This window comes from Diadema antillarum, unplaced genomic scaffold (assembly GCF_040938485.1).
Source record: "Diadema antillarum isolate AM-2024a unplaced genomic scaffold, OU_Dant_1.0 seq00000946_RagTag, whole genome shotgun sequence".
NCBI classification, from domain to species: domain Eukaryota; kingdom Metazoa; phylum Echinodermata; class Echinoidea; order Diadematoida; family Diadematidae; genus Diadema; species Diadema antillarum.
In genome coordinates this window covers 1290477-1362565 of record NW_027271795.1, presented here as the reverse complement: position 1 = coordinate 1362565, position 72089 = coordinate 1290477, and the positions used below count along the sequence as shown (strand labels likewise).

At 39.0% G+C, this 72089-nt stretch overlaps 4 protein-coding genes across 4 annotated transcripts; 2 read left to right on the top strand and 2 right to left on the bottom strand.

The window, feature by feature from the left end:
• Positions 1–9052: 9052 nt before the first annotated feature.
• On the bottom strand, positions 9053–14281 carry LOC139741719 (protein FAM81A-like). The gene is made up of 6 exons (XM_071652305.1): positions 14216–14281; positions 13418–13615; positions 12552–12670; positions 11824–11953; positions 11010–11252; positions 9053–9391 (listed from the first exon to the last, which is right to left on the bottom strand). Exons 1-6 carry the CDS (start codon positions 14279–14281, stop codon positions 9053–9055), a joined length of 1095 nt encoding a protein of 364 aa, XP_071508406.1.
• A 6861-nt stretch (positions 14282–21142) lies between these two features.
• LOC139741718 (uncharacterized) lies at positions 21143–27829 on the top strand. The gene is made up of 2 exons (XM_071652304.1): positions 21143–21258; positions 25343–27829. The coding sequence occupies exon 2, from the start codon at positions 25477–25479 to the stop codon at positions 27073–27075; it is 1599 nt and encodes a 532-aa protein (XP_071508405.1). The 5' UTR covers positions 21143–21258; positions 25343–25476; the 3' UTR covers positions 27076–27829.
• Positions 27830–43440: 15611 nt separating this feature from the next.
• On the bottom strand, positions 43441–61828 carry LOC139741717 (uncharacterized). The gene is made up of 16 exons (XM_071652303.1): positions 61686–61828; positions 60717–60942; positions 58951–59061; positions 57940–58019; positions 57519–57571; positions 56463–56737; positions 55808–55891; positions 54314–54499; positions 53300–53360; positions 51083–51250; positions 50190–50299; positions 49446–49571; positions 48455–48763; positions 46698–46828; positions 45514–45584; positions 43441–44202 (listed from the first exon to the last, which is right to left on the bottom strand). The coding sequence occupies exons 1-16, from the start codon at positions 61703–61705 to the stop codon at positions 43880–43882; spliced, it is 2334 nt and encodes a 777-aa protein (XP_071508404.1). The 5' UTR covers positions 61706–61828; the 3' UTR covers positions 43441–43879.
• A 4217-nt stretch (positions 61829–66045) lies between these two features.
• On the top strand, positions 66046–70959 carry LOC139741694 (uncharacterized). The gene is made up of 3 exons (XM_071652275.1): positions 66046–66076; positions 66243–66350; positions 67890–70959. The coding sequence occupies exons 1-3, from the start codon at positions 66046–66048 to the stop codon at positions 70820–70822; spliced, it is 3072 nt and encodes a 1023-aa protein (XP_071508376.1). The 3' UTR covers positions 70823–70959.
• Positions 70960–72089: the final 1130 nt, after the last annotated feature.

Genomic DNA, 72089 nt, shown 5'->3' with positions numbered 1-72089 from the left:
CCTTGTATGACGAAGCGTGTGTGTGTTGTGTGTGTCAGCCAAGTGAGAATGCTGCACTCGTGACGTCACCTTACAGTAGATAGCAGTGTCAAATCGTGGCGTCGAAGTGATGGCTTCCATTACGTCTTCTGATTTTCCGAATCAAATTACCTTTCTCATTTCTCTAATGATTCATTTTGAATTATGGAAACGGAAATTCCATCGCCGTTACAGTCACGGGTCCTTGGGTCTAATTAAGTCAGGATGCGGAAAAATCCACCAGTGCAAGCATGGTCGAAAAACTAAAATACGTTTTACCTCGGACCGTTTCCTATTTTCGTGACGGAAGGTTGACGAATCTTTACAGTTGTACTGAGAAGCGAAAATGATGTGATTGCTTTTCTCAAAGTATTTTTTTTAATCAACTCGCTTTCAGTCCTTAAGAAAACAACAAAATACAATAGGCCCTACATTATGACATGTCATAAATCATCAAAGTAGGTTACTAGGAAAGAAAGTCACACACACACACACACACACACACACAGTCCTTGTAGAGTCTTTAAGTGTGTAGATACCATCACTAAAAGTGATTGTCGAGATATATAACATGAAGTTACATCGGACAAATCAACATTCCTCTTATTCATGACGTAGGTCCTAAGTATAATAAAGGGTGTTGTCGTCATTGCTATCACTTTGTCCCATCATATCTAGCTCCAGGGCAGCGGAGATACTTGTGTTGGATATTTTAACATGATTTGTGTGTGTGTGTGTGTGTGTGCGCGCGCGTTGGATGGAAAATAGAGTAAAAACTAATGATGGCTGACACACCGTGTTATTACAATTGTCATCACCCGGTATTCATTTTAATTTAGGTTTTGTCATAAAATAGAGTAGTTCCATGTAGACCGAATACATGTAGACGCCAAGCTAGCATCAAAACTGAAGAGAGCAAGACATTATGAGGCAAAGTTTATTTTCTATAATGATATACACAAACTTTGATAATCATGTCATATCCTACAACCTAATCATGAACTGTAGTAACCATGCATCAAGGCCTCCTTTTGCCCAAACCCACATGTCCACAGTAATTCACGTCAGAAATAATAACGTGTGTCTGTGTGTCTTTGTATCATGTCTGTATGTAAAATTCTAGAGCATCCTCTGAACGGACTTCCGTTCAACTCTTTCAGCATCGCTGACAACCTGTTTAGGGTGTATCTGATGCTAATAATTGAGGTAGTGGTCATAACACGAGAGGGTCAAACTGTAATGTGCCACGTAACATAAGTATATCAAGAACGGATGGCATAAACAGCTTAAAAACCTAACCTCATATTAAAAAAAAAGAGTGATGGAGTTTGTTGCTGTGATGCTCTACTGCTTTGTTTCAACGGTTTGACAAACACTGATAGAATTTCTGCCAATGGCTTGCAATTTTGCGTGCGCAAGCTGCAACAATACCATAGAATACCTAATTTCCCTCTTCAATGCCATCGGCGGCACAGTCACGAGTGATTTACATATCAGGTCATTAACTCTTATATCATTTTGATAAAATATGTTATGTCTTTGAAAAAATAAAAGAAAAAAATAGACCCTCAAAACAACTAACCACGCACACGTAATTAATGTTTTACCACTAACTCCGCTACCATAAATGTTATCAATTCCTGAATGGGGCATGTTCATTTTGCATGGGTTATTGTTGTTGCTGAATGTTATCAATAATGTATTCGTATGTGCTGTTCCCGACATTAATTCTTAACCCTTTGTTTGCTTTGAGCAGCGATTGACACAGAAAACCCCATGGCAGCATTTTAAACACTGTCCAAAGTCCCTGGTACAGAAAGAAGTATTACTGTATGTGCATCAACATCAAAATTTGGGAGGAATAGATAGAATACTAGCTGACACTGAGGGCGCTATGCACACCAGTCAATAGAAGGCTCTGCAGTCAAGACGCACGTCTGGTACTCGTATAAAATGTTATAGCATCGTTGTTATCTTTTTTTTTTAATTGAAAGAAAATAAAGGATAATTTCTCTTATCCACAAACACTGGTTAGTTCTTGAATCATTTAAATCTAAGATTAAGAATTCTTTCCGGTATCAGGACGACATGATTTCAGTTTGTGATGAAAAGTTTGAGATCTGTGTTCTTGCAGGTTGCGTGTTTATGATCGTGTGCGTTTGTTTTTGTATGTCATGATACGTGTGTGTTTGAAACGCTAGCTGCACGGCATGGCATATCGATTTCATCATGATTTTCCGAGGCAAGTCAATCACAGGTGCCCATTTTGTGATTCCTAGAATCCTCTAAGCCTATAATTTCGTGTTATGTTGTTGTTGTTGTTGTTTTTAATATATGACTGTATTCTTTTGTTTGTTTCATCAAATCCATCTGCTGCAATATTGAGGATTCAGTCGCGTGAGTGATGCACATCATACACTGTAGCTTTTCAACTTAACTGGTAATTGCTCGCGGGGAAATACAAAAAACACAATATGCAGCTTGTTGGGTGTTTGCGACTGGGATCTGGGCAACAGCAAATGATATGATGCGTTCCAGGAAACAGTCGTGTTTACTAATGTGCGTTTACTTAACAGGTTATATCTATTGAATATTGAAAGATGAGAGACTAAAAGTCACCCACACTAGAGAAGAGGCAAAGAGAAAATAATGTGTGTCTTTTTGTGTGTGTGCGACTCTGTGTGTGTGTGTGGCGCGCGCGAAACATCAACAGCAACAACAACAACCCCAAAAATGATGAAAGAATGATCAACAACAGCCTGAGTGTGGTGGTTGGTTGAGATGCATTTTTAAATGGTGTCTTAACTTCATTACATTTGTTATGGCTGACTGGTTATGACATAAAAATAGTTCAAAAGACCTTTAAAGGTATTTGGTGGCTAAATCACAGTAAAGAAAATGATGCAAAACTGATCCCCAGGACCGTTTTTGGGACTAAAAAACAAAACAAAGACAACAACAACAACAACAAACAAACAAAACAACTAACCAACCAACTAACCACCCCCCCCCCAATAAAAAGAAAAAAACCCAAAACATAAAAACCTGAAAGAAAAAAAAAAGAAATCACAAATCCATGACTCATCTATTCGAGTTTCGCCTGGAGATTCTTCTAATTTGGAGTTTGGGGAAGAAAAAAAAAACAAAAACAAATGGGGGAAAATTACAAAAAAAAAAAAAAAAATCGAAATCTCCCTCCCCCAACCCCCCCCCCCCAAAAAAAAAAACATTCACAGCTCCTGCATCATATTACATATTCAAATAATAGATAAACTACCGTGCACTCGTGCTGTAACGAGCATGATTTTAACGAAATTCTGGTTACAACAATTTTAGGCCGCAACATTATCTACTCTGGCTTTTTTTTTTTTTCGTCTTTGTTTAACTGTTCGTTTCTAACAAAATTTTGATATAACGCAAGGAAACTGCCTTTCCTGAGGAATGAATTGTAACGGGAGCCTACTGTACTCGGTATCTTCCCATTCTCTTTAACCTGATTATCATCTGTTACAAGAGTTACAGCACATCAGCTCAGGCACAAGACACCAAAGTCAAAAACAAATGTCATCATGAAATATTGTGGAATTCCACCATATAAGCTATATTTTTTGGAGACATCCACATTGATGTCTCAAGTGTTTCTCAACAATGTCTCGCAAGTTATTCCGTCAGGGTTTGAAGGTCACGTCAAAATCATTTCATGTTTGGGATTTTTGTAGGCCAGGACAGGTAAAAAAAAAATAAATGCAGGTTGGTATAGGTCTAGTTATACCTATTATTTGTAATGCAATTGTAATAACAATAAGCATTCAAAATATAGGCCATGAACATAATCACAGGTCATATTGGTTAACACTTATATTATATTTCTCGCTTGTTTTGGTGCCTTGAACAGTTTGAATGATGGTCATTCAAATGGTCTTCTTTCTTCTATTTGGCAAGATGTTTTATACCAATTGCTGATATTGGTTAATGTAAATGAGATTCATTCTTTTAGTTGCCTGCAAACTTTTTTTTCTTTGTCAGAGATTACTCCCCTTGACAACCCCCCCCCCTCCACAGAAACAATATTATTATTGAGAATCAGACATTAGCATCATGATGGGCAACACACAATCCTTTGGATCTTCACCGATATCATACATGTGTAACTTGACATTTTTATTGACTAGGCCAAGTAAGGGAGAGAGTAGGAAAAATTTGGACTTAGTTTTTTGGTGCTCCTGTCAGACAGTGATTACCTCTTTGCCAACATGTATACAGAAAAGTTTTTTTTTTTTTTTAAATATCTATCATGGTTGTTGAAGAACATCTAGCTGCAAAAATCAAGGATATGTTCTCCCAATGAGGTAGGATTTCTAATCATCACGCTGCATGTATCAGGCAAAAAACAAAACAAAACAAAACACACACACAAAACAAACAAACAAAATCACATCCATCACCACCAATGGAATAATATTTGCGTGTGTGTGTGTGTGTGTGTGTGTGCATTTTCTTTTGTTTCCCCATTTTATTGCAGGGTCCTGCACTATACCAGGGAGGTGGGCCTTCCACCTCCCTGACTATACACATCATAGTGCAGGTATAGTGCAGGTATTTAATGTATAGTATGGGAAGAACATAATGAAAATGTACACCCCATTTCATCACAACATTAATCACACATTTCCAAGTTTTTCTTCCATGCCAACAATTAATATTATAAGCAATCCTTTTTTTTTTTTTTTTTCAAGTACAAGCATCTCTCATCTAGGAAAAAATAAAACAAATCAAGACAATGTGCATATCTGTATCACACATTTATTCTGAAGGATAGATTCAAATCCTTGGGATTGTGTACATTTAATTAAAAAAAAGTTAAACAAGCACATACATATCAATCTGTGAGAAAATGTCTGCACTTTGTTCTGACTTATTTGTAATGCAGCTAGTATGGTGATTGATTTCCATACAGCACCTGTGTCAGCGAGCCAGCCTCGACTAACCTACACTGCAAAAACTGGCTGCAGAAAACAAATGCAGCAGGGTACACAAACCCAATGTAAGCATGTTGGACCAGACACTTAAAAAAAGAAAAAAAAAAAGAAAAAAAAAAGCTTATATGAATCATAGAATTTCATCTCAGTATTTGATTCCAAAAAAAAAAAAAAAAAAAATGGCCTGCACAAAGCATATCTGGAAACCTTTCAACTCCATATATTTCTATTAAAAAACACCACACCTAAAGCAAAACAAACACATTTTATCTGTAATATCATGGAACATAAAGAATGTTCTCATTTCTTTTTTCTTGAGTGGTTTGATTGAGGTATGTCTTGGCAATTTTCACACTTGTGCTACAATATAATGAATGATGTTGGATGATGGCTGAGTTGAAGGTTTATACTTTTTAGAGTTGACTGATTTCATGTTCCACTTGAAGATTAATCACCTGAATATTACCTGCTGCATTGGTCTCTTTGGTTAATGGATTATCAACCTACTAAACTCTGAATCACCCATGACCTTCTCGAGAAAAAAAAAAATATATATGTAATTGTCTCATTAAATCTGTTCATTTTTCTCCTTGTTGAAAATGTTGTTCAAAAGCATATTGCTTAGCTCTACAGATTAAGAGTTGTAGCACACACAGCACTCAAATACTTGCGTATAAAGTTATGAGAGGTATCCCATGAGATCACAATGTCATAGCACAGATACAGAAAACTATAATTGGTTGGGGATGACCATGCAATGATAGGTTTAGGCTTCTACCAACCTTTAATAATTTTGTTGGCGAGCTTTTGTCCACTCCTGTGGACTTCCTCTGGCCAGGTGGTCACATCATCCCATTCCATTCAGCTTTAGCTGAACACGGCCTCAACACATGACACAATATTGGATGGAATGATACCACAATACTTGCCTTTGAAAGGAATTTTTGGCCAAGCAAAATGATAAAGTCCACCTGGATTAAGAGAATCAAGCCAACAGTCAATAGGGATTCAGGGTACACTTTGTCATTGATCTTTGGTCCAATGATTAGAAAACAAGCAGACAGTGCAAGAGAAACAGTGTGATCACTTGGCCCGAGGAAGTCCGCAGTAGTGAATGAAAGCTGGCCAACAAAAAGTATGTAAGTTGGTAGAAGCCATAACCTTCCATTGCATGATATAGCATTGTACAATCATAATTTCCCATTAAGAGCAGCATGGTACACTGCATATATATAAGTTTACGACTTCACCTATTTACACGTTCATCTGACTAAGATTTAAGCACATTTTTACATTATATTTCAGAGCCACAATAGAAAGACTTGGGCAAATCTATTTATTTGGAGGGAATGACAATTGGAATTGAATCTAAAGAGAAAGACTTAATCTTCAGTTCCCAGTACATAACACATGTGTAGTGTGCAATAACAACATTCTATGAATTCACTGGTACATTGTACATTCTACCGTGGGAGCATACACATCTTATGCTCAAGCATACACCAATGACTCATTATATTTCAGCTCACAATTTAATTGTCGCATTTGACTGTCTTACCAACAGGCTTTACAATGAAATGCAACCCATGTCAAATTGACTTTAATAGAGTAAAATAAACAAAGCAGAATGATAAAGTTTCATTAATTCTGGGAATCAATGATATTAGTTGCAACCACATTATATTTGAATTGATAGCTGAGATGATGACACACCTCAAAATTCTCGTACTGATTTCAGAAAAAAAATATAAAGTTGCAATATTGGTTTATTCTTGAATAGATACTGCACTCAATCTCCTAAGAAATCATTACCACTGTGTCACTATACTCTGCAATAATTCGATGAAAAGAAAGAAAAAGATATTTTGAAATTCTTTTTTTAAATGAAATTTTTGCAGACTGCAAGCACATCAACAGAAGATTTCTGAGGCAATGAATTTTTCTAATTTGCACTAATGTGGTTGAGACCAAACTCAATTAATTCATAAAAACACATGAAACTTCTGTATCTTTCTTTAATGTAAAATTTCATTAAATTAGTCATTTTTCTTTCTTTATTTTCTTCATTTTTCAGATTTGTTATGTCAATTATCAAAGTCCATTTAACATCAAGTGGCATTTCATTTTGATTGACAGCAAGCCCTGTTGATGCTTTCACAGCACACAGATTACGTATGAGTGCAGAATACAGAGGCCACTGCAGAATCAATTCTAGAAATTTGAAGAAATGTGAACACAGACTAATGCTACCGCTGAGTCATTTCCTTGCTGAAATAATCAAATCTATGTCGATCACCCACTTCCAGGGATGCAAGTTAGCATAAAAGAGAGGGCCTGAAATACATCTAGATGAAGCTCCTTTGTACATGAAAAAGCCTGAACTTTGGAAACTCTTAGGGTCTGAATTCAGGCTTTTTCCTGAAAACTAACATCCCTCCAATTCCTAGCCTGTTCAACATATAGTGTACGAGACATACGCCACACATTATTTTACAAACAGCACAAGCATATCAAAATTACCACTCTGTTATAATAATTTATGCATAGAAAAATAAAAAAAATGTATGTACACTCTACAGGCATTTCTTGTCATGTGAAGGCAGTAGTTAACACTGAAAACATCCCGTCGCTACAATTTACTGAATCAGTTGTGATCGCTACATTGAAAGACTATGACAAGAAGGAATATCACAACAAAGTTGCTTCTAAAACACTCTCCATATTTTGCTAAGACCGCATGACCTTCCCTCTCCATACACCATTTTGTTTCATAGAGCCTCTTGTTCACATTTCACAGCATGCTTGATACTTCACGTCTTGACAGCAATCTAATGCTGAGACTAGGGTTCCTCAGAGCAATTGAGGAGCATCTGATGAGTAGAAATTTCAGTCCAGTGTGTTCTACATGAACAAATATTTGTTACATATTTACTCACACATTTTTAAAAACAATATTTTAAAGGTCAATAAAAAAAACAACTACCGGTACGTTTTACGCCAAGATATTTCTGTAATAGTACTGTCACAGGTATCGCCTTTGAAAATGCATATGCCAAGTTTTAACAGAAAGAGGCTTTAGGAGCTAATATTGAGCGAGTTCCTACACATTTCTTGAAATCTTTGATATCTTCTTCATTCTTCTCGAGGATAAAATAAGAATTACAAGAGTTGTCTGCTGTATTTTTTGTTTCTTCTGCTTGGCCGATTGTCATGCATCAAGCATGAATTTATTCTTTTTTTTAGGGAGTTGTCTGGATGAGGCATATATGTTCTAATGAGCTTGAGTTGTTCTCAATAGTGATAAACTCTGACTTGGTATTACCACTTCATATTCTTTCCCTTAAACATGTCTTGCAATTGGCAAAACCTTATTTTGGATTTCTTCAGTCAGGCTACTGTGACTGTTTGTAGAGGAACAAGGATATTCATAAAAGACTCTGTGACTTTGAATTTTTGCTGCAGAGCACTGAAGCCTTGCCATCAAAATTTAAGCTAAACTCAATCTGTGATTAGCAAGTGATTACCAGACAGTAGAGTATGAATGGATGTGCGTTCTATGACAAAGATGCCCTGTTATTCTCCTTGTTATAAAATAAAAGGAGAACAAACACCCAAATAATTTATGTATCACTAGAATACTGTAAAGTGGATATTTTCCCCTGAGTAATTTTTTGCGTTTGGCCAGATAAGATGAGTCTCGCGTGCTTTTAATTCTGTGGAATCAAGACATGAACTACTGGAACAAATTGCCAGCTAAGATATTTGCGTGCTTTTATTTTTGCGCTAGTTTGTGGTTGCGCGAAATGCATGAAAATTTACACTTTTACAGTAAACAGGACTGTCACCTGAACCCAGTGCAAAATTGTGAAAAGATGAATCTCCCTTGCATTAGAGATTGTCTTGTTCCATGTCATATATTCCCACTCTTGAGTGAATACTCATTTCATGTATAATCTACTCTGAACTGCATGCTGTTTGGGAATGAGTATGTCCCCTGGCCAGTCAGACTCATGGATGTGAGCCACAGCAAATGCGGCCTACTCCTTCAGCGTCTCCTAGGTGACGACGACCAGCTTCTTCATCCTGGCCATCTCTGCCCGAAGCTCCTCGGCAAGGAGTACCTGCTTCCCTTCCAGCACCGCCCGCAGGCTTGTCAGGCTCTCCTTCAGAGCCTCCAGTCCCCCCGACATCTCCCCCTGGGCCTCCTCCACCACCGCCCTCAGCCGGCGCTCCAGGCGGAGCAGCTCGTTCTGGAGAGCGCTCTCGCTGGCCCTCTGGACCTCCCTCAGCCCTGCTTTGCTCTCGGACTTGGCCTCCCTCAGCTCCATTTCAAGCTTCTCCTGGCGTCTCTCCAAGGACGCGATTTTCTTCTGTAGAGACTCTTCTACCTCGTCCTGCATAACAATGTTACAGATGTTCATGATAGTTCTAGTATGCATGCAAAACTGTCAATTTTTTCTCTAAAATGTACACACGTGCACAAGAAACATATGAAAATATGCCATATAACACAATTTTAGTTGGGTAATGGCGCAAATGCGAAATATTAACCAAAAAAATTTGCCAGAAGTACTTACAGTCTCGGAGCATACCCGATCACGGTTGCTAAATGATGTTTTCACAATTGATTATCGATAATCAACACAGTCACAGCAGTAACTGTATCCTTCAATCTTCCATCCCATGATATCGCATGCAGCTTGTTGGAAAATATGATTGGTAGGGTACAATCGATCATCACGGAACACCCTACCTGCCCACTACTGAAATTGGAGGGAGCTTCAGAATTGAAAGATGTAACCATATTTTCAAAAATATTTACACTTTTTGATCTCAAAATACTCCAAAACATCTCGTTATCCTGGCAAATTGTGTCAGCCAGACAAGTTTCTTGGTAGATCCTTTTGATGTACTGTGAGCAAATTCCGAATGGTGGAAGATTAATTGTGAGCCTTCTGAGAACTATGTTTTGGCTTAAAGCTTATCTAGTACATTAATTTGAACCCCATCCCCCCCCCCCCCCAAAAAAAAAAAGGTTAAAAAATGGTTTAAGTAGCAGAAAGGCAAATTGGGGTTGGTATGGATTATACATGGTGACTTTGGATCCTTATCAAAATTTGGGCAAGCTATGGAGAGATAACCAGGCATTCATGATGCCTACCAAGTAGAGGCTACAGATGGCCATGCATAAGTAGCTTGTTATCTGTGAACCAAAGGAATACAGAACATCTTGAGGTGAAATGATTCTCCACTAAAGTATTTGACTCCATAATCAAATGGCAAAGATTCATATTGTCATATTATGAGGGAACTGATGTCGATCGCACAACCAGATATGATTAAAAATCCTCCTCTCTTACATGTAGTTACTACAGACTGGTTAGCAACAGTCATCAATGATTAAAATCTTAATAACTTTCTGGTCATTGTTCAGATACATCATTCACAAAACTAAGATCAGAGGAGGAAGGTAATCTACATATGTATATGATTGCCTTGAAGATTAAGTCAAAGTTCTCATAAAGCCTCTTGACAGTACTACATTAAAAATTGAGGAGTAATAATGTTTGTTTTTACCCAACAGATAGCAAATTTCTACATCATACAAACAGCATAAATAAACTGAATTTGAATTCGTATCTAATGAAATTACACCTAAACACAAATTTGTTCCTTGCAAATGCTGTTTGCTTTCAATTTCAAAGATAGATTGATGTTTGGTAGTGAAGACAACTTCATGTCTGATGTTTTTGTGTCTGTATGGAAGATTGCTTGGCAAAATAAGATGGTGAAGTGGAAAAAGAGGTGATTGCTGGAGAGCACTCAACTGGAGAGGTGAAAAAGTGGTCAATGTTTTAAAATGTCAGACTGAACATTTGCATTTGATGCATAATGAAATAGGATTTGGGGACAAATGATATCAATGGACAGCTCAACCAACATGAAATCCCACTATTCACAGCATGCAAAATACAAAATCGACTTAATGATTATAACTGTGGCAATTCTCACCACTTTCTTGTCCCGCTTGTGCTGCGACATGTCCATGGACATGGTCATTTCTCTCTCCAGCTTGGCTTGAGACGACAGTCCCTCTGTCCGGATGGACTCCACGGTGCGCTGCGTTTCGTCAATCAGGCTTTTGAGTCGGGCATCGAGGGTGGCCAGCGCCTGCTGGAACTTCTCCTCGGACGACGTCAGCCTTGCGCTGTGCTTGGATCTGTGCTCCTCCGAGCTGTCCCCTAACTTGGAGATCTGTCCCATGGAAAAATTGTATTGGGTCGAGAGAATCAAGAAGAAAGAACAATGAGACTATTTTCCTACATGAGCATGATGAGAAGAGTCTTCCCTGAATCTGGATTGATTTTTGAAGGAAACACACACATCTTAAGCATACACACACACACACACACACAAAAAAAAAAAAAAAAACCCACAAAGATATAACCTAAACCAACACCAATTGAGTGTATGCAAACTTTCCAAACACGAAGTTGGTTGGGTTGCGATTAGGATATCAAGTTTCACTATAACTGTTAACTGGATTAAGTGTATATAAAATGGGAGAGAAATGCCTCTATTTTACAACTGACCACATCCCAGAAGGTTATGACCATTAATTAAGTAATATTTCAAAAGCTCATTACGATATTGAGTGCAAATGTTGTATTTGTAATACTAACATACAAATTGGAAGGTGTTTTTTTTTTCCCCCTGCAAATTCTGAGGACCATGTAACCATTTTAAGGGGTGTCAAAAGCAAGCTAGGGCATAGTTACTGCATCTCAAATTCAACTGACTGCATACCATGAAATCAATTATTCACCTTCTCTTCCAGGAGTTTCTCTGTTCGAGTCTGATGACCCATGACTGTCTGCATCTGAAGGGTGAGTGTGCTGAGTGAGTCAAACATCTTCCTCATGTCGCCCGAGAGAACCGAGATATTGGCGTCACATCTTGGAGAGGGAGGAAGGAATAGAGACTAATAGGTCACACTGCACACTCGCTGGCCAAGAATATCACCCAGATGTGCTAAATATGTGCAAAATATACTAAAACTTGATTCATACTTTCAGGCAGTATGTGGCACTGTGAGCTTGGTGATAATGTAATCAAAAATTGACAGAACTGCAGTGATAAGTGAGAATATTGATTGATTCATGACATTTCACGATTCCAGTGAAAATGAAATTCCACCAATCAGAGTCCCAGTTCTAGTGAATCGAACCAGCCCGGTATCAAGTAATCAGCAAAGAGTATTTACAGATATTGCAGTGTGATATGAATTGTATTGCACACTGTCATCTGAAGAAGAAATTAAGTGAAAGTTTGAAGGGTTTGCAAATGATGGCTACAATTAGACACCTACACTGAGAAATGATAAACAACACCCCTTCACATCACAAAAAAAAAGGGGGTAACTAAAGAGGTTGGAAGTAATGCAGATACAATTTCTAAGAGCTTGTAGAGTACAAGTAAGAGAGATACAAAAACTCTATATTGGAAGTGAGGAAATAGTTGTTTTGGTGGAGTTTTTTCCCCCCACCTACGTACCTTGCAACCCTCGACCTCAAGTCGTTCACAGAGGTTGCCTGCTGCACCTCTAGACTGCGCATCAAGTTGTTGCTCATGGCACTGGCCTGGTCCCTTCCACTGAGCTGGCTCTCCAGGCTCTGTGCAGTGTACAAATATGCAGTGACACTTGTCTCAGGAGTAGCCTCCACATAGAGAAGCAAAAGGCTTTTCACTGTCACAGCTTTCTTGAGAGTTTGCCTTCTATTTATGATTACATATTGACTGACAATCCTTGCATCTATACTTTGAAACTAAAATGCAGTCAGGCAAAGTGGTTATGGACAGTCAGAAAAGTTTCAGCTGAATGTACAAATTTTAGGAATGACATATATTCATCACAATTCATATGGTATTAGCAACCACCAATAATACATGAATTTTTGCAAAGGACACAGGTAACACAACTTGCTGCTGTAAGTTTAGTATAATTTACATATGGGTGTCACTGGAACATAGAAAAAAGAAAACCCAAATGGAAATAACGAAGTGTGCTTTTCTCTAAATATAAAAAGTACATTTTGGATGAATTCTACAAGGCAAGGTACTAATAAGTACAGCTCTTATCAATCTTAACTAATCAACATAATTTAGTCAGGTTACAACCAGAGAAAGGTTAAGATTGTGCAATATCAAGTTAATTCAAGAAAAAAACAAACCTTTTGTTTCTGAACCGATGGCATACTGTTTTGCAATTAGGACAGCCAGCAAACATAGATAACTACGATCAACACTATTGATGATAGTTTACAACAGAAAAACATCACTAAATTTGACATAAATTTCTCCCCGAGGCTCAGCAAACTCAGTAAAATTGCTGCGTCATCTTCCCTACTGCTCGGGCTCACCTCAATTTCATGTCCCAGCCGCTTGAGGGCAGAAGTGACGGTGTGAAGGTGCTCCTGCAAGAGCCCCCTCAGCTGCCTGTCGGGCCACGCCCCGTACCCACTCTCCTCCATCATGTGGGAGACAATGGCATTCTTCAGCTCTGATGCCCGCTCTATCAGCATCCGAGAATTGGCCCCGCGGGAAGGCGATTCCACTACCTGCGTGAGTCAATGGAGATAGATGTTCAAGATTGCACTTGATCTTAAAACTCCGTACAGTGGACATTCGTTATAAGTCCTCAGTATCGGCAGTTTTCTTTCATTATATCAAAATTGTTGATTTTAAAAACGAAAAAATAAATGATAAAAAGCATAGAGCAGATGATGCCACAGCCTGAATTTGTACTTCATTGTTTCCAAATTTTGTTATAACCGTGTTCGTTTATAACAAGAGTGCACTGTATTCTATTCTTGGATGAAATCTGGTAAATATAATTTCTTCAATGAATCATTAGACATAATTCTGTATTTAACATGTGACACATTGATCAAAATTAGAAAGAAAAAGTTACATGGTAGATAAAATTTTCATGACCTCTTATACTCAGAAGGACCCATCCTCATAAAGTCTTGTTTACTCTGACATGTACTGCGATGCACCAACTCTTTTACAATGTGACTTGCTTCATTCTTGTTCAGCCGACAAACATAAAACAGCCCTTATAACTAAGGTATTTGTGAGAGGTGGTATATAGGTGAAATGTTTGAAGTCAACACAGATGCTTAATTTAAAGAGTGAAGTGACAATGATCAGCTCACCTGGTTTTCTACTACTCTCCCAACATTGCTCCAATTGCTCTGCAAAGGTGGCAACCTGCTTGCCATCTTCAAACTGACTGTCAACGCCGAGGTCCTACATGCAAAAGTTGTTCCTAGATGCTCCCACGAGTTGCTTGCCTTGTTGAGTTGTGCATGTGACAGTGGCAGATGCCTGGATACTGAAGACTACATCATGCTTTTGAGTTGCAATGGGTAAGCAATCAATATGGCTGTAGTAAATGGGATGTGCCTTTCATGTCACCTTCTTGATCTGGAAGAAACAGAGAGAAAAAAAGAAAGATAAACACCGAGTGTGTCTGTTTTTTGCATGTTATAATGTTAGTTTATTTTTTTATAGTTCTGATGAAGAAATATAAAAACAATCTATTTCTAAAGCTGTATGTTTATTCTTGCAAGTGACATGAAATACTGAAGCCTGACCTTTCAGGGGACCTTCCTATACCTCTATTTGTTCCTGAACTTCATAAACTCATGGTTCAAGAGCATGACACATTGACAGGCTGAGTAGTGATATCGCTACAACACGTATTTCCAATAATGGACACTTGCCAGCCGAGTATAGATTTCTAGTCAGGACTCGTCTTCCCAAAAGACCACCATATCTGAACTGTTGAACAATTCACCACAGACACAGTCAGCTAATTTCAGCTAAACATGAAGTTGAATCTGCACACAGAGTTCAGGTAACTCTTTTAGACCCTAGAGAGAGAGAGAGAGAGAGAGCAGTATAATATGATAGGAGAGCAGTATGATATGATAGGAGAGTAGTCGGTGAGTAGATAAGTCAATAATAAGACAATATTCACTTATTGAACCAACATAGGTAATAAACGCAGATGGATATCTCAAGTTCATGCATGCTGTAATGTAGCATATGAGAGATCGCACGGGAAGCAAAACCCAAGCAAAGGATCTCTATAGTAAGTTTGATAGCTAAAGCTCGTCTCTCTATACCGGTACCGGTACTTGCACTTGGTGCCCCCATACGATGTAACTTTAGTCTTTTGTTTCTTCCGCGATCTGCCGAATCACACACAGATGTATTTGTGAATGAATCACGACACAGGGATATTCCAAGGTAAAATTTAACAACGCTGATGTCCCCTGGGGGCATCAAGTGTTTGTACCATTATTCAATTTATGCCCCCGTATAGAAGAACGTTTAATCAATATTTCATACACATTACAGTTTTGAGGTCGCGCCAGAACAGTGCATCGTGCAAGGATTGCATTCTCTTTAACAAATAATCGTTTCTTCAGTTCTCTTTTTAGGGGTAAATCAAATGCCATAGATACAGAAACGGTGTAGGGTCTAGAAGAGTTACCTCTTCACCTCCCTGTCGTGCTGGGAAGTAGGATAGGAACTTAATTCACTGGAATTGGAAGCGGCTAGGCTTGCATTGCAAGCGGACACAGCCTTAGACAGAAAGATCCGTCTGTCCGGAGGACTCTTTTACATTTTGTCATTGACGCTGTCCTACGGAGGGGATCCGTGAAGCCAGACGCAGTCTCCGCGGAACATTCCCCGACGGACAGATACAGACCGATCTTTCGGTCAAACACAGCCTATGCCCTAGACAGAAAGATCCGTCTGTCCGGAGGACTCTTTTATATTTTGCCATTAACGCTGACGCAGTCTCCGCGGAACATTCCCCGACGGACAGATACAGACCGATCTTTCGGTCAACCTATGCCCATGCCATGCCCGTGGAGCGACTGTTGAGTGTTGAGCAGAATGAGAATGATTTTATACAAGAGCGAGACCCAAAATCACTGCACTGCTTATTTGAATAGAGAAGTTTTGCCGTAAGCTTATGTTGTTATGCAACCACAAGGTATATTTGCATGTCTTACATGACTATCATTGAAATGGTACTCACGTTTGCGGACAGCTTGTAAAACAGAAAGTGTGGATACACGTACACAGAGCTGAGACGTGTAGAGCCCCCGATTCCAAGAAAATACCACTGTTGTTTAATACTAGCTAGCGAGCTCACTCTCGCACATAGTAATTAACGTGTATGATATACGCGTACCGTCGCGATCGCAACGCCGTAAAGTTTAATAGTCTCATTTCGAGACTTTGGGTGTGTAATGTTCGATGTTCAGAACGACGACATAAGTGTTGTCTCGACGATCAATCATATAACTTGATTGTGGAAACGCTCTCATGCTCCTTATAAAATCTTAACAGTTTCTCTTAAAAGGCAAAGATGATAAGCAATGGACGTTCTTTCCCTCGGTCATTAACAGCGTCGCTTTGGGTTCAGATATAAAAACTCGAAGTCTGAGGCTAGCCGCGTGCTCATACAACAAAATGCACTGTATACAATAAAAATCAAAATCTGATATCTTTTTTTAATTTTAATTTTTATTTTTTTTTGTCACGGAAGTGGAAAGAGACTCCTACCTTATACACAAATCGTGGAAGTGGGAGCCGGGCCCGGAAGCCGGGAAAGTGGTTGAATATGTTACCAATCCAGCCTCATGACCCGTCCCCCCCCCCCCCGCTCTTGATCTCTCCCCCCATTCACTTGAGAAGAAACAAGAAATATAACAGCGGTTCATATTTTTCCTATGAACATCTTCTCAATCCCATCAATCTTCAATTTCAAAACCGCAATAGAAAAATATTGTCTATGTATAGGCCTATAGTGTTTGTATCACAGATACATTTACGGGGGCGGATCCGGGAGTTCCGGAAAAGGGGGGAGGGTGGACAAAGAGAAATATAGGGGGATGCATGCGCCCCTGTGCGCCCCCTCCTGGATCCGCCTGTGAATCATGTAAGATGTTGCCAGCAAGTAGTTTTGGGGGCCTGAGAATAAGAAAAGACATCAAGACAGTGTTTGCAGGAAGACTATGCTTGAGGAGAAAATGACGGTATTGAGAACTCGACAAAAAATGGAAATTAACAATGTCCAGGGGTGGATTTAGCTTTTTGCTATAGGGGAGGGAGTTGCCATAGTTTGGGTCATGACAAGCAAAAAGAAAAAAGTCCCATTTTCTGACGCCACTTCTTTTTCCATAAATCGCTGACAAGCAAGAAAACTTTGAGAGAAAAAAAAAGGGGGTATGATGGGGTCTTTATTTTCCGCTGTCATTTTTCTGCTATAACTAAAAAAAAAAGAAAGAAAGACGGAAAAGAAAACATCAATGGGGTTACTATCATTATGCTGCTCTAAAAACATGTATAGTAGGCCTACGTATTACATCATCATTGCGAAAATGAACATTTGATATGGCCTACCTTAAACGTGACTATAAAAACTTTGCAAGATTACAATGATAGGACATAACTTATCACCAAATCTTTTACGGAAAGAGAATGGCCTGAATGAGCTTTGAAATTTTGCACATCAGTGTCAAGAATGTCACGGGAAGTATGTAGGAGACTGCATACCACCTCGAGATCTCGTGTCATGAGTGGCGGCAAAGACTAATAATTTATTGTCTGTTACAATACTGTGTGTCCTTGGCGAAATCATGGCAGGTGTGAGTGTGTGTGTGTATGTGTGTGTGTGTGTGTGTGTGTGTGTGTGTGTGTGTGTGTGTGTGTGTGTGTGTGTGTGTGTGTGTGTGTGTGTGTGTGTGTGTGTGTGTGTGTGTGTGTGTGTGTTATAGAGATATAAAGTTAAGGTTATTTTTAGGATACGTTATTAATGCTTTCTATTTAATCATAATTATGAAATTGTTCCATCTGAGAGCATAAAGTAACAAGCTATACCATCAGCCTTTCAGGTACAACCCAATATACTCGATGCCATTTACATTAATTGGAATTTAGTTTGAATGCATGAGCGTTGATAATCGGGCAGCAAGGCTCAGGCAAGCTGTCATCTGATTCTTTCAGGGGTGGATCAAGGAATTCTGTAAAAGGGGACAGCAACTAATATTTCTGGTGCCACTTCCGGGTTTCACGTCATGTTTTTTTTCTGTTAGCATTTCTTTTGTTTTTAACGAGAAATAAGGGGGCGTGCGCCGGTTGCACCCCCACCCCGGATCTGCCACTGTCTTTTGTTGTGAAGGTGAGCATAAAACGAGGAATTGCTATCAGACTACAGTCTATAAAATTTGTACTCCAAGTTTTTGATGACTGTCAAATCATCAATGAACTTGCAAAATACAGTTAGCTTTCTGGCATTCCTGAAATTTACCATTCTATTTCATTATACAACCATAGTAACATGCAAACGTTTTCAAAATATCTATAACAAAATTTACTTAATATTTATGTGTATTATTTCTCACATCATGCACTCGACATTGTGATGAGGTATTGTGAATAACATAGACTTTATGGGGAATAATATCAAAAGTTATATGATCATCATACAAATATATTGCATGTGTGTGTCATGTGTGTGTGTGTATTATGTAAAGAGGTTTCTTTCTAAGAAAAAAATCGGGTGAAAATATTCACTCTTAAAGGAGTAAATACAAAAAAGAGTGAATTTTGAGTTAAAATGTTCATTTTCACTCATTTGGAGTGACCTCCGAGGATCACTCGAAGATTTTGAAGTGACGCCTTCCCTGAGGTCACTCTAAGACGAGTGAAAATGAAAATATTCACTCAAAATTCACTCCAATTTCACTCCTGGTGTTTTTTATTCACTCCTTTAAGAATTAACATTTTCACTCGATTTTTTTTAGAGAGTACAGAGTTATACATATAGAATCAAGTCAATATACTTTCAAGCTGGAAAACATAAACAAGCTATTCCATCCACCTTACATAGACCTATACCCATGACATAGGCTTATACATGTTTTCACACCAGTTTAAATGCATTTTAGAGTTGATAATCATTCAGCAAGGCTTATCAGGCAAGCTAAATGTATAAGTTGTCATTAAAACATATTTTGTTTGAACGGCGTGCATGCAGAAGTACATGAAAGCAAAGTCATCATCATAGCAATTCACCATCAAGCAATTACTACTGAGTAGCTCCAACCATCCATCAATGTAACACTCGTCTTATTATTAGTCTTTTTATCTTTTTATCTTCACACCACGTGTATTTTCTCCCTCTCTCCCCCTCTTTCTCATCCTTCTCTTACTGCATGACAGCGACTCAGCCGGGGAAGGGATTTTCCAGGGTCTCTGTTTCCGGTTAGGTTTCCCGTCTTTTGTAGGCCCGGTCCCACTGCACTTACGGATGCAAAGAGGATGTAAAACGTAAAAAAGATCTTGCCATCCGTTGGAAAACGCTACGCATCCGCTGTGTATACATCGCATACGTGTTTAATACGATCTATCCATCGAGCATCCGTCCATGGTGATTTCATCCGCGCAAAAAGTTTTAAGCTGCTTAAAACTTTTAGAACGGATGAACTTTCCGCCGTGTACGATGTAAATCCGCGATATACGAGCAACAAACGTTGTATGTCCGTTATCATCCTTTAAACGTCCGCTGTATCCTCTTTGCATCCTCTGGGCGTCCTCGCAACTCACAACTGCTGCAGCTGATAACGGAAAAAAGGAGGAAAGATAAGGTACATGGAACGTCTGTACATCGTTAGTAACACGGAAATAGAAAGGATGTAAGCGTTTGCATCTCGTATATAAAGTATTTAAAACGGACAAAGCGTTTGTTTCCGTTACGCGTACGTGATGCATCCGCTTCATCCGCTCTGCATCCGCTCTTTCCGCTATGCATCCGCTTCGCAATTATCCCCGGTAACCCCTTCGGAGCTGTCATCCACTTCCATCCGCTTTTATCCGCTAGGCTTCCGATGAACATCCGTTTAACATCCCCGCTACCCACGTCAGTTCTTTTCCGTTCTGTTTTCGCAAATTTTCGCCAATTTCTGGAGCGGATGAAAGCGGATGGAGCCACCCCCGAAATTTTGCTGTTTTGAAATTTTGTCCGCTGTGTCCTTTCTGGATACGTTTTGTGTCCATCGGCCAGTGGGACCGGGCCTAGGCCTATTTAATCACATGATTTTGTTAGGTGACGTATTAATACGTGTGGGGGAATACACCCTATACAACCACTGCTTTTGCATTCCTCCCAGCGTACATATAGGGTCTGCTTACAATATTCTGTAAAGTTATGCATTGTGATGTAATTTACGTATTCAATTTCTGTAAAATATGTCTGTTTCTTTGTTCCTGTTTGAAATTCAAAAGAGTGAATGACTGATGAATGAATGAATGAATGTGAATTGAAAAAAATTTCGAACTGGTGTCAAACTAGTCTATAAACTTTATACGCAAAGATAAATGATAGGTTGTTGAATCATCAATGAATTTGCAATTCAAAATGCTGTTAGCTTTCAATTCCTGAAATTTACCATTCCATTTTGGTGTATAGCCATCGTACATATTTGCATGTTGTTGATATCATAACATGAAAACATCAGAAATATATTGAAATCCATAAATAAAATCAAATGTAATAAATAGGTCCTATGATTTCTAAATACCGCTGCCTGTGAAGCATGTGTAACAAGTTTTGATTTATAATCCAATTTAGATTATTATCATGATGGCCTTAGGCCTATAGGACTCTGTGTAGGATATTTTTTTTATATTCTATGAGTATTATTATCTATTTATATCTCTCACTTAGGCCTACTTGCCAAGGGGTCTACGAGCACAAGTCATCGGTGATACTAAGTAGCTCAATGCTTCAGCTAAGGCCTGATACATATTCATCATGTTCATATTCGATCTTATTTTAACTAGACATGCTGTCATTCAAAAAGTGAGATTGCGCAGCGAGCAGTCGGAAAAGGCGGCTGCTTCAAGATACTCGTAGATCACTCGCCGATTTCCCAGCGTTCTCTCTCGGTAGCGCTCTGCCAACTCGCAAAGAATAACAATGGCAGCAGCCGTAGTCCAGAGCCAGAATGCGCCCTTGCGTGCAATGTGGATCACGTGTCACCTCCACCTTGCAGTCGCGCCACTCGGTGCGTCGACGACGCCGATGTCGAAGTCGCTTTGCGCACGCGCATTGGGATTTTGATGAGGAAAATCGATGTAATTTGCTTAGTGTTCCTGCTGTCCGTGAATTCAGGTAAATAAGAACGTGGCGAAATTCCTTCTTTCTTGCATGTATTCTTATCAGGTTTAGTTGTATCATCTTCTCCTATATCTTACCTGTATGTTAGATTGAAAAAAATTCCATTAAAAATACTGTAAGTGTTGTTTAAGGTCGGGAAGCTATTCGCATTCGTGTTCTTCCTGCGTGTTGGGAGTGCATAGAATGGGAGCAGTTGTGTGGTCCCATACGTAGTAAAAGACGCTGCTTTGCTAGTGGCGTTCAGTTCAGATCAGCGTTGATTGGAACTTCATGCCTGACTTGTTTGGCTATCGTTGAATGCTACTGTCTAATCGTTTCCACCTTCTAGTTCTTGCTGAACACTCTTAGCTTTAATATTCATATTCATCCTATTTGATGTGTAACTTGACAGTGGCAGTGTGATCTAAGGATCAATTGTTAGGAAATGCGATAGATTTGGATTAAGGATGGACTTCACTTTGTAACTGGCAGCAGCAGTCAATCAATGACAAAGTGATTTCCCTGACTTGGGAATCCCTCAATACACCATCTGTCTATTTTTGTACATAGTTACACATTGGGCATACTTGTGAAATAGGGGCCACCACTGCATGCGCTGTACTAATAATACGGCGCGATGGCATGAGCGGTGGCTTTCCTGTTACTGTAGTGTTTACTGTTGAGTTACTGGTGAATTCAGCCTCACTGTGTTGTGTGTGGCATTTGACGACGGTACATAGCTTAAGCACATCGGTGGGTGGGGCTTTCTTCCACAGTATAGCGATTATACTCGTGAATGCAGCCCCACCAAACAATGTTTACGCAACACAGCCCACAGCGGCGGGGCCGAGTTTCCACAGCATAGCATCTTTCGTCCTTACTTCTTTCCTTTTTTCCTTTGTTCTTCAAGTAGGGACCTACAACATTTTATTCTCGGAAGGACTTCCTAATATTATAATGTCCCTCGACTAATTTAACAGCCAATTAAACCAAATTCAACCCCAACCTAACCCTAACCCTAAACCTAACCTTGCTTGCTCGCGCACGGATGCATGTGCACTGCGGCGCAGTGGGGCCGATTTCATGATTTTGCCACACATTGTTTGCAAAAAAGGGGAAAAAAAGGAAAAACAAGTGACAGCTGCAAAAAGAGCTAGTAGGACTCTAGTAGGCATAGGGAACTAGTTCTAGGTACATGACATGGTTAAGAACTATCAACCTACATGATAGGAAATCTGGCTGTCATAAATTCACAGTATATTTGTAATGTTAATTCATAAGTAGAGTTTTCTAGTACCAGTAGCTCGCAGCAATCAAGCATGTTGTTTGGGCTAACTTTTTATAATTATCAGGTAAAAGACAAAAAGGCTTTCTCTCTAGACAAGACATGAATGATACTAAAAAGTAGAAGTGCTAAACTGCCATAAAATTTCATTTCAAACACTAGCCTTTCAATTCATTACCAGGTAGGGCCCTTTACCTTGTTTACTTTTTTTAACCTCAAATCAATAATTTACAATGTTACAAATATTCATATTCCAAAACATTTAAAGGACAAGCCCACCCTCATACACATGTGGATTGAGTGAATACAGTAATATTAGTAGAACACACCAGTGAAAATTTGGGAGAAATTGGGCAATCCGTTCAAAAGTTATGAATTTTTAAAGTATCTGCACAGTCACTGCTGGATGAGAAGACTACTACAGTGTATGATGTTACATGCGTACAACGCTATAAAGAAAATATGAAGAAAATTTCACAAAATTTTACTTTTTGAAAAAAGTGTACATTTCCTCAACTTGTCACTGATGTGCATGTATGCAAAGGGTAATATTATTCCCCATACCTTCTGAAAGAGGGAAGTCCAGTGTTCTTTTATTATGCGAGAAAAGTGAAAATATGTTGAATTTTCTTTATATTTTTACTATATCGTTGTACACATGTGACATCACAAGCTGTTGTATGTAGTCTTCTCATCCAGCAGTGACGAAGCAGAAATTTCAAAAATTCATAACTTTTAAACGGATTGTCTGATTTTCCTCAAACTCTTGCTGATGTGTTCTATTTATACTGCTGCATTCATTCAATCCTCATGTCTATGAAGGTGACCTTGTCCTTTAAGTATTAGTAAAATGATGATTATCACAGTTTAGGTGTTTTTACAAACCTATAGTTAAGCATTTAGTATTTTTAAACAGACTTCGCAATTATTCTGTACACGAAAATATTTAATTTGAAGTAATGTTTATTATAGATATATTTTTTTCTGCCTTTGTATTTATGTATGGTCCTTTTTTGGCATTATGCATTGTCAATTAAATTCAGCCTTTGTGCTGTGATGAATAAACTACCATAAACCATATAAAATTGAAGTGTAATGAGCAAGATCTCCCTTTAGACATCTTGGTGCCCACAGCCAGTGATTAACAAGACTGTTGATGAATACATCGTACTAAACTCAGTTTTTAGAAGGCCTTGACAACCAATTCTCTTGCAGCCCTTCTCAGTGTTGCATTGTTAATTTGCTAAGTAGGGTCTACTACTCTACATTGGATATTAGGTTAAGATACACACTTATATTGAATATAGTATGCCCTACATTTTGACCAGCAGTGTCCTAAAGTTCAAAATCACTGATGGTAGATTATGAAGGTGGTAGATAGCAGATCATGTTGATCATGTGGGACACCATTACTATATTGCATGGTTATACAGGGGAAAGATAAGACAGGGTGGCAGTTCCACTCGGGGTTGGCCACATGTATGAAATTATCCTTTATTGTAACTTTCGTGAAAATGCACTCTGATCAGATTTAGCTAGAATTGTCTGCAGGGTGACGGAATGCAGAGTTACTGAAAAGCTACCTTTGGTTCCTGTGTGTATTGTTTGTAGAAAGAAACCTGTATAGGTAAAGAATTGACAATACAATGTACAGTGTAAAATTGTTTGTTAGGTCCTTGAAAGAGGTAGTTACGAGTGAATGAATTACATGTAAATACCGTTAAAGCGCACAACAGGGAAGTTACATCATGGTTGAATATGTTAGTACATGTATGTCTTTCAGAAGCACTCAAGACCATCACCTTGACCTACAGAAACCAATTATGTGCATGATATTAAGCAAATAATCAACGTTGGTGAAGGTGATGGGACAAACTATCACTTCCGAGGCGATCTGGATGTAGCTATCTTTCCGAAGCGCAGCTGAGGAAAGATAGCGTACACATTCAGATCGCCGAGGAAGTGATAGCTTGTCTCATTGCCTGAAACTAAAAGTTGATTATTTGCTTTATATTCCACATCTAGGGTCCTAGAAATTCCCATTTTATTCCACATCTGAAACCGTTTTAGCTGTCTTTAGGTATCCCTAAGGCTTAGGCTACGTGTGCGCGTAGATGACATAACAATGAATTTGCTGCGAGCGCCGCGCGGCACCGAAGTGAAAGTGCGTTGCACTGTGTACTATCAAGTGACCTAGGTCACATGATAGTCCACAGTGCAACGCACTTTTATTTCGCGCGTACTCATCTTGCGTTAGGACTGTGTGGACTGTGTGGAGATCAGCGAAACAAAAGGGACTATCAACATAGAGTGTAACGAACTTTTCTTCTCAGGTGATGTGATGGGCAAAACTACGCTTCATCACGTGATCAGCTCTGGACCAATCCTACTGCAACATTCTTAGTATGTGGAATATAATAATATTTAGCAGCTTGGCAAAGCACTAATTAGATTATCTCTTGTTTCCTAGGTGTGTTGTTTATGAAGAAAGCGACAAAAAAAAGTGATATCTGCATCATTAGAAATACAGTACACTCCCGTTATAACAAACATTGTTATAACGAAATTCTTGTCACAACAAAATAACAGTTAAGGCCCCCAAATTTTCATCCATATATTCTTAGTAAATGTACTCTACTTTTCTGTTGTAATAATTTATTATTTTTTTTTATTGCACAAAAGAAAACTGCTGGTCCCAAGGACTTTGTTATGATGGGAGTTGCCTGTTAACTCTTCAAACAAGATTTCTTATTCCGTAATGCAGTCTACCATCATTTACCCCCCCCCCCCTTTGTTTTTGCATTTTATTTACAGGCCATAAGGAGACCACCATAGGAAGCATAGGAAGATAAGGGAAGAGTTCATGGCAAACGGGTGATGAGTAGCAGAGAACTGTGGTGCTTGCTCCCCCTGCACGTACATGGAAAGTCTCATGAAAGTCCATTCAAATGGCTGGCAACACCAAATCTCCCCTGGAGCGAATCTGTCGTGTTCTCTCAAGCAAGAATAAGAATGTGGAGGAAAATGACAATCAGGGTGACGCGGAGCGCCTCTCTAATCCCGTCACTTCGGCCCTTCAGTATCGCTACCAGTGCGACAAGTGCGATCAGTCATTCTCGTCAAAAGGAAGCTGCTGGAACCACAAGAAGCGTGTGCACCCAACGGACGACGACCTGACCAAGCACTGGAACACCTGCGAGCACTGTGGCAAAAGCTTCTTCTACAAGAAGCAGTACGACATGCACATGAAGAATTGCGCAGGTGCCATGCCAGAGGAGGCTGTGCTCCGCTGTCCCATGTGCTCTTTCACTTGTCTGGAAAAGTTGGACCTTGCTGACCACGTGATGAACCATGATCACGAGCAGGAGATTGTAGAGGTGACTCCAGATGACGGCGCACTGGAGCCGCATGTTTTAGAGGAGGCCATGTACACCAGAGATAATAACGGCCAATATTACGGGGACGTCGCCACATCCAGTCCGACCATGTTTGCTGATGATGGCATGCCCGACGAAGCGGATGTGGAAATAAAACAGTCAGAGAAAGGGACCTGGCAGTGCCCAATGTGCCCGATCCGCTGCACAGAGAAAGAAGACGTCAAGATCCACATGAAAGATAGGCATCTCAACAAAGTGCGCAAACATGCGTGTAGTATCTGTAAACGTGCTTTCACACATAGCTCTGGACTCAAGCAGCATATAACACGTGTCCATGGAGTGCCTGGACCCCCGCCTGATCCCGACGGGGCCAAATACTTCAAGTGCGGACTGTGTGGCAAGGCCTTCTCCCTGGTTCGCAGCCTTATTAGTCACTGGCCTACCCACAAGCTGCAGACCAGCAGCAGTCTGGAGAATTTCCAGTGCATCCTCTGCAATGCTTTCTTCCAGCTTCCCTCACAGCTCCAAGATCACTTCATCAAGCAGCATCCGCAGGAAGCAACGATGGGCTCTGTTCCGGCAACGCCCACTTCGTCTTCTGAGAAGCGTGGTATCCAGGAAGTTTCGAGTGAGCTGGGTCCTCCTGTCAAGATGGAGAAACTTGATGATGCTGCATCTGATGAGGATAGGGACTCTTCACGGGGGGTACCGGGACTCTTGTCAAACCAGGAAATTGTGGACGCGGATGAACAGCCAAGTGCGGCCACTCGCAAGATGCGTGCAACCACCTCGGCATCGAGCCCGACCAACCGCATCAACCACTCTTTCCAGACGCAGAACAATGCCCGGGACGCGGACGCTGACGATCGTCCACCCAGCCACATCAGCAGCATGACGGGTTCTGAGCCCTCCAAGGAGGCAACAGTCGACGGCGGCAATGACGACGCGGAGCCCACGAGTTCCCAGTCCTGTGTCAGCTGCATGGAGAAGTCGGGTCGGCTCCTTTCCAGCTGCAAGCATTGCGGCATCTACTTCACAGACTTTGTCATGCACACTCTGCACATGGGTCTGCACGGCCAGGAGCATCCATTCCAGTGCCACCACTGTGGCAAGAACTGCGGGGACAAGTATAACTTCTTCACCCATGTCTACAGAGAGTCGCACATGTGAATGGAACGGTGGCCATAAGAGCCCCTTCTCTTTCTGCTGTGTGAGTCTTGGTTGTAAATACACTGGAACGACTGACTTAAAGCCTTCACAGTTCAATTGCCTTAATTGTACCATTACAGTGTTCGTAAATTATTGTCTGTAGATTTTCGGGATTTCTCGCAATTTAATGTTTTGCTTTATTGCAGGTCAGCTCAAATGTCCCATTTGCTGACATTATGTTTTTGTGAAATTTTGAACAAGGCAAATTAAGTTATAGTAGGTAAAAAGTTGTATCAAATGATAATGCCTATGTCATATTGTGATATGTACTCAAACATTGTAATCAATCTAGTATTTTCAGTTGTCTTCTCTAAAGATGAGAGAAACATTGTGTAAGTGTTTGAAAAGAACTTAATTCAGCTCAGCTCATTTGATTGCTATTTACAATGCAAGACAACTGTTCATGAAACATCATCTCCACTTTACTTTCTCTACAGTGAGCAGGCATAAAATGTAGAGTAGACTGGAAAGCAATATTCTTTTACAGTACGTGGCAAAGCTGAACATGCAATAAGCACAACATTCAGAAGTCTATGTACTTCTACTCAATATACACAAAACTTTTGAATGTGGCACAACTTGGTTTCTTTGTCCAGTAGACCAGAATGTATGTAGTCTGACGTACTTTCATGGAACGACTAAGAAGATTTAGGCATCATAACTTTATGAAATTGCAGACTCCAAAGTATTTTTGCAATAAGGAGAACATGAGTAACGGGGGATCACGCTGAATAGAACATCTTTAGTAGTTTCTCTTTTTCTTTCTTCAAAGATGTCTATAAATACTTTTAACAAAAGAATGGTAACCATTTTTTTTTAAGCTGTTACGAGATAGAGAAATGATGAATGATATGTTTGCTGTTTTGTATGTATATGGTAATGATCTTGTGTTTCTTTGTACAGAAAGATAAAACTATGCTTCTTGTTGTGCCTTCTTTGAAATGAGACTAAGTTCCGTCTTTGTTACTATGTAAGACTGTGTTATAATCACTGTTTACATTGCAATCAATTATCAGTCTGTGAAGAACTTGTATATAGCCAAGTCTCAAAGGATATTTTTTGAGACAGAGTAAATTATGCACATTTTTCTGATCTTGCTTTGCCCCCAACTATGAATGTAAAAATATGAATGAAACCTGTAAGACGAACAAAGAGTGAAGCTCATTAAGTTATATATTATGTAGATTTGTGAACATCAAGATATTGCATTATCCAGGGGAAAAAAAAAAGATAAAAGAGACACTTCAAATGTTACTCATATTGACATGTACCAAGTGATGGTAATACACTTCAATCTCATTCCGAAGACTGTTGCATATCCTTTACATAAACTCGAGACGGATGTTTGGGATGCCTTGCACAGTATTGCGCTGCTCTTCTTGTGTTGTCTTAAAAGAAAAAGGGCAAAGATGAGACCATCTAATCACAGGGAGGTAGTACAGCACATCGATCACCAACAATGTCTTTCTATGCAGTCCTGTAATTTTTTATGTGGTTCAAAGGGTAGAAATGTTCTGCTTTGGAAAAATTTACTGTAACAATTATCACATGATTTCCTTGTGGTGAATAACTGACCCCCCCCCCCCCAAAAAAAAAAAAGACAACAGTTTTTGTGTTGAGCTCTGAAGAATGACTTCAAATTTCACGTACACCTGTACAAGTACATGTCCTGTTTCTTAACAGAAAAACATAAATTAAGTGGTCAACACATTGTTATCTGCTATGCTGAGAGGCCTTACATGATTTGGAAGGGTTGCAAAAATTGTTATTTGAAGGATTTTTTTTTTTTTTTAATGGTGATTGGAGTTGAATTTAAAAGCATCTTATTATTGTTCTGTGATAAAATGAAAGTACAACAGAGTGGAAATTTTACAATGTGTAGATCTTATTAGGCTCGTTCACATTCGGAATTATTATATAAAAAATCTAAGTGCTTGACCCTTTCCTTAGACACTGTAATGAAAAATCGCGGCGTTGGGTCACTTAGGGGGAAAAAAAATTATGACTTTTTCATGCTGTAATGTTCATGCGCAATTGTCTGCTAATAACAGTCTGCTGTATGCAATCATGGTTGTGATATGAACTGGGGCCTGGCCAACGAGCTCACATTTCATGTGTGGCCATGGGAAGTTGGAGGTATAGAGCCAACTTGATAAGAATTATGAATTTTCTGCAAATCATCTTCTAACCCTCCCTGCAAACTTCACAGTTAGAAAATGAAGTTGGACCAATTTTATTCAGGTGTGTTATTGTTTTCAGGCCACCTTTTGGGTTGCTTTTGGCTGTTGCCTAGTGACTTCACCAATGTGGAACAATTTTTCGAATGTCCAGAGTTTTCACTGGCAGTGTGAATGATCTCATATACATATTAAATCATCGATAATGACACATTTCAGATCACTGGATTGGGAGTTCAGCTAGTTGGTGGTTTACAAACCCATTTTGCACCAAGGAAACATGCTGTGTAGGTATGTATACATTGTAGGGTGTTTTTTCCTACAGTGATAATTACTTTTTTTTCTAAGGTGATTATTACAGTAGCTAAAACTTTTTTTTTTTTGGTAGAGCACTTATTTCTTGTTTTGTTACATGAATTACAACTGAGGGAGGGGGAGGTTTTCTTTGATGTAGTTAATGTGATGAACATGTTTAGAAGCTGATGGAGCGTTGTTCGCAGAGTGGTAGTCGTACAAGAAAATCATTTTTGAAGAGTTTGTGTTAGTATGATCCGTGATTTTATTGTTTTTATCCCAGTAGAAATCGTGAGTATAATGATGGAATTTGTGAGAAATATTGAAGCATCTAGGATCTGCTAGGGCTTTATTTGATTGATGTAAGACTTTGTAAGTTTTATTTGTTGTACCAGCATTCTTTAAATTATTTGAACACATATCATTCACTCTGATGAGGTGGCTGTAAGGATATCACTAACCCATCAAAAGTAGTCTCAGCATGTGAAAGTTTTTGTCTTGTGTAGAACCTGCTCTCCTGGGGCTGGCTGATAACTTCCTCTGCAATGCCCTTTAACTTTTTAGAAAATGGCACCGATAATTTTCATGCACTATTTAAACATCATCTGTTATACAGCAGCTACACTGAATATCTCTCCCAACAGATTTTGTGTCGACATTGCGAAGTAATTTCACTTGTCCGAGGAAAGTTGTTTCAGGACTTCTCTGTATACAGACAGACTTTGCTTGATCTGGTAAATCCATGTAAAATGTACATGCGTAGTTATTTCATTTTTTTATTGCATGTTGCTATTGTTTTCTCTCTCTCTTCAGAGAGGTGGTGTGGCAGATTTGGTTTCTTATAAGTGTTAATGATTCAGACTTACAGCTTTTAATTCTAATTTGAGGAACAGCTGCCCTAATATCCATTTTGTTTCTTATTAAGAAGAAATTACTTTATTTTAATAAAGTTGTATGTAGGAATGCATTGGAAATTGATACAGTATGTCTAGCTCAACTCCAGAAAAAAGTTTGCGAACTCTTAGACTGTATGTGTCCTTGAAGCTTGGGATTGTAATTCACGGTTGCCAAATATGTCATTGTTTTACCTCTGTTTTCTAGAAGTTATTATCCATAAACCATGCTTGAACTAGGCTTGTACATTTGAAGGTAGTCATAAAACTTTACTTGTAACATGAATCACTGTAAAAGTGGAAATTTACATGCATTTTGTGTGATATCAAACTAGCGCAAAAAAAAAAAAAACAACACACATTTTTTTTTTCCTGTTATATGTAAGGCTATTTTATATTTTTGATCCTGCGGAATCAAAACATGAGAAATTCATCTTACCCGGCTATTAAGTGCGAACATACTTGCACAAAAATTTCCACTATTACAGTACATGTACCTGGATGCAATGGAAAGAGCACTACTTCACCAGAAATTATAAAGTTTAGTATTACAAAGAACAAATATGAACAACATGACTTTGTCTCTCATCAGATGGAATATTCACCTAGTCATTTTTAGGTGATACGCTATCAGCGTATCACCTATTGTGATTGTCAAAATCTCTCTTTATTTCTTTTTATTCTTCTTTCTTTCTGGACAATTTTGTGTCATCAATATCTCAAGAATGACATTACGGAATAACATGACATTTTCAGGGAACATGTCTCATAACAATATCTAGCCACAATAAGGTTTTCATGACATTAACGTCTCTATGACGTCATCTAGGCGCCATTTTGTGATTTTCGGACCATGTTACATGATCGATCATAACTTCATAACTAAAGGTCATTTCTGTATCATTTTTTGTGGACATAAAGTTCAGGTCACGCTCTATCTTTCTTTCTCTGATGCTAATTACCTAGGACGTCATCTAGGACACGTAAGCGCGCGTCAAACTTTTAAAAGGCTCAAAACAACTTTCCAATGGGAAATCTCGAAGTTTCAGACAATTTTAAGCGTTTCAAACGATTTTGCGCGTGCGCGTCCGTCCGCGCGTTTTCGCGCGCACAGCGCGTCAGTAACATGAAAATGCACCTTTTTTGACTGATTTGGATTCCTGATACTTTGAGTAACAATATCCATTGATTTCTGATCGATTCTGACAAATAACAAAGGAATGCACTTGCGTCAAAGTTCAAATTTCGCCTGCGCGTCTATGTGCAAATATAGTGAAAAAACATGTCTTTGTTTATTTCGCCATAGCTCTTTAAAACGTCAGGTTACCCTATGTTTTTATTGCATATTACAAAAGCATATAAATTGGACATAACGTTTCAAGTATCATTATTTCCATAATTACATTATGACGTCATCATATCGTCATCTGAAATCAAAAAAGTGGAATTAATTTTGTTAAGGTACTGTTTCTGACATTCATTTGCTCGTATCTCTGTTGTTTAAGCTCAATATTATCCCAAATTCAGATATGTTGTACTTTGAACATTTGCCTTTTAAGTCCATGTCATGCTTTTGATATTTGATGACGTCATCATACCTTAAATTGTGATTAAAGGTAAAGACGCAAAATCGGACAAGTTTACGTGTATTGTCTATGGGAGGTGATTTTTTTTTAAACCATGCATTGACTTAACAACGTTTAAGCACCTTTATCTCAGCTGATTTTGCTTCATTTCCTCTGAAACTTTAGTATGTTGTAGCTGAGACAATAAGCTGCAGTAATCATGCATTTTATTCTTTGAAATCTCCTCATCTGATTGACAATTTTGCAGTTCAAAACTGAAAATGAAAATGGAATGTAGACAAAACGATTTCACATGTATCTTTCACATACATAAGTTTACGTTCCCCATATTTTCTCGTCGAGACGTATGGCCGAGTGGTTAAAGGCGCCGTCTCAGAGACGTGAGATTGCGGGTTCGAACCCCACAAGATCTCGAAACAATTTTTTTTATTTTACTTTTTTTTCTTCAATTTGTATTCTATATTCGTCCATGTAGAAATCACGTTCGTATATAAACGCACCTATACACACACACAGACACACACACACGCCATATCCCTCTTTTTGTGTGTTGGAGACCACATTGCTTCGACTGCAGCAACATTTTGCAGGTTGACTTTGTCAAACCGATCATAGTATGTAATGACGACGACTGAGGTGTTGTACTTTGAACAATTGTCTTTCAAGACGATGTCATCGTTTTGTAATTTGATGACGTCATTACACTGAAAATTGTGATTAAAGGCAAGGTATGAAAACCAGCCGATTATAGGTTTTATGTCTGCGGGACGTATTTTTTTCCCAAGTTGCCAGAAATGGCATAGCGACCTCAGTCGTTACAAGGCCGCTTTTCCGTCTAGCAATGCAATAGATGTTCACACGGCCACGTTAGTTGAGTGGGCATTGACTTTCCCCCTGTTATATCTATACATTATTTTTTTTTGTCTTACCATTTCCGTGGATGACCCGTGGCCGAGTGGTTACAGAAACGGTTTCGCATGCACGCTCAATATAACTTCAAGGTGCCTATATCACATTCTTTTCTTTGTCGATCACAGATGACTGTCATCTGATGACCACAAGCGTATCACCTAACTCGTCCTCAATGTGACGAGTTTTCATGTCTCGTTTATTTTATTTTTTATGCTTCACGCTAATGCTGTTGAAATAATCATGTTTGTTGAAATTTGTTCACATATTTTACCCTGTCTCCACAAGGAAGAAATACATGTGTATGGAGAGCAGGGGTCCATTACATGAAAGTCTTATGAGAGACTTTTCGCTCACAAGACACACTTACGAGAGACTTCATGAAATGTAGTTTTAAGTCTCATATATATACACACATGTAGCTACATATAAACGACTGGCCATTCTGAGATTTACGTCAAGACTTTTATGTGATGACTTCATGAAACGGACCCCTGGTCATAGATATTGCAGTTTTCCTCAATTTTTGTCGAGTTGTACTCTTTCTCACTGTCATTCTGCCTAGGGATTACTCTTTAAATTAAAACAAAAAAATGGTTAGAAAATGTATAGTTGCTGGGGTCAAATTTATTGACTTTAATTTGTTGTAGAATGTATAGTGGAACCTTGTTACAAAGAGGTTGGATATATAACAAAGCCCTTACACGTGTATATGACAAGGTGATTTTTGCCGACGTTCCCCCTGACTTGCTGCAATGAGTATTTACCCACTATAGTGCTTAACCTCAACTGGTCTATGTACCTTTCCCCCATATGTTTCTTCTGTCCTCTTTTTCTTTTCTTGGAATGTACATGTTGTATAGTAAATTCTGACAGTTCTGACAGTATTATTTTACAAATCTAATGCAGTACTCTCAAGACTTCTAGGATCAACAAATGTCGTATGTTGTGGGATGACATCAAAGCCAAGTACATGTATCTCAAAAAAAAAAAAAAAAATCACTGATAGAATTGGCAGCTTTCAGAAGAAAAGTTAAAATTCATACAAGTACAGTATATATGGGTTTGCTATATTTGATAGTGTCATGAAAGACCCGTTTTCTCCCCCAAATAATATACTATATACAACACATTCTGCATCAAACTACTGGTGATTCTGACCCATATTACATTTTATGTATGTAGTCTGTTTTCATTTGTAATTGATACCTATCCACTGGTGCATTCATCAGATAGGACACTCATGTTGTCATAATAACTTGAAACCAGCGTATACAGTTTGTCGTAACAAATATTTTGTTACACCAGGGTTAGAAAGACAGTAGTGGTATACAAAGAACGGCAGGCCAAGAGAAATTACTTTCATATGATGATTTTGTGTTCAATGTAACAAGAGTCCACTGTATTAGCTTTTCGCAGATCATTGAATATAGTGTTGCTTATTCTGGGGGAAGTGAAAACAAGTTGATTTAGAGAGGTAGAATTTTGATTTAAGTTTTCCTGCCTTACATCATAAACTAAGGAACAAATGTACATGGACAGCATACATCTCATTACGTGGGACTACCCACATGTCTATCACTCATATCTGGATTCATCCCATATGATTTTTCATGAAAATACACGAAGATCCTCATTACCTAAAGTGTGTAAATATCTTGTAGAGTGCACTTATGTATTATTCTCGCATAACATGTCATGCAGTACATACTTGTATGTGGAATGACATTTTCTAATCAATAAAAAGGGATTAGCTCTAATGATACCATGATGTATGGCTTTCTTGTAATGTGTCTACTTTTTGTGGAGATCAAGGTTCTGTGAACAATGGGCAAGTTGTCGAGTTAAATAATATCTTGCAAGCAAAACGGGAAAAAGAGACCATTCTAGACATTGTACGTGTATTCAGAGTGCCGATGCGCTGTCTGCTATTCAAGCTTTGATTTCCAGTTGCTATTAATCCATGTAGCCTGTGCAGTCCTACATACAGAGACCACTTAAAAAACTAGAAAAGCACTTGGAGTGCACAGACCTCAACCAAGCCAGTGGAACTCATTTTCACCCTGGGTCGGTTACCCTTGCACACATGCAATTTCCCAAAATTGAAGCCTTTTGTATACAACTGTATGTCATGGCACGGCGCCTTGCCCGAGCAGAGCACGCGCTTTAGTGCGCGTATGTAAACCTCCAATAGGTGCAGCTTGAACCCTATTTAAAGTTTGTTGACCTTATATGCCAAAAGATGAAAAATCCTTCAAAAATCCATAAAAATTCCCAGATTACTACCAAAATTGAATGAGGGGTTCCTTGTGCCAATATCAACTTTTTATGCAAGTTTCATTTTAATTCGTACACAACTTTTTGAGTTAAATGTATTTTACAAACAGGCAAATCAACGCTGATCTGGCGGAGGGAAAAAAGGGGACCTTTGAAGACAGTAGGCCACTGAGAATAGTTTGATGGCCATGTTGTCACATGATACTTAAGTCACATGCATGTCTCTCTAACCAAAAACAAACAAATGGAAGTTCATATACAAATAAGATGTTGAATAGAACTGGGTTGGTTGAAAGAATTTGTGCATGTCGAGACTTTAATACATTTTATGAGTGAATGTCAATATGTTGATAGATTGTGGGTTGAAGTAAGAGAATGGATTAATGTTAACGCTGGGTTAGAAATAACATTTACAACGGAAAATAAATTATTTGGTTTTGGGGGTATTAACAATTTGGCATTGAATTGTAGTACTATGCTTGTGAGATGTGAACTTTATGTTAGTAAATTAAAACGAAAAATTCCTCGTTTTGATTTATGTAAAGATAGTACATATAAGGGAATATTATGATAAGGAAAAATTTATTGCAAGAAATAATCACAAGTTGCAAGTGTTTCAGAAAAAAATCATAGATGGTGTCTGTTTAGACACCTGTTCTCTTGATATGCATTATATGATGGTCTATGTCAGGATATTTTATTGGTCGTTTTTCAAAGTATTTTATTTGAAATATCATGATGTATTTTGTGTTCAGATGAATATCTGTTTGATGTAGAATGATAACTATCCCAGAGGGAAAAAACAAAACAAAACAAAAAACAAACAAAAAACAAACAAACAAACAACAAGCAAACATGTCACTGTACCATCAATAGTCTTTGTCTCAGACATACAGGTTCCTGTTTACGCTATTACATGTACAAGTGTATACATTTGTACTCTCAATTAACATAACACCCATACAAGTCCACATCCACTGACAGGCACTGCCACAACTAAGACAGATAATAAAAATACATGCAGCATTAGAAAGAGAAAAGAGAGAGGAGAGCGAGATAGTGCAAGAGGTGGTTTAGCAAAGCTGTGTGGAGTATAAGGGGGAGGTGGGAGAGAGAGAGACTGCAGTATTTAACGAGAGATGTATACACACTCAAGGTACATATGTACATATGTATTACTCAACACGCAATGCTCTCGCCACGATGCTCTATGACTTTTTTTTTTTTTCGAGTTTCCCACACATTTTGACACCAAATTTAAGACGCCTGGGGGTACGGTTCTGAAGTTACATAACTTTTTTGTACGTGCACGTGAGGCCGAAAATGGCTCAAAAATGTGATTTTGTGTACAAAGTCAATGCAAATTGAGTTTTTTCACATGGTTCATATAAATATGCTTATTTTTACTCTCAATGGCTAAAATTAATATGTTTTAGGAGTATCATGCTTCAAAAAGTGTCTGCCACAAATTTTGTAAAAAAAACCAACAAAAACAAAAGGTCAAAAAACAAAGAAATACATAAGAAATTCATGAAACAATAAAATAAATAAGAAATTAATTTTGATACGAATTTTGTTTTCAAGTTCATTTGCTAAGAATGCCACAAAGAATAATTACACCAAAAATGAGCACTTTTGGAGCTTTATTTACTGATTTAGACGAAAGAGTCTGATTTCTTGCATAAATTAGCATAATTAATCAAAATAAAATAAAAAAAGGCTATTTTGGAAAATTTGAATATACCATCTTGTAGATTACATCGCACACTACCATTGTGCAAATTTCCGCGGCGATCGCACGATCCACGCCCCCCCAGTCTTTCGAGCTACCAAAATAGCCCAGTCTTTTTAGGGTTAACCTTCACTCACACATTACAGGTACTCAAGTTTCACATACACAGATACATACATTATGGTTGAGTAAAGCACTTTGTGAAAACTGTTTGTCCACGTGCATGTACGATGTATCTACATTAAATGTGCAACCGAACTCCTGTCCCAAGTTAACTACATCAAGAGTGCAGGTAACACAATTGCTACATGGAAGATTTTATAGCAAAATATCAAAACTTGCAGAATGTTTTGGCAAACCAGTGATATGATTTAATTTAATTTCTTTATTTGTCCAAATAATGTACATGTATAAATCGCAATCGAACATATTTACACAATTTATGATTGGTTTGTAAAGGTAAAATATGTGTACATGTACAATATGGATATGTTTCACCATTTTTTTTTTTTTCATTGTCAATTCAGCAACAGTAACTCTTCTTATAAAAGTAATCATTACTGAATCTATAAATTTGGTATGATTGAATTCCTTTTTTCTTCTATTCATCTTAACGGGAAGTTCAATGAAGGTTTGTATGCACATGAAAGACTTCTGAGGTAATGGCAACATCGCCTCACGTAAGCCCCAATCACATCCGCCCCGGAGGTTATGTTTTTGCCGGTGTTGGTTTGTTTGCAAAATAACTCAAAAAGTTTTAAACTTATTTGTATGAAAATTTTCAGGATAAGTTGACGACACAAGAAACACATAACTGAACTTTGGCAGTGATCAGTATCACCGTCTGGATACTGGATTTACTTTTGTTTTCTTTTTGAAGATTCTTTGTAGAGTCAATTAGATGGCTTGTTGGCAGTGAGGGCGTGTTTTGTTGATGGTCAAGGAATGTAAACAATACAGATGAAATAGGACTACAATACAGGGTACATGTATAAATCACAACTGGGGTGGAAATAAGCTGCTTGGCTGAGGTATGTGCTCTCCTGAGCGCTGTCTAGTTTGCATACATGATTGTTGACACTAGCCCATAATGGGCTCTCTCTTCACACCCTCACAGATGACACACAACAAATAAAACAATCGTCCACTTCTTATTACAGAAAGCAGAGGTACGGAGGCATTTATTTTATTTACAGGTATGCAATACAAATGTTTCACTCCACATCCACGCATACATTTCTTTAAATGCATTGCAGAACTACACCATTCCCACTAGCAATCCATGTATTGAGTTTACAGTCATGACATAATATCTGTCTCAACCTGCCGCAGAGGCAAGCTGAGAAATAAATTCGTTATGAAACACATTCCCACAGACAAAAAGGAATATACCTATCCATCAGATGTATGAAGTTGAATTGCTTTCACGTCCTTAACTATGATCGCAGCAGAATTCCTGATAGTACCCAATTCCAGTTGGTGGTACAGTATGTGGGAAAAAAAAAAGAAGGAAGTAATGTCCAAACTCTACATAAATAAAATTTAGTATTAAACTGTTCATCACACATCAAAAATTTCATATCATTAAAAGAGAAATTCATAAAGATTGAATAAGAGGTGAGTATGTGATGAAAAGTACAGTATTCAATATAATTTTCCATTTGAGAGAACTGGATTGAGGATAGACCTGACAAAAATGTTTTTGATATCATGACAAAAGCTCCCTGAATATAAAATCATAGCTAAAATAATAATTCAATGTAATACTGATCTGCCATAAGCATTTTGCAACATCCATCACCAACAATTGAAAGGGGAAAAAAAAGGAATAAAAACACAAATGTCCATGATGAACCATCCATTGTACAATGTACCATCTTTAAGATCACGCTTGCACATCTGGGTTCAATTTGTCAGTATCTGGCTGCTCATCATGTCACACTTTTGGGATTAAAATGAATTTGTATTAATACTGCATTTGATAGCCACCTGTATTCAAAGAAACTTACCCATAATAGTTATTTACCACTGTTGTATTGTTGAATATCTTATGGTGATTACAAAAATAAAAGGGTAATAAGAACGTAATAAGAATGCTGGAAGGGTAACCCTGTCCATGACAGCCAAGTTCCAGTACCTCTACATATTATGTAATGATTACACATATCTCCCATATCCTTCGCCACCACCATCATCACATGATATGAATGACCAAAGTAAAAATGGTGAATAAAGCCCACTGCACTGATGTGTAAAAATAATGGATGTCTGACAAAATCAAAGAGAAACGGGGAGCATATGTTCATTCCTATTCATTCCAATACATTTGTTTTGATTACTTGGGGCTCAACATTTCACTGGAAAAATAAAAACAAAACAAATTCTTGCGGTAACCACAGCAACACTTAGAAAAGCTCAGAGCTGATTACAATTAAATGCAATACCTTCACATCTGGACCTCGGTCCTCAAAAACAGCTACCCATGCCCCCCCCCCCAAAAAAAAAATTGTTTAGCCAATTTTTTAAAACTTTGTCCTTTGTACAATTCTCTTGGAATGTTCAAGGATTCTTGACCTTTGACCTTTAACCCATCGTCTGCTACATATACAATGACAAACTCCAAGATTTGCTGTATCACAGTTACAAGTACACTGGTTACTGTTTTATCATAATTATCTTGAACAGAATTTCATGGCTTTAACAAAATCTTAAGTTCTCATTAAAAATCTTTTCAATGAAATTTAGCCAGTGAAATGCTGTCATACATGTATTTCATAGATTTGCCATATATCAACTTTGGCAACACATTTGTATTTGACTGTTTCAAAATTATACAATTCATAAAATCAGAGCTTACAAGTCAAGCAAGCTTGATTGCTGATTAATATCTGCTTCTTGAGTTATTGCCTGAAGTGATAAGATTCTGGCCTGGAAGCCTGAACTTCTGACTCGACATCTGATAACTACTTTTCCAGTATGTTGAGGATATAAACACTAAGTTTCATTAGCATACCCCGTCCTTCTCAGGTGTCAGCTCTTACTGGAAATAACAGTGCTGACTAAAGACGGACAGACATATGACTGTATGGACAGACTGGCAACCTATTCAAGAACACTATACTGTATATATATTTCAAAAAACAAAAAACAAAAAAAACAAAAAAAAGATCGAGCAAGAATCAATGTCATGTTTTATCATATTTCCAAGCCTCCAAGATGCAAACAACTTCTAAAATAACACTCGAGAAAGGATTTACTGGGGATGAAATGACAAGTGTTTACTACTATTTCAATAATTCCACTTGATTTCTTTAATGATCCTGTCTCATGCTATGCTTACATTGCTTCCATAAATAGAAGCTTTTCCAAAAAACAAAAACAAAAACAAAAAATCTGAAAACAAAATTCTCACATTGCAAATCCTCAAAGCCATCTACTAGATGTAACCAATAACAACCATGTTCTGCTTTTCCCCCGCACCACATGACCACAAATCTCCGTGCCATACAATGACAGACTCATAGTTAATAACATGATGTTCACTCCATTAATCAATCTACCCCCCAGGGAAAAAAAAAATCTTAAAGATAAAATCTACAATATTCAAATTGGCTACAAAGAAAAGCCACACAGAACAGATTCTGACTACAGCAGATTCAAAATGCAAGTGCAATGTCATTGTATTGGTTTTCAAGTTTGATGGAAAGGCATGTTCACACTGCAAATATTTTCCTTAGCAAACAGTAGGCATTTGTCATCTGTAGATTTGACTAAGTTTTCCCTCTTCTGACAAGAAGGAAAGAAAAAAAGAAAGAAAGAAAGAAAGAAGAAAAGAAAGAAAGAAAGAAAGAATGAATGAATGAAAGAAAAAAAGAAAGAAAGAAAGAAAGAAAGAAAGAAAGAATGAATGAAAGAAAGAAAGAAAGAAAGAAAGAAAGAAAGAAAGAAAGAAAGAAAGAAAGAAAGAAAGAAAGAAAGAAAGAAAGAAAGAAAGAAAGAAAGAAAGAAAGAAAGAAAGAAAGAAAGAAAGAAAGAAAGAAAGAAAGAAAGAAAGAAAGAAAAAGAAAAAGAGATAAAAGCAGAATACAGGTAAGAGAAAACAGACATTGCGTCTAATGACATGCTGCCTCCCACATAATGCCGTTTCCAAATTTAAGGTCCTGCAGTAGATTCTATAATGACTATACACCACATTTGCCGAAAGCCATAGCAGGAAAGGCAGTTCTTAATCTAGATAGTCCTTGGATAGGAACCCCTTCTGCCTTGGACTTCCTCAGTACCATTTGTCTACAACACAGGAATTTAGTAAAATAAATTACTCCCGACATGAAAGCGGTCCTCCAAATCTGCTATGTAGCGCATACAATTTGTGCTACCACTCGGTGACGAAACTCATTCTGCACTGTAACTACATTATTTCAGAGCACAAAATAAATCGCCTCACCAAATGAGGCAATGAAATTGCAAAGGGGTCTACCTATCGTTGCAGCTTATAATGATAATACAAAATATATACATAAACAAATTATTATAAACAAATCATGCAGAAATGCCTTTTTTTTTTGGGGGGGGGGCTTAAAAACAGCTGGCTGCTAAAATGAAACCATTCCTGCTACTCACTTCCATTCCATTTATTATATGGCGTTCTTCAAATCACAGACACAGATTTGACAGTATTTGTTACAATTGCCAAAACTCTTCACAGGCTTGAAATGTTTTGTGACATGTCCCTTTAAACTACCATTTATGTAGTTACCTGCACACACAGCTGAGGTTGATTGTATGAGCAAAGTCACCAGAAATGAGTCGATGCATTAATGAATACATTGATACATGAAAAATCAAACAAACCAGTAAAGTTTTATCAAAACTGCAAAAGATACTTAGAGCAATGAAATCAGAATATTATGTGATCACTAAGCTAGAAAAGCAGTCAAAATCAATGCATATTAGTTGGGGAGGTCATTTGGGAGGTCAGTTGGGAAATGATGTCACTGTCATGCAAATTTCCCCACTGGACTGCACACAAATCATCATAAAATCTCCTTATCTTGAATGAACCCCACCCTCCCCCACAAAAAAGGAAAGCCACCCTTTTTCGCCAAATTATTCTCGAGTCGTGACACCGTAGCTATGGCGATTGTCTTCTTACATGGTGCTAGGTACAGCTGCTCAGCATTTTATGGGAAAAAAATATTTTTAGAATAATTCTGGTGGGTATTTGACAGACGATGTCACTACTGCCTCGAGCCTAGTCTTACATACACGTGTGATTGTGATTCATGTCACTGTTTTCAGAAAAAATTAGAAAATTCGAAATTCGAAAACTTCTTTTATCTCTAGAAAGACTTGACAATTTTGGTTGTTTGAGTCTGCCTTGTTAATCAGTCCTTTGAGGGCCGGCTGGCACAGAAAACTCCATAGCATCGTACACATTGTCCAAAGTCTCTGGCAGAAAAAGGGGTTCAAGCAACAGAGTGGATTTGTCTGTAACTTACGAAGTTCAATCCCTAGTCTTCATTAAAAAGACACTAACAGAGTCAAGATTTTAATACACACGAATCTCGACTCTGTGGATTACGGATAATGCACTTTGAAGTCAATAATAACTTCTTCGAGCAAAAAAAAAAAAAAAAAAAAAAATTGTTAGGACCAAATATTTCACAGTCTCTAACACTATGAGAAATCTGATCAGTACTCTTACAATGGCTTTTGCATTCATGAGTTTCACAGATCACGACTGGCCACAAATGTTACCCCTCTAACATTGCTAATATCCACTCTATCATAGACTACTCTTTATTCACAACACAGAAACACTAAGACACATGACACTAACTTGTACACAAGAGTTTTGTACAAAGGCCTGGCGTTTGAAAGAAGGGGGGGGGGGGGAGAAATTGCTTCCATTTATCATGCCAAGAGAAGTAATGTAATTAATGTGCCATGGTAACAGAGATCTTTTCCACGACAAAACATGTAATTGTATTATCCTGTAGTCCTCCACCCTACCCATTAAAAACAAACACATTAAAAACAAAAACAAACAAGAACAAGCTAACCCATAATTGATATGTTGCTTTAATCATCCAGCGCTTTTGCAGAAGCCATAAAATACACGCACTGGGGCAATTGACACAAAGATAACTAATATGATAAAGTATCGCTTTCACCCAGATGACAGCCATGTTGCAGAACACCTATGCATGCATGCATGTGCTTCCCCTATTCTTTGATGGATAACCATTGTTACAATTTCATTCATGAAGTTGTTACAAGAGAAACACACACACACACAGACATACACAAAAACAAAAGCCCTAGACCGCATAAATACAGAGACATTACTCTCTGTACAATAGATCACTCATTTGTAGTGGAAGCAACAAGAGAATCAGATGCCTCTATATACCTGTACCTACAACGTCATATGTTTCAGTGTCACACAGCTGAAGACACTTTTCAAAAACTGTTCAAAGACTTCAAGAATCACCCTAAATAAAGTTCACTTGTTGAGGAATGACCAGCAATTAGGATAGAATGTCAAACAAAACAATCTTACTCATCAAATACTTGATTCTCTCGCAAAGTAAGTATTCTCTGCAGTTTCCAAAGCACAGCTGATAAATATGTCTTCAACATCTGCACAAAATAAACACAGCAGTATACCGCTAGCTTTGGTACCAAAATATATTCAACATGCTGATGATTTGCAAAACGCTTTACGCTATTTAGGTCCAATGATACTCTATGCAATAAATAATAGCAGCATGGAACCACTTTCTCATGTCCACCACCAATCCAGAACGAGGCGAAACAACAAACTATCATTGATCATGAGAAAAATCTTACACACTATGCTACTGATCTGTACACAGGCTGCTGTCACGACTGGTTTCAGTTCCGCGCCATCCAGAATGGAGATGACCCCATCCCGGGGTCCCTCCTCTCTGGCTTGTAGTAAGACGATGTGGGTGGGGACGTTGAGAGGGAGTAGGCGGAGGAGACTTGCTGGGGGATGTTGGGAGGGGGCAGGCCCCTGGGCATCACTGACCCAGAGGCTGATTGGTATCGCTGGACTGCGTCGAACCGACTGCGCGACCTGCCCGCAATGTCGTCATCCTCGTCCGAGTCGCCTCCCATCTCGTACGACACGAGTCGCCCGCGCTTCGTTCGCGGCTCGTCCGGCGATGCCGATCTCACTCCGAGCAGATCTAATCCTGCTTTTTTTTTTTTTTTTGGGCAATTTGATAACAATTTTGATGTATACACAGCAGCAATCAACGGAGGCATTCCATTTGAACCACACCAACCGGGGTGCACCCATGACATCACACAGAAGTCAACCCAAGGCAAACATGATAGGCAAACAAGATTCGATTCACCAGGAAAAACCAATGGTTTCATATGAAATAGTATTGGGTATTTGAATATCACATATTGATTAATTTGTTGTTGTTGTTTTAGATTAGTGAAACAAAGTGCAATTTAAAGGTTTTGATAATAACAAGGTTGCATCAAATTATTGACAGACAACAAAAGACAAGAAGAAAAAAAACAATGCATTAATTTTTTTATGGGAGAGAAATGTAGACGATTAGTTGGTTTTTTTTGTTCAAATGAATATATTCAAACCGTGTTTCCATGACGACGGATGAGGAGGGAGGCATTTTCATTCCAGCCAACATCAGGTCAGCACATGAAAGAGAACAGAGATTGGGAAGAACAGAAAATACAGGACAAAATGCGTTAATTCTCTGTCAGAAAGTAGAGAAAATAAAAATATTCTGTCATTTGACATCAACAATTTTGATAGCATCAATTCTTGCATCTTGCATAAATATCAACAAGTATACAAAAGCAACGCATCAACACCAGCAAATGCAAAATATTCATTAGTCAGGACAATTGAAGATATTCACACTTCAGTTACTAAATGCTGGAACAACTGGCATAAATGTGAAATAAAATGAAGAAATACTTCATATGAACAACAGAATGTCACGCTAAATCTGTGTCGGCTATCACGTTCTGTTGGCAGAGTGAGCACATGACACATTAAACATATGCATCAATCTACGACTTGTAGTCGTGCTAACTGACTTACTTACCAATTTCTGGCCCTGCAAAAAAACTGGGTAAAATGGAAGTTAGTTGTCACGGGGGAAGAGAGAGACAGAGGAGAAATAAAAGGAAGAACATATCTCTCCACTTCAGAATCAAGATGTGTATTCTCACATCCAGTCAAACCCCACGGTTCTGTGATCATGACCACAAGTTACAAAAGAACTTTGGGGACTGTATCTCCCATTCCTGCTAATACACTCCTCCACATGGCCAACGGAAACATACACCACAACAACTTGTATCTCACAGATGTCTACTGCTAATCAAAACATGAACAGAAAGGGTAATATTCGCCTCAGGATGAACTACCGCACGGCACAAAGCAATCAGTCGGCACCCTCCCCGCCCCCTTTCCCCCTCCCCCTCCCCCCCCCCCCCCACACCATTATCAATGACTCACTTACCTGAGGGAGAATGTAACAGCTTTCTCCTGCCATCTTGCATAGACTGCGGATTTGGGGGTGGGGGCATCAACCTTTTTTTATGAGAGCAATAACAAGAGAGGCACATGACGGAATACGGTCAACACAGTAACATATATAAATGTGTGATGACAAAAACTTATTATGTGCATATTCCTGAAAATATTTTTTCCCTCCAAACAGCGGGGTTACTTTAGTGACCTGGCATAATGCCAAGATCTACACCGAAGGTCGATGCCCTTCAAAATCCAAAATATCGTGCGCACGGACACTGGGACAAAAATAATCATATCTCTATCCCTATCGTTGCTTCCGTATGTTCATTTCTCATAATTCCAAAACTTTAAAACCAGAAATGAGGTTTGTACATACAATGGGACTAAAATAATCATATCCCTATTGTATCTGCATCTTCATTGGACATAATTCTGTCTGTCACTTTGCATATTGTATCCATCTAGGGTAAGAGGTCACTCAGAACAAGTTTTTTGACTTCTAGAGAATGTGTCCCCAGCCAAGTTCAAAATTATTGCAATGTTATTTGTACTTGGACATATTTTTTAATGGAAATAAATGTCCTTAAACATGAAGCCGATAATGGACATGATTACACTCAACTTTTGGATTCATTCACAACTTTTCACTACCCTTTTCTGACAAATCCTACGATTCTATTGCTGTTCCTGGAAAGAGTTGATCTGTGGACTCTAAAGCAATTGGCACTACGATTCGGTTCATAAAGCAACAATGCTTTTGTTTCTGCACCACAGTAAATATATACACAATGCATACATTCAGTAAAGTCTGATCTCATTTATTGCAGTAGATGAGTACGTTCATGTTTAGGAAAAAAAAAAACCATACAAAACAACACACATTAAAATGATAGTATATTTCTTGTTTGAGAAGGGGATTCAGATTTTAACTTTTTGTGAGAGGATTAGAATCCACTTATATGAAATATTAAAGAGCACACAATTCTAAGGGGAACCAAAAGTTTATTTGATGAAAATCAGTCTTGAAATGGCTGAGATATCCAAAAACGAAGCAAAACAAAATGGTCCTAACAAAAGGTGGGACCTACCTTTTATTAGGACTACTTTGTTTTCAACTAAGGTCAGACTGTAATTCCCTGCAAGGAAAGACTAATCACCACAGCAACTCACCGTCTGTCTTCGGGTTCCGGTCGGGGTAGCCCCAGCAGTGACCCATGCCCTCCCGATGCGCTGCCAGCCACACTCACGTGTAAGTGTCTCGGGGGTGGCACACCTAGATTAGTCATGGGAAGTGGATGGTGCTAGACAAACACAGGGAAAAGAAAACTATGTTAACATGGGGGTCCGCCTAGCGTTCGCAAAGGTCCTGGGCCTACCTGCAAAAACATTGATACATTATTGCAAAATAACGATAGACAATACGAGGAAATATGCGTGGGCAACTGCACGGAAACTGAGGACAAGAAAAGCGTCAGTTAGCTCCGCTTCTTCTACAACATCTCCTTTCACATAAGTGCTGATTTGGGGGAGGAATGCTGAAGTGACCTATTTCATATGTGTCCCAGTAGGATGCAATTCTCAGATCGACTAATCTAAATTTCTCTCATGGATATTGTATAATGGAAGCAACATCAAGAGATGGTATGCTAGATAAGCATTTTTAAAATTTTTATTTTCTCTTGTAATGTATAGACTGGCCATGAACCAATTTGATAATAACTTTTATTTTTTATGATGCCTGTATTGCTGTAACTGGTATAACTCTGATGGGTGATACTAAATTTTACTACAAGCATCTTTGATCCCTGAAACAAACAAGCAAACAAACAGAATCCTGCTTATGAATAATATGTCCAGCGAGAAGCCTATTTGCAACACAATTGATACTGTTGTTCTGATGGTCACAAGGGAAGTCAGGGCAATGGGCAACCACAACGCTAAAACAGACAAATATTTTACGATAAAAAACAACCAAGATGAAACTAGCTGTCTACCAAATCAAGCTCTTGTCGATAACAATCTCCTGGACAATGAAGCAACTCCAACAACTGCTAGAGGAACTCCAAGTCTGCAAACTGTACCAAAACTCTGGTCTTTTGAGTCTGGTCCTGCAATATCAACTGCATGTACTATGGATGTGATGCATGGGTGAAAATCCAAAATTGCCACATACGAGGCCGCCTCTCGTTGGGCTGCAAGGTAGTACTGCTGAAACTTCACGCCAAGTGCAACCATCCAACTAGCTACAGACAACTCTATTGCATTGTATCCAACCTGGTATGTGAAATCAAGACCCCAAGGCTGATGTGAGACCAAGTAGGTGTAATTACAAAACGTAATCAGAAGGAGAGAGAAGGAGGAACGAAGAGTAAGAAATAGAGATTGTCCTCTATCCAGAAGCCGGCTGTATAGATAGATGCACAGAGAGAAGTATCAAGACCACATCCTGAAGTCTGCACTGTACGTATGAAAGGAAGCTGGGAGAATGACATATGAGTGACGCTTCTGCATGTCTTGGTACGTTGGTCAATCTCTCCACTCATCTCACAACAGACGCAAGGGCATCGTCAAGCTCACACGAAGGCACCTCTAGAGGAAGCGTATGAAGGAAGAGGATGGGGAGAACGAGAGGTAGGAAGCGTGGGGATCATATTCCCAGTCCACCATGGCAGGGCTGTTGCACGTTGCACCGCGGTGTAATGAGTAAAACAATAATTGCTGTATGACGTGGAACACGATTCTGACGAAGGAACGAGAGCAGTGATTAGAGCCAAAGGTCCCGGAATGCTTGTAGCGTTTCCTAGGTACAGGAACAGACAACTAACAACAGAAAACACTGGAAGGAAAAGAAGCAAACTTAATGCCAAATGTGAACGCTCCTCCACTGTTAGGTTAGCTAAGGGAGGATTCACAAGAGGCACCCTCACCTCGGGTCTCTCGTCGGACAGGTCCTCGCGGAACCTCCTCTTGACGGGTTGCGGGGCAGCTGGCGGTGGCGCCTGCACTGGGGCCTGCACCGGGGCAGGCTGCTGGTGCAGGATGACCTGTTGCTGACCCACGGGGATTCCAGCCTGGTGCGACGGATGTACCTGGACTTGGGCCTGGCTGCGGGCCTGGACCAGGTGGGCCTGGGCTTGGGCTTGGGCCTGGGCTTGGGCCTGGGCAACTTGGGCTTGGGCAACTTGGACCTGGGCCTGGGCTCTGACCAGAGTTTGCTGGGCCTGTACGTGAGATGCCTGAATATTGATACAGACAGATGCATGAGTGAGGTGTGGAACAGAGATAGAGAGAAAAGGATTGCTTTCTAAGCCAACCCTTGTACTTTCAGCAAATTGGTGGGACTCATCCTCTGAAGACATCACAATCATATTCATAAGATGACTACAGCCCCTCTAAACACTACACTAGAAAGAGTGACATTGATACAAATTTTGACACTTGAAATGCTGATTTGCACCTGAGACACATTTTCTTAATGAGGCTGAAAGAGACAAAGTGAAAGAGAGTGTACTGTTGTACTACTGTCTACTAGTTTCTTTTTCCTATTTGAGGAACCATGAAGATGTATGGCTATTTTCCAATCCACAGGTTGCTGAGAAATTCAGCTTAAGAAGATAAACGTGCCAACATGTTCAATGATATTTTCATAGTAATAAATAATTCTGCATTTCCGCTTGAAATCTGAAGTTTCAAAAGTCTTCTTCACATGAGAGAAATTTAAGCCAAAAACTTTTCTCCACTTACAAGTTCCGTAATAACAATAATTACGGCAGTTTTTTTGAGAAAGAAGCCCTGCTGTTGCCTGCCTTTGTTTTGTTTTGTTTCCAACTGTTTGTCTCTGCTCTAAAACTGAAAAAAAAAAAAAAATTCTACTAGGATTAAGACCAGTTGTTACCGCATGCCTGGTATATGACGTACCTGGGCTGGATACAACTGTGTCTGAGAGGCGACAGGCATCGGTACCTGGGGAGGGGGCACCGGCGCTGGAACGGGGCGGGGTGCCCGGGCTTGGACCACCATTCCCGGTTGGCTGACCACAGAAAGCTGTTAAGGGTTTCAACACGAAGAATTTCAAGTACTACACTGCCCTCATGTGCCCTGTCGATATCAGATGGTATTTGGCGGTCTGTACGAGGTCTCTCAAACAGCTAAACAACCATTAATCAAACTAAATGTAATATAAAGTTTATTCACATATCTCAAGCTCACAAGATTGCTGTCGCAACAGGAGCACATACCTGTAATGCTCACACAGGACAGATATATACGAGTACTTCTTCATATACTGGGAATGAGAATGATTTGGCGCACACACAAAATGACCAAAGCTTGTGTGCACAAAACACAGGTGATACAGATTTTTATCTTGATAATTATGTGGCAAATATCATGAGATATCTCAATAATGCTATTTGGTAAGAAGAAAATGAAGACACCAAGCGTTATACCTCTTCACCAATAGTGAGAAAAACCAATACAACGCATTTGAGAGGTAATAACACTGTACGGAAGCTTTTCCAATTAAGCTTTTAAATATCTTGTAATTGTCAATATATAAGAACAGAAAAAAGTAAGGAAGTAGGTAGGGGGTGATAAAGTTGAGGAAAAGATTAGAGCAAATCCATGGATGGTGGTGGTATCAGGGTCCAGAGAAGAACTAACCTGTGGTTGAGCCTGGACCTGAAGATGGGGGTAGGCCACTCCCTGTGCCAGGGAAGTGACCACTGTAGTGACCACTGGCCTCCGGGCGGGTACGGCCCCAGCTAGGATTGCTTCTCACAGAAAAAAAAAAAAAAAAAACAACCATCAAATATATGTATTAGATGACTAAAATCACAGTAAACACTACTGGTGTCAACAATGTCTACGGTATGTGAAACACTATACTGGATAAAGCACAGATGAAATACCATCTCTCACAACAAATAAACTTTAATATGCAGTGAAGAGTATAGAACCACAGTCAAGTTAACCAATTCCCATCCCCCACAAACCTTCTTAAAGGGGTGTGTGTGTGTGTGTGTGTGTGTGTGTGTGTGTGTGTGTGTGTATGTGTGTGTGTGTGTGTGTGTGTTTATTCTTTTCAAAGAATACGTCATTTTGTATATTACCACAATGAAAATTTCATCAAGTTTTATTGATTGATCATTTTGTCAGAAGTCAGGAGAAAGAAACATAAACAAATTGGAACCTACAATGGTAGGCATAACAATGAGGGTTGGAAGAGAGGAATGTACAAATTCTGTTTTTTTGTGTGTTAAAAACAGAGAATAGAGTGTCAACTGAATATTCCCTTCCGTGTGGCCTTATCAAAATGCAAAATCATTTCAGAACATTCTAGTCACTTGTCTTCGCTGCTCTTTTTGGCAACAGAACTTAATCTTTAAAGGCCTTCATGGGAAGTCGCCCCATAGGGTACCACAGATCTTGGCAAACTGTCCATAGTAGTGTATTATACGACCAAACAAACAGACACATTATATACACAAACACAAACACAAACACACTGACACACACACAGACACACAAACACACACACACACATACAAAACTACCTTGTGCCTGTTGCTGGGCTGCCAGCGTTTGACTCAGACTGCTGCTGACAGCTATGGAGGTGATGGTGGGCGGAGTCTGGGGCAGCATGGCTACGGGGGCCTGCTGCTGGATCTGCTGGGCGGGTTGGGCTGGGCGTGGAGGCAGGGGGGCTATCATTTGTGCAGCCACTATGTGTGAGATGGAAGAGGAGTAATTAGCATAGAGATCAATAATCCATCTTGTTCTGTATCACTTACAGCAGATCACCGTTAAGGAATATTTTGTGCGTTGTTACTGTTGTGAATATTTGTCAACTTGCAAACTCTGCTAACCGTAAACCACTATGAGATACATGTACAGTAAAAGTGGATATTTTCGTGCGACAAATTTTTTGTGCTCGGCTGGTTAACCCTAAAAAGACTGGGGGGGGGGGGGCCTAGCCCCCCCCTCGACATTTCGCGCGATTACTCAGCAATACGCAATGCTCTCGCCGCGATGCTCTATGACTTTTTTCTTTCGAGTTTCCCGCACATTTTGACACCAAATTTGTGACGCCCGGGGGTACGATTCTGAAGTTACATAACTTTTTGTACATGCACGTGAGACCGAAAATGGCTCAAAAATGTGATTTTGTGTACAAAGTCAATACAAATTAAGTTTTATCACATGGTTCATATAAATATGCTTATTTTTACTCTCAATGGCTAAAATAAATCTGTTTTAGTAGTATTATGCTTCAAAAAGGGTCTGCCACAAATTTTGCTGAAAAAAACAACAAAAACAAAAGGTCGAAAAAACAAAGAAATACATAAGAAATTCATAAAACAATAAAATGAATAAGAAATTAATTTTGATACCAAATTTTTTTTCAAGTACATTTGCTAAGAATGCCACAAAGAATATCTAGACCAAAAATGAGCACTTTTGGAGCTTTATTTACTGATTTAGATCAAAAAGGTCTGATTTCTCGCATAAATTAGCATAATTAATCAAAATAACATAAAAGAAGACTATTTTGGAAAATTTAAATATACGATCTTGTAGATTACATCGCACACTACCATTGTGCAAATTTCCGCGGCGATCGCGCGATCCGCGGCCGAGATCTTAAGGGGGGGGGGGCCCTTTAGGGCCCCCCCAGTCTTTCGAGCTACCAAAATAGCCAAGTCTTTTCAGGGTTAAGAGGAGTTTCGCGTGTTTTTAATTCTGCGGAATAGAGACATCAACTACTGGAACATATAGCAAGCAAAAAATATTCATGTGCTTTTATTTTCGCACTAGCTTCTGGTTGCGCGAAATGCGTGAATACTTCAACACCACGAAAATTTCCACTTTTACAGAATATGCTGTATACGACGGTATGTTCGTGCTATAGAATATCATTAATCAAAGAATGTCAGTGATGATGTAGACCTCAGGACAGGTCTCTGTCCTGGGGAGCGTTCTCCATCAATACCACATGCTGTGGTCAATCTTGGAGGGCAGTATCGGCTGGTCAGCTTTGGCTCACGCATGACCAACCTTCTTCACCCTCCATTCTTCACAAACTTATGCATCTGCTATATATATGTTTCATAGACAACATCATACAAGGGACCTTTATAGACTACTGTAAAAGCTGTTTTTTTTTGCGGAGATTTAATTTTCAGGAGTTTTGCAAATTGCTGTTGACCTTGAATTTAAGAACACGCAAACATATCTCAAACTGACAGGTAGTAGTGCACTTATGATAGCCCCTGTGTAAATATTGAAAAAAAAAACCAAACAAACAAAAAATCTTGTGCAAATGTCTGTCACCTCCTCATTTGCAAAAACATCTGTGTGAGAAATTACAGCTTATACAGAACATCTGACAGTTCAAAAAGATCTTCATTACAGATCCAGTCCCAGATATGGAGAAATGGTATTTCCAGCAGAAAGTACTCTTCAATAGGAACTCCTCCTCACTCCCTTTCCCCCTTCTCCTTCAAAACTGTCACCACTAATGCGTGCAACCTATTGATTTATTGATGCATCACAAAAGGCAGCAAAATATTCCCTAGTTATATTCAAAGACGATATTAAACTCAAAACTTAGTTTCCCAAAAAAACTGATAGAGAAGAAAGATAGTAATCATACATTGCTATGACCCCTTGGCACCCCTTCCTCTTTAGGGAGAAGAATGACAAGAACATGCCTTGACCATAGCATAATCACATCACAATATCCATCAGTAAAATGGCATGTGCTTGCTTACCCATGGCTGGCGCAGACCTCTGAAACAGCTGACTTTGGTGTGTGATGTACTCTGCCTGGATCTTGAGAGTGATAGGGCAAGAAAAAAAAAAGGAAAATAATCAGATTTCATACCACATACTGTATAGATAAGAGCTAAACAAACTAAGCACCTTCCCCCAATACTTAATTTTTCATACGTCTAACAGGCTTATCTGTAATGACATACTTCCAGCTGATCAAGCCATTTAACAAAGTCAAAATAATATACCAAACAATACTGACAGTTGACATTGTTTTGTAACATTACTGGTGCTGCAAACATGACCACCGAAATTCTCTCAGTAGGTCCACTTGTAAACCTTGACGATCTGATTTAATTCTTCAGAAATCATCTCTAATACATATTGTTAAAAATATATCACAACTTAGTAAGGCAATGTAAATGAGACAGACTTACTGGGAAGCGACACTCACAGTGTCACTGAATGCAGTAATCACTAAGCTTATAAATCAAGATTTTTAACTTAGAAACAAATATGGCACGTGGGTTTGCTAAATACTGTATGTAAAAAAAAAATTACAACAGGACCCTCTGCAATGATAACTATACAGTGAATCAATCCAAATACAGTTTCAGGGTATGAAGCTACTGTATAACTTATTACCCACATCTTACAGAAACCCCCATTCGATTTGCTTCAGTGGTCAAAGAGAAATGAGGATCTTTGTAGAGCATGTCAATAATCCCTTCCCTCCAAGTTCTGTCCATTCTGTTCACAGATCCAAGAGCATCCAAGTGCTGAACTTGGGAAGAAATGGACCCGTGACATGCTTTACAATGATCAACATTTCTCTGTTACCACTTCACCAAATTGAATGGGGCTTTCTGCAAAATGTAGGTACATTGTTAGAAGTTATAGTTTTATTCCCTGAAATAGCATTTAGATTGTTTGATCATTTTGAAAGTTACCAATGCAAAATCTGATTGTAATTTTTTGGGGGGACATACTGTAAAGTGAAGTTTGCTACTTACTGTGGCCACTAGATTTTCACAGAGCTTCTTGGCAGCCTGTAGTCCCTCTGGTTTGGGGTGGGTAACGTAAATGTAGAGGTTCTCAAAGGCCTCCCGCCCCGACGTCGGCTCCATGCACCCCGAGCCCCGCCCCCGCAGATAGATGTTGGCGCCGGTCTCCGACCGAATGTGCTGCAAGAATGAGCTCTGCAGGAAAAAAGGATGGGAGAGGGACTGAGATATCTTAACCTTCTAGTATTTCAGGTGATGAGATAAATTTGGGTGGCTTTGTAACCCAATAATACCACATACTTGTAATTTAAATGACAAACCTTCACAAAGACTTGAGAATACAATACTGTAAAACACAACATTTTCGTGGCATGAGTTGGGGCTGACGGCCTTTTTCGCAGCATGAAATTTTCGCGAGTTGCTTTTAACATTCAATGCGTATAGTAATTAGTATAGACAAGAACTTTCATGTGCATTTTAATTTTGCGAATCTTAGCTCTCGTGAAATTCAAGAAATTAACATGTACACGAACATTCCTTGTTTTACAGTATATTTCAAACCTGACAATAACAATGCATGAAAAGTGCTACAATGTCCCGATTCCATATTTGGTACAGATAGTTTGGTAAGTGTGGGGAACAAACATACACCAATACTTACAGGCATAAGGCTGTGACATGTATAAACCCTATAGATCGGAAATTACATCATCTTGGAGGCGACAGAATCACTACTAAATTTCTATAATGTCAATCTGATTTCCTGGCCATAGACACAGAATGAAGAAAGAGAGGACGAATTTAACAAAGGAAGCTTTGATGAGAACAAGTGTTCATAGCTTGAGAGATGGAGAGAGGGTGTGATTACACTTCTCTATACAATTTGTATGTCAGTTTCGCCTGCCTCATGCACGCATCACACACAAAATATTGCCTACTTTTATCTCCCCTGATTAGAAGATGTGGACATCTGTCATCTCCCAAACTATCTTGAGAATGGAAGAAATGGTGTTGCCTTTAGGCAACCATTTACGTAGAAAAGCCATAAACATGATTATTGGTTGAGGAAACAAAGCATGCCAACCTCTGTATTTAGATTAAGCAAACATAGTACAAGACACGTAAAAAAAAAAAAAAAAACACTAGAAAAAATCTTCCGGCACACATTTGAGTAAATGGCACAAACACACACTTGGGAGCTATGACAACTAGCAGGGGCGGATCCAGGAATTCCGTAAAGAGAGGGCGCCTTAACAAAATCAAAGGAGGGCGCACGTCCCCCATTTTTTCTTTTTATTTCTCTTGTTTTAACAACAAATAAAGGGAGGTGCACGCCCTGTGTGCCCCCGCCTGGATACCCCACTGACTAGGACTAGGAGGAATTATCGGAAGACATCTTAACCTAATTCACCTAACTTGCCGTAATCAAATTAACCTCATTCATTACTGGTAGGTAGGAAATCAAATTGCAAGATATAGGTTAGGTGGTAAACAAAATCTTACCCCTGGTCCTTGAACTTTTTCCCGCACGTTGAATGAGGGGTCTGCATGCTCCAGTCCCACAAATACCTTATCTTGTAAGTAGTGCTGTGTAAAGGATGCCCAAACATGGTTATGCAGAAAAATGAAATTAACACTTGAATCACTAGCAATTGGCTACAATGTCATCCCTCATCATGTATTTGCATGTTTTTTGTTAATTCAAAACAGGTCACAACTTTCCCCCACAAGATCTGCACAAGGTCATCAAACTGTGTCTGCATACGATAGCACGAACGATGATATGAATGAAAACAGTATCAAATTTGTCTACTGTGTATATTTCTATGGATAATCACTTTCAGCAAAGTGAAAAAAAAAAATCAGAGGCAGACACTGCCTTAAACAAAGATTTCTAGATTAATAAGAGTGAAGTACACAATATAATGTGAAGCATTTTTTTTTCATTTATCATTGCAGGAATCTTGCTTTTTAGCATCCTGCCTCAAAATCTTACACATTTTGCTATGTCAACATTTCCTTCTCCTAGAAAAGTTCATCCATAAAAGTTCATCGAGAATAAAATTATAAAGACATCTGACATTTAGCAAAATAATAAGACAGAAAAGAACTACAAGTGTAGAAGCTGCTTTAAGAGCTTTCTTTAATGAGAACTTACCCCGGAGGTCTGAGCTGCCTGGATGGCCATCTGTACAGCTGGTGGGGGGACTATGGGGCTGCCCCCCACTGCCGGTCCCCGCACGCTCCCTCCCACTGTGGGGTTCCTCAGGGCCCCGTCCATGCCCGGGGCCGTGGGGACGCCGACCCCCAAGCCCGCGGGTCTGGTGCTGAGGGCGCCGGTACCGCCTGCCGCACTGAAGCGGGACCTGGCCCTGTCTCGACCCTTCATCTGCATGCTCTCTCCAATTAGAGTTTTGATGTGCTCTACAGCTCCTGGTGGGTGAAAGAGTGATATCAACTATTAGGACATCTACTTAACCCATTGAAGACTAGTCCCGTGTATACTAGGACAGGTGTCTATGGGAAATGCATGTTGTAGCAAATTCAGCCGTCCGCAATGGGTTAAATATGCTACTGACCAGCAACATGGGATAATTGCCAGCACTTCTGGAGACATTGAGAATAAAAAAGAATATGTGTGGCTTTGTATAAACTTCCTAATTCACGTCATTCCACTAAATGCATGTGTTTGGAATCTAACCCCATTTCACTTCACAACATTACACTACAGACAGACAAGCATATTCTTTCAGCTTCATAACTTATATTCAGATTGCTATTTCTATAGACATACTGTAAAGCACAAGATATGACGTGACATTTTTTGCAAATTGGAGCCAACGGCCTTTTTCGTGGCATGAAACCTTCCCGGCGTGCCACTGGCGTTCAGTGCATATTGTGTAGACAAGACCTTTTTGTGTGCATTTTAATTTCTCGAATCTTGCCTTCATGAAATTTGTGACTTAAAATGCATGTGAAAATTTATGGTTTCACAGTACACATTTCACTGCCATATTCTGTACTAATCTGTGAAAGAAAATACAAACCTTGAACAAACTTCAAACTATCATACACTGCATGATCAGTCTGCTGTGAAAACAACCCCAAAACATAAAAATTCTGCTTGCTGCAGTACAACACAAATGGAAGAAAATGGATTAAAAAAAAAAAAATGTTACAATATGACCTCGGGAACCACACCACCGAAACTCACTTTCTACACTCTCTGGTGTTGGACCTTGGACACATAGATACAGCGGCCTTTCTCTGAAAGAAACAAAGAGAAAAAAAGAAAGTGAATAATTCAAACACTTTCGGTGCGATAGAACAGAGCAATGCTGTGATTATCATCACTATGAAGACTTCGGTGTTGGTTTCCTTTACTCATTCAGCCACGGATTCACTGAGAACATTACACACTGGTGCACAGTGAAAATCATATTCTGAAAAAAACAAAAAATTATTTTTAAAAAGGAAGAAATTCCACTTGCGAAGTGTGCTTATTAACAATTTAAGATAATACATTCATAATTCATTCATAACCATATTTTCTTATTTTGATGAAGCAAAAAAAAAAAAAAGAATCAAATATGGTCATATATGGTAAAATCATACTAGTTTGAAGTTCTGCTTACCCCATATTATTGGTGGCTCTATCTGCATATGACATGTACCGTCCCCTGGTCGATACAGCTGCCCCTGTGAGTCTGCTTATCTGTTAATAAAGACATTGAAATTTACACACATAAAAGCAAAGAGATACTTCAGCTGTTTTGTTTTGCTTTGTTTTTTTAAAACATGAATGATATTGCATGTAATGCATTTCATGTAATTGGCAAATCAGTTCTTGTGCTACATAATGATTACAACTGAAGAAACTAGGATACTTAGAAGCACACCCCAATTACAGCTTGTAGGAAACTGTTGTCTAATTTTTAGTATTTGGAAATCCTGCAAATTGAAAATATATAAGACACGTGACTATTATTCAAATGCATCAATGGCTAATCAATCTCAAAGTCTCCACCTTGTAAATTATTTAATTCAAGTGCACTTCATTGTTAAAACAGATTGGTAAGTCATAAACAACTTTGTCAAGAGATAAGACATGTGGTACACAATACCACACAAGACAAATAAGTGTCTAGGATGTCTTAACTAAAAACAGTCTACAACATAATACTACACTAGATGTACAGTGGACTCCCGTTATAACGAAGTCCTTGGAACCAGCAATTTTCTTTTGTTTTATCAAAATTTCGATATAACCAAATGATTTAAACATTAAAGAACAAAGAGCGGATAATTTTGCAGCCTGAATTTTTACTTCTTTGTAACCGGAATTTTATTATATCTATGTTCATTACAAACGGAGTGCACTATATTCATATGACACAAGGAATATAAAGCTTCCGATTTTAACTGCTACAGGCAGTAGACAGCCTGTTTATAGTATGAAATAGGAACAAAAAAACAACAACAACATAAACATGAAACATAAGCAAATATTCAAAGGAAGTAGTCTACGGTAACTGCATTTGTAGCTCTCCCACCACAACATGATACTTTATAGGGCCCATCAGGACCCAGTTTCTAGACCCCTCCCCTTAACCCCTGGTCTCTCATCCACTGGGTATCCCTCCTACCTCTTCCTGTGTTGCCCCCTTGGTGAGCATGTTGCGGCACTGGATGGGCACCTCGTTGATCTCCACCTCTGCGACCAGCGGCTCAGATTTGGCTTTGTCATCCTTGGACAGCTGGTTGAATAGAGGAAACAGATATCAATATAATCATGTACCAATACTTACAGAGAAACATCTTCTTGGAAATGATTAGCCAACTTTTTTTTAAAGAATCTCAAATGACTGACATCTACCTCAGGTGGTCATGGTTTCAATACAAAATGAAATTCAACAGTTCCTTTCTTGCACATAAAAGACATGTGTTATACGCAAACACACATACTGGTGCACAGAAACACAAGAAATATAAATCACTCTCAGTTGATAAAAATAAGAAAACCAATTAAAATGGATATAACAAGATACATATACCCTTGTGAGAAATTGCCATTCAATCTTAAAGGATTCCTTGCCTAGAAATTGCCATTTTGTCATATCAACTGTGCGACTGAAACAGGCAAAATGAAAATGAATTCTAGAATGGCTGTATGCTGTTTCAAATCAATATCTTTGAGTGTCTAGAGCACTTACATGTGTACGCTCATTAGAGTTCTCTAAAGTCTTAGCAGCAGTTTCTTGAAAAACTCTAATGGCAATCTTATTACAAAGTTATGTGATAGAAACATATAAGTATGTATGTTAGAGCTTGTGCCCACAATATATAAATTCTCTAATATCTATGACTGAGATATATCGAAGTCCGCTATCATTCACTTTGTGTCCTGGCGTCTTTTTTTACTGAGCCATGACTAGTATTTCACAGTGAAAAGATGTAATGTATGAAGTAAAAAATGGGGGTCAACACATTTGAATTTCTATCGTTTATCACTAATTATTATTGTTATTTTTTTTTAACTTGAACATTTGATTGTGATGAACTGCATTACTGGTAGAATGAAGAGCAAGAGTCATAATTTGAATCAGGTAATATGTGACTACAGGTGAATCACAAAACCACCAAAAACTTGTAAGCACTAAGTTTGTGTGAGGACTTATAATAGGTGAAGCGGGTCAACCTAGCCGATCTTGATTTTTAAAAATTTTTCTGAAGGGGCAATTCTTCTTCAATGTTATTCTAAAGTTTGGGATCACAAATTGAACAAGAAATTGCGCTTTAAGCAGTTTTTCTACAACACTTTTTTGTAGAATAATGTGATTAGGTGTATGTCTTAGAGTCCCATTCTCATCTCTTTAAAAAAAGGATGATGCTACTGCTTTGAAAGTTGGTTTCAGTCATGAATAGAATGAGTTAACAGAGCATGATCAACTCTAGCTTAATCTGATAATCCCTTCATTGTTGTTGCTATGAAGTTTTACATCCTGTTTTTTTGTCCCATTCGCTGTACAGAGCACGGCTCGGTAAGATTAAGCACTTAAAAGGACCCTATACTTCAGAGCCTCTTTTCTAAGTATACACTTTTCAAAAGTGTGTGTTTTCTTTCCAATATTAAGGTAGGTCAGGAAAGCCATTTGAATGGATTTATACATCATTTTATAGTCTTTTATAAGTCTACTCTTTCAGAATCTGCTCTTAACTAAAAATCCATGTCGGGTAACTGTTTGTTGGTTTTGTGATGCAGGGTCACATATGGAAGTCAACTGTTATTCACTTTGTGCCCTGGCGTTTTTTGTTTTTGTTTTTGTTTTGTTTTGTTTTGTTTTGATGAACTGGATTACTGGTGGAATGAAGAGCAAGGGTCATGATTTGAATGAGCTAATATCATACTTACTGGCTGTCCCTGTTTCTGCTTGTTCTGATCAGTGCTGGTAGAAGGCGTGGGCGGCAGCTTGAGTTTGCCCTTGGAGATCAGCATGGCATTGATTCTGGCCGCCGCGGCAGAGGCTGCCTCCAGGCTGCTCACCTGGCCGTCAGCTTGGGCGACTGTGTATGGGGTGGAGGACGGCATGGCAAGCGCAGGCGTGTCCCACTTTGACTTGCGCTGCCTGGGTATTTGACTATCGTCCATACAAGTGTCATGATGGGGTAAACCACAAAGAGAATCCATTAACATCGACATGACTGGCTGAAATATGCCCTGACAAACTCTCTCTCACATGTTAGTTGGGTATAATTTTTGCTTGATTAACAAATGTGTATCAAACTGCTTCTTGGTTACATTGAAGAGATGACACACACTACACAACAATGGATGTACGAGGTGTGGGGACATTGTCATCTCTGTGAGTTCAGGTGCGTGGAGCATTAACAATGGACATGAAGCTCTATGTGCGAGCATTGTGTGGTTAGCAAGAGAAAGTAGCACACTAGCAAATTTGTGGCACCTGCATGATGGTAAAAAGCCATCAATCGAGAGCTGTTAATGGGTCAATGCTTCTTCAAAGAAAAACTTAAACCTTTACCCTGATAATGACTACTATGGTAATTAAGATGATGTAAAAGGCGATGGTTTAAAACTGACCATATTTATTACAACTCACTTATCCTAACAACTAGTATTCATTGGGCATGGTCCATACATTGAAAACACAAACTTGCCCTAGCCTTTAACATGAAATGTAGAGGATGGCCAATTTCATAACGTCTTAGAGAAAGAATTTTATGACTACTTAATTTGTAAGAATCATCAAATTGGTATGAAAGGCTATAATGGCTTGTAGTGGGCATTGTTCTCAGCAAAATATGTATCATTGTACAACAAATCATGGATAACAATTCATCAAGACAGTGGACTTCTTACTCGTAATGCATATTGGACATGTTTGATGACAGCTGCTCGGATGAGTACAGCACTGACAAACAGGCGTCTTCTTGTCCGCTACTTGTGAACCTGCCGATGTGCGAAACAATTGTCGTCACCTCCACGAATGAAGACTTGGCAACCCCATTCTGTCAAATCTGTCATTCATGAAGAGAGAGGCAGCAGTGTTGAAAAAGTGAACCCTCTGAGCTGTGTTACACATCACATGGGAGAAAATTTAGTGTCTACTACTTGCATCAGATTATGGTTCTCGATCAAATGATTAGATCTACTATGACTTTACAGAAACATGTTGATGATACCACAGGATACTAGAATATATACATACAAGCACATCTACATTCTACTTTGTACCCTGATTGTACTACCAGTACTAGTCTACACTAACCAACATCCTCACTTTCTTGAGTTTTCATCACCTGAACAGCTGCATAGAACACTACATATAAGCCTAGAGATGGATTAATGACATGTCTTAGGTTGGTAGATTCTAAATTTTCCATGACCCATAAAACACCTAAACCTACATTGTACTGACATGGTGTACTCCAGTCCTACCAACTCATCACAATGCCAAGGAGGAGTCAATTAGACAATACTGTGTAATGGTGGCAGATGGCTTTGTAGATTGATCAGACAGAACACACATACAATGCTGCACACTGGCACTGGTCCGATGATCCCTGACCAGTAAAAATCACTGTCGGACCAGTAACTTTATCAGGAATGGACCATAAAAAAAGCACAAACAGGGTACCTACTGGTCCGACAGACGGGTCAGGCCAGTAGAAAAAAATGAGTTAGTGTGCAGCCCTAACACATAAGACATATTTACACAGTCTGTTAAATATTTTTAGAAAGGGGTTCTACCTAGAACTAGTCGTACATTCGTTAGTGATTTGGCAAGTAGTTCCTATAAACAGTGCATTGAACTTGACATGGCTGGTATTCAAATTCCATTACGAGACGTTATTTGGCAATCCAGGGGTATAGGGGCCACGCACTGTGAGTGTTATGGCCTTACAATGACACTTATTAAAATTTCATGTGTCACACATGATTGTATTTTGGCATGTTTCAGCTTTTCAATGATGCTATTGTGAACCAAATTCATCCATACAGAAGGAAATTATTGCCATAAAAATTGCCAGATCCCTACCGAAATATAGTTGCTCATTCGCTGCCTCGCTTGAAACTCCCCAATACGCTTCCGAACGCGCATACATCTAGCATTCACACATCATTTGCTGAAATTAGCTAGCCTTTCTAATGGACAGCTGACCACTACTGGCATATCATGCATCTATCACACCTGGGCCCAGTTGTGAGAAACTCCAAAAATCACACGCACATCTGCCAAATTGTACAGGATACAATACCTACTTCGCATTTAAATGCAAGTCCATTGCTACAGGGGCATTTGATTTCGAAACACAAATGTCAAACACAACTTTGTATTCAAATGTATTCAATTCTAATCAAACAGTTTCAGGGTAGACCTAGCTACTTGAATCTGATGTGAAGTTGTGTTGAGTTTCTAGCAATGGGTACGCTCCTTTATAGATCTAACTTAAAGCAAGCTGCCCCAAAACCAGGAACCCCTGGAATACGGCTGGATTATCCAGTATCTTCGCTTGAGTGCAGCTGGCAACATTTATCGCTGTGAATTCATTTTTGCATGCTGAATTTGAACTGTACGGTAGTGTAATGATGTCATTGAGAAGCTGAAATGGATATCCTGGATTTTAAGGGGGCTAAGAGACTTTAAACTTCAGCACAGCCCTTAACCTAACCCTAAGCTCTAACTCTGTTAAACCCTAAAAGCCACCCTAAAGGGGCATTCCAGACAATTTTCATAATTTCACATCATGTAGTACATAAATCAACAGCTCCGTGTATAGATTTGTGGAATTTATTGTGGTTCTTGAGCAGAGAAACAATACTTTGAAAAACCTTAAACAAATTACACTGAACAAGGATGATGACATAGGAGGCTCACATATTTCAGAAATGTAGCAGTGTAATTCCATAACAATATCGCTTGCTTGCGAGTTCACCTGTGTATAATCTATGCATGCCTTCTTCTTTTGTTCTGCTTCCTTGAGCTCAAACTCGTGCATTTCTAAGGTGACTCTGCCATGTCATCATCCTTGTTCATGGCAATTTCTTGTAAATTTAGAAAATAATCTTATTCTTCATCCCAACTATCATAAATTCTGAAACTCTGTCCTCAGTATAACTAATTTCTAGTTGTTCAAATGTAAAAATCTGAAAATCATCTGGAGTTCTCCTTTAATTCAATCATATTAATTTACTTTGATATGTATCACTTTTTTTTCTTCAATTTTAGTGGGGGTAAATTATGTAGAATCCTGTAGAATCTATAGACAGTTGCCTATGGCTGTGCTGAATTTAGAAACCTTAAATAATCTAGCCCCCTACAGCCCCTAAAACCCAGGATTGCTGATGAAACATGTAAACTAAGAACACTATTGATGCCATTTGAATGATGAAGCCTTATCGACAATTGTGCACTTTACGGCCCTATATTATCGGTACCTCATTCGTCGTATGCCAAGGTGATATCCCATGAACCACCACGCACCGAGCAGCTGGCGAGCTTCTCTTGCTGTATGGAACGCCTTTTGACAAGTGATAAGGTCACTAAAAGCCCGCCTTACTCACTGCGCTTCTATGGAGCGGATACGTCGAACACTATGCGATCACGATTTAGCATGCCTTTGCTCTCCGCTTCAGGATTATCAAGATTTTTTTTGTACACACGTACAATGTTGCATCGCAGAAATTTGCCATGATCATGGCGCAAAGTTGGCAGTAGTCTGCGATACAATTATATAGATTCCATTTTGAACATCCCAGCTTGCCCCAGCTCGTCACATCAGTTACATGAATATTTTTATGCCTCCTTCATGCATTCCGATCCGACCCCATTACAAATCGCGCAAACCAACCAGGCAGGCAAGGCTGTGTGTGTCCATGTAGTGGCTGCCCGTAAATCGGTAGCTACAGTATACACACTTTGCACGGCGTCTGGTCAGGCTCGTTAAACGGTAACTGTGTAGACGAAATAAACACTAATAGACTGACAAATTGGGATAAGATTTTTTTTTCTTTTTTTTTCACAAAATAATTTTGCCAAGGCCGTGAATGGACATACTAAATCCTCTGCAATAGGTTAATTAGTGATCCCCTGCTTAAGATATAACGCAGAATTCATTCATTTAAAATTATGATTGAAGCACAGAAGTTTACCACTCGTTGTGTTCCATTGTGTGCCAATGCACAGCACCCGGTTTGTGTAGGGTCCGCTCGCACTCGATCAGGCCGCGCCGCGCAGGGAAGGGCATAAGAGCAACCATGTGGTGTACCGTACATGCTTTCATCACGTTATATATGTTGACACATTCACACACACTGTAGCGTCACTGCATCCCAATGGCAATGCGAAATCTCACACACATGCGGTATGCACACACATAGTGCGGTGCCGGAAGACACGCTGTCGAACCCGCAGTGCAGTGCCTGAGGATAGTGATAGGTGGAAACTCTACTCGAATTCGCACACACTGCTCGATTAGGGTAAAATCTTGCACCGTGCCACCGATAATATTAATAAATTATATAGGGCCGTAAAGTGCACAATTGCCAAATCATCGTTTCGGGGTCATAACTGCCTTCACGCTAGTTCCACTACTTGCACTAGCTCTTTAATACTCATAGTTAGGCCTGCCCCCCCTTTTTTCCTAACCCCCAAAACACCATGAACACTGTCCCCAGCCTCCTTTGATTGAACTTGATTCTGCTTTTGCTAAAGTTTAACTGTAACGTTAAATATTAGATTTACTTCAAAGACAATAATAATATATCAATAGGCATGTCACTCGCGCGCACCCAAAAATCAGCTGTTTCAAAATGATCGTGCGTGTTAGGCCATTTTCATGTGAAGTGAGTGATGATACTGGGGTGAGAAATCATGATTGTTTTGTTAAATTTTTGAATGATGAGAAATAAAAACATACATATTTAAGAAAAAGTATCTGTTTCTTACGTGTCTGTGTTGATGTGTGTGCGTTTTTGACGACAAATACGAAAAAAAAGAGGCTTGAAGCGCGGCTTTACCGACAGGGTCAGCGAAGCTCGAACGGCGATATCTCGGTGGCAACCTCAGCGCCACGCAATTTCGTAACCACTTTGTGTGTGCATAGGCTCTTTTTCTTCATCGTTTCCGGATGCCACACGTAATATATCTGGAAATGAGGTAGCCAATCACCAAGCTATACACCTTGGCAACGTGTACGGAGTCCCGAAATTTTCCAAGATGGCGACTCGCTCCGGCAAACGACGGGAAGGTAAGAAGATGTACTTTTTTACCCGAATTTGCTCGAATATCTAAATTTCGATATCAGATTATTAATTTTGAAGTATTTTCCTTTCATTTGATATATGTTTCATTTTTCAATTATTTTCATGGCATTTGGAACAGTTCATTGTTTTCCGCCTTCCACTCTTTTGCAGAACTGCCTACGCCCGCGAACCGCGAGTCAGAGTTTGAGCTTGTGCAGCGCTTGTCCGGATGGAGTGTGGTAGAATTAACTGATCTGGTGACCAAGCGAATTGTTCCAGGTATGAAATAACTCTAAATAATAAATCGTTATTAATTTGGAAAATCACAAATTTATTAGTTTGTTAGAATTTCGTTGCTACGATGGTGAATTTATTATTTTTTTTCTCTGATTGAACAAATTCACCATTTTTCATGGAGGAAGAGTGGTATTAGTAACAGCACGAGTGACGTCAGTTTGCCGTGTGCATATTGTGTGTTATGGTTGTTGAACATGTGTGGGGCTGTTCCGAGGTAGAATTTTACTCCCCCTGGAGAATAGATACAATATTCTTTAAAGGGTGATTCTGCTGCAAACCTCAGCTTATTGATTTTTTTTTCTTCCTTGAATTGGCATGTTTTGTTTCCTACATTAATAATTCATGATTAAACAATTCAGAACTTGCCCCCAGCCCCCATGAAAGTGACATGCCACCCCCTTTTTTTTCTTTTTCTTTTTTGGTGAGGGGGAGATTGCTGTCTATATGTAGGGAAAGGGGTGCCCCCTTTTAACGCCGCCCCCTTTCAACCAATGATCCAACCAATCATCAGCAGTCGGGGGGGGGGGGGGGGGGGGGGGGGGGTCGCCGCAGAGTTTTAGGAAATCTATATTCGGCGGAAATATATGGGTTTTTTTTACGTTTTATAAAAAATACAAAAAGTTGTTTCTGGTCTATTCTGACTAGAGAGAAGACACGAATGGCGTAAGAAATATTTAATTTTACCTTCTTCTTTTTTAGGGACAGCCAGAATTCCGGAACTTACACCTAATCATGCACAGATCCAGGGAAGGGGAGCACATATGTAACAACAACATCATGCCCTCCCCCTTTCTTGTTCACAATAATTTTTTCCCCCATCATGGACTATTGTTGGTGCCCTTCCCAACTTCCATTAGGGCAATCCCGGTCTGCCCTTAAACATTATTGTGATTGTTCCTTTCTTTTTCTGTGAATATATGAATATTTATATTTCTCTTTCTTTTTCTTTTTTTTTAATTCTAGATCACTGGAATGGCATACCTTGTTTTGCCCTGATGGAAGCTATTCGTCATGTAATCTACACGAGCTGTGATCAGAGCTGCACCACACTGTTTCCTCTGGTATTTGAAACACTGAAATGGAAACCCAACAGCTCTCTTTGTACCTTCCTATCAAGATTGCGACGTATGGTTCAAAAAGCCCAATCTCACAACATTCATTTGTTGCTCAGTGAGTTTCCTGGATCACCACAAAACTTTCAAGTAAACACTGAAGTTGGCCCACTATGTCAGAGGAGTGGAATTACCACAGACTTTCTTACATCAACCCAGACCTCTAAATCAGATGTAACGAACGTAACAAACGCCATGGTCATTGAGCTGTTCAAGCATAGAGAAAGGAGTGGAACCACATGGGAGACAGTTGCAAGTGAATGGTGGCCCAATCTGTTCAAGTGTAAAACACCACTTGGAACGATTCAGAGTAGTTGGTGTCAGGTGCTAAAAAAACATGGTAAACTCCGCAAAGCAGAACGAACAGAGTTTGGAAATACAACGTACACAATTCCACAACACAAACCAGCAACATGTACTGCTCAGGCCGATGAATTACAATGTGATGCAGAAGAAGCTGGCCAAGATGATGTTCTCGATGATTCCAGCGATGAGGATCTTAACTGCTTTCCAGACAGTGTGTCAGACCATACCATTGAAAGTATTGTAAATTGTATGCAACTCTTGACTAACTGCTATGAAGATGAACGTGATGATCATGAGAGTACTGAACGAGAATTGACTAGATGCAAGAAACGGGAAAAAATGTTGAAAGATGCGTATGATGATATGCTGGAAGTCAACACAGACCTTAAGCATTCTCTCAGCACTCTGAAAAGAAAAAACGTAGTCCGCCGACTTCAACGTAAAGAAGAAGAGCTGGAAGAAAAAAAGGAAACCATCCGAAAGCTACACAAAAAGATAGAACAGTTGGAATCTCGATTGCAGACCATGCAGAAATCAAAGAAAAATCTGTCAGATTCCAGGAGACATTTTAGAACCAACACTAAAAACTTCTCAGCTGTGAAAAAAGACTTGAAAAGAAAAATCAAATCATTAGAATTGGAAAATGATGACTTACAAACTGAACTTGATGATATCATGGCAGACAAGGAAGTTAGAGCCTTTGAAAATGGGAGATACACAAATGATATAAGACTTGTTTGTTATGAACTCATAGCACGTGGTGTTGGCAGTAGGCATGTCTCGGATATAATCAGGATTGTTCTCAAAGACATTGGCAAGATGAACACTGGACGACTACCAAAACCTACGCTGATTAGATACTTGGCGGTAGAACAGGCCATGCTGAGTAAAGAGTGTGCACGCTCCCGGATTCAGGAATCTGATACACCTGTCACTCTGCACACGGATGGTACAACAAAGAAGCGAAAGGGTTATGTCACCTTCTTAGCTTCCACTGAAGACCAAACTGTTGGAATGAGCTTGCATGACATCGAGGTAGAAACTGGAGAGTCTCTCCTGACAGATACAAAGGAAACTTTAGAGGAGTTAGTTCGACTTAACCTTAGTGATGACGAGGAAGAAGTGCTCAGACTTTTGGCTAAATTCAAGACAACCATGACAGATCGCTCCATAGTGAACAAAGCTTACATACAGAAGTTAGAACAGTGGAGATCCAACATTCTTCCACAGGTCACAGAAAACTGGGAAAATTTGGATGATGGTGTCAAACAGGAGATCGCTACAATCAATGACTTGTATTGTGGGAAACATCTCGTATTGAATCTACAGGAGTATTCAGCCAGTGCCCTTTGTGAGTGGGAGAAAGTGGAAGCCAATGAAGGGAAGTTAGGAAGAGAGAAGCAAGTCCTTTGGAATAGGGGTAAGACGGAATCGGCTACTCTCCTTGCTGTTCGGTCCTTCTGCAATTTACTTGGTCCAGACTGTGATGAACAATCAGGTTTGACTGAAGAGTTCAAGTCAATTGTGCAAAAGTCATTCTTAGTCTCTTACAGGGGAAACAGATTCAACATTCCCTTTTACAACTCCGCAGCGGTTTATCATCATATTTCTGACTTCCACACACTATGTGCATCATTGGATTCAAAACGGGAAGCGAATATGTATGTTAAGTCATTGAAAGCTGACTTTGATGATGACATCGTTGTAGCAGGAATCCGAGCTATGGGTATCATCAATCAGCATATTACTGCCCCATTAATGAGGATGCTTGAAAGCAATGTACATATCATAGACACAGATCAGTACTACACCAGACTTCATGGTAAGATACAGGAATGGATGGTTGATCCATCACCATTGCTAACGGACAGTAGTGTGCTTTTTCCAGCATTTCCACCAGTGAAAGATTCAATTCATAAATCCCTCTATGATCCTTGTAGTGCGAACATTGAGCACCTTACAAAGCAAGCGCTCATGATAGTGCTTCACAATTGTCTTGTTTGTGTCACACGCCAGCTGTCAGATCATTTGCCAGGAGGGCGGTTTCACAGTGCTTCAGAAGACGTACGAAAACAAACTGCATCATGTCCGAAGGACAATTTGTGTGCTGAGAGGATGTTTGCGGGCTTAGATTATCTAAAACGTAAAATGCCAAATGCTAACACTGTCGCCCTGGAAGGCATACTTCTATGGAGCCTGAACAAGACCAGAGCCTATTTGGAAGAAATGTCAGACAAAAAGAAGGATCAATATCTATCAGAAGCTGTAAAGCAGAGGAAGTCATTTCTGCAGCTTTACCAAAGAAGAAGCCAAGCAATTAAACAACGCATTGCTGAGAAATTGCTTATGAATAAGTGCAGAAAAGAGGATAAACTGAAGGAAGTTGCAAAGCAACGTGCTCAGACTACCGCAGATGCGTTAAAACTGTGTGGAATGTTGTGCACCTCAAATGATGATGTTAGTGACCTGAAGCAGAAGGCAAAAGACAGTCGACAACTGGAAAAGTTCCTCATTTCTCAGATAAAGTACTGGAAATTAACATGCACAGGTGGTGTTAAAGTGGAGCTTTTCTATCTAACCAAAAAAGGAAAAAAATTATCAGTTGAAGAACTAGAAATAAATCTTCGTGCAATCATGTCACAAATTATGGAGTGTGAACATGGTTCTCCAGTACAGTCACTGCCACAGTCTCCTGAGAACTTAGAAGAACGTAGAAATGTTCTGAAACAAAAGATGCTGAGTAAGATTTCGCCTACAAAGAAGAAGCGAAAGGGACCATTTCCAGGTGATCGAATAGTTCACAAAAGGATCAGGCATATCTTTGTTGATGCTGCAGATGGTAGTGTTCTGGAATGCAAGGGAACTGTTCTGCGCAGAGCTACAGACGAGGACCTGGAAAGCCTTGTAGAATCCTGTGATAAAAAACTGAAAGACACTTACGTTTTCTACACCATCTTGTATGATCCACCATATGCTGACACAAACTGTTATCCCCTGCAAAAAGAATGGGAAGAGGGTACTCTGGAATTGATGTGAGGTGAATGTAGGTATCTATTTTTCGTAATTACTAATTAATGGTGTTGCTTTATGCAATTGACGAGTTCAACAATGTATGCAAATTCATGAAGTGAGTCACTTGATGGTCCAGACAAAAGAATTGCCATGAACTCATGGTAGCGTGAGAACTTGTTCGATGTTAACCCCGAGGCGAAGTGGAGTGTCGTACTTTGTCTCCAAATAAGCTTCTTCATTTTTTTTTGCGCTCACCTTAGCATTATTTGCATGTTCATGAAATTCTTGCATGTATTCAGTGGACTCGCCAATTAGTTTATCCTGTGTTCTTTTTTGTTTTGTTTTATAGTTGTCTTCTGCACTATTTTCTTTTTCTCTCATACAGTCACATTTCCTTTCGTCACACTGCAAGGATGAAATGTGGCTATATTTGTAGAGCGTTCTATGCTATACTTACAACTTCATAATTTTTACATCAAAATTGAGAATAGAAAAATAACACAGCAACTCTTGGAGCTTTGTAATCATGGCCTTAATATCAGGTCTTTAATAGCAATAAATAGCCAACAATGACAGTAGGTGACATCAATATACACAGGTAACAGATAAAACATGAATCATTACAAACCAAACAAAAATTGTCTTGAAGTGCACCCAAATTGTACCATTTACAATATGCATGTTATTAAAGTTAATTTTCATAGCAATCCATAATATATCCATGGGAGATATTCCAATATTTCTCTGAATACTGTTCAATACGACACATAGATTTAAGGAGAACAACTTATATATTAAATTTGGGCAATTTTCTGTACTTAATAACATTTCTGCCCGAGTTATTGAATTTTTGCATATTAATTAGGCTGATTTGCATAAAGTATGCAAAGAAGACATGCAATGTGGAATGTGTTTATTAGAAATGAGGATTATGATAAGAACTTCAAGTTTGGCGAGTTTCATCACAAAATTTTGATTCTTTCCAAAATTAGAGCGATTTTGCATATTTAATTAGCTAATTTGCATAAAAATTGCATACATTATGGATTTTTTTGAATATTTGAATTGTATTTCAAATAAAAAATGTGCAGGTAGCTTGTACTTTGGATGGATCTCAGATCAGTGAAGTATCACTGCAAAATAATGATTCGTTCCAGAGTTATGGCATTTACGCATATTAATTAGCTGGACTTAGTTTATTTTTCAACAAATTTGACTGGCCCGTCTATGATTTCATGGCCAAATTGAGGTATTTCCACGCTTTATTACAAGAAAATTACAAAATTCTGAA

Bases quoted from the DNA above. Each gene is read 5' to 3' on its own strand.
- LOC139741718 (XM_071652304.1), top strand. From the start codon at position 25,477: ATGGCTGGCAACACCAAATCTCCCCTGGAGCGAATCTGTCGTGTTCTC.
- LOC139741694 (XM_071652275.1), top strand. From the start codon at position 66,046: ATGGCGACTCGCTCCGGCAAACGACGGGAAG. The intron at 66,077-66,242 runs GTAAGAAGATGT...ACTCTTTTGCAG, and splicing joins CTCCGGCAAACGACGGGAAG to AACTGCCTACGCCCGCGAAC. The intron at 66,351-67,889 runs GTATGAAATAAC...AACACAAACCAG, and splicing joins GACCAAGCGAATTGTTCCAG to CAACATGTACTGCTCAGGCC.
- LOC139741719 (XM_071652305.1), bottom strand. From the start codon at position 14,281: ATGGCAAGCAGGTTGCCACCTTTGCAGAGCAATTGGAGCAATGTTGGG. The intron at 12,671-13,417 runs GTGAGCCCGAGC...TACACTGCACAG, and splicing joins GGCTGGGACATGAAATTGAG to AGCCTGGAGAGCCAGCTCAG. The intron at 11,954-12,551 runs GTACGTAGGTGG...TCCCTCTCCAAG, and splicing joins TTGAGGTCGAGGGTTGCAAG to ATGTGACGCCAATATCTCGG.
- LOC139741717 (XM_071652303.1), bottom strand. From the start codon at position 61,705: ATGTCCAATATGCATTACGA. The intron at 60,943-61,685 runs GTAAGAAGTCCA...TATGGACGATAG, and splicing joins ATGTCCAATATGCATTACGA to TCAAATACCCAGGCAGCGCA. The intron at 51,251-53,299 runs GTAAGCAAGCAC...TCTCACACATAG, and splicing joins GAGGTCTGCGCCAGCCATGG to TGGCTGCACAAATGATAGCC.